The sequence below is a fragment of the Chenopodium album genome, chromosome 3, assembly GCF_948465745.1.
Source record: "Chenopodium album chromosome 3, dcCheAlbu1.1, whole genome shotgun sequence".
Classification (NCBI taxonomy): Eukaryota; Viridiplantae; Streptophyta; class Magnoliopsida; order Caryophyllales; family Amaranthaceae; genus Chenopodium; species Chenopodium album.
The window spans coordinates 72,245,123-72,299,088 of record NC_137836.1 but is presented as its reverse complement, the minus strand read 5'-3'; the positions used below and the strand labels follow the sequence as shown (position 1 = coordinate 72,299,088).

The 53,966-nt window shown below is 33.4% G+C and overlaps 3 protein-coding genes across 3 annotated transcripts; all 3 read left to right on the top strand.

Moving 5' to 3' along the window:
- Positions 1-12,480: 12,480 nt before the first annotated feature.
- LOC145624151 (ABC transporter C family member 5-like) lies at positions 12,481-21,350 on the top strand. Its single transcript, XM_081677117.1, has 11 exons — positions 12,481-15,250; positions 15,376-15,696; positions 15,773-15,859; positions 16,197-16,886; positions 17,053-17,217; positions 17,605-17,899; positions 18,671-18,885; positions 19,022-19,327; positions 19,680-19,743; positions 19,850-20,089; positions 20,731-21,350. Exons 1-11 carry the CDS (start codon positions 13,187-13,189, stop codon positions 20,832-20,834), a joined length of 4,551 nt encoding a protein of 1,516 aa, XP_081533243.1. The 5' UTR covers positions 12,481-13,186; the 3' UTR covers positions 20,835-21,350.
- A 1,062-nt stretch (positions 21,351-22,412) lies between these two features.
- On the top strand, positions 22,413-32,747 carry LOC145624150 (NADH dehydrogenase [ubiquinone] 1 alpha subcomplex subunit 9, mitochondrial-like). The gene is made up of 13 exons (XM_081677116.1): positions 22,413-22,586; positions 22,705-22,801; positions 26,360-26,424; positions 27,586-27,671; positions 27,752-27,836; positions 27,915-27,985; positions 29,958-30,089; positions 30,507-30,622; positions 30,850-30,973; positions 31,048-31,116; positions 31,529-31,649; positions 31,754-31,958; positions 32,113-32,747. The coding sequence occupies exons 1-12, from the start codon at positions 22,493-22,495 to the stop codon at positions 31,891-31,893; spliced, it is 1,200 nt and encodes a 399-aa protein (XP_081533242.1). The 5' UTR covers positions 22,413-22,492; the 3' UTR covers positions 31,894-31,958; positions 32,113-32,747.
- Positions 32,748-39,086: 6,339 nt separating this feature from the next.
- LOC145624149 (xyloglucan galactosyltransferase MUR3-like) lies at positions 39,087-41,931 on the top strand. The gene has a single exon (XM_081677115.1). The coding sequence runs from the start codon at positions 39,542-39,544 to the stop codon at positions 41,498-41,500; it is 1,959 nt and encodes a 652-aa protein (XP_081533241.1). The 5' UTR covers positions 39,087-39,541; the 3' UTR covers positions 41,501-41,931.
- Positions 41,932-53,966: the final 12,035 nt, after the last annotated feature.

Genomic DNA, 53,966 nt, shown 5'->3' with positions numbered 1-53,966 from the left:
TAACAGGTACATGAAGAGTTCCATGTTCCCTAACAGGTACATGAAGAGTTCCCTAACAGGAACTTAGTTCTCTAACAAGAACTATCTAAGTTCCCTAACAGGAACTTGCCCCGAGATCTAGAATACATCAATACTACAAGATTCCAGAACAAGAGTTTCAAAGAAACAACATGAAGACGGAGAAATCGAAGTATATCGCTCTAGGATTCATGTAAGTAAGTTGGATATAAAAGTCAGTCTGGAACAAGTCTAAAGAACCAAGGTGAACTCATGATAGTCAATGAAATTAGAGTTACTGACTTGTTAGGAACTCAGAGACTGTCAGAGTTCCGAAACCTAATCGGAACTTAGGTCTGCACGTCGTTAAAGGTCGCAGGTCGAATTTAATGATATAAATATTTACCTAATACGTGCATATCTTTTAGGGATTTGGTTTTACAGAATAAAAATATTTATTTTCTAATAAATCCCTTTTGGAAAAAGATAAGTTATTTTTGGAAAATATTTTCAGTAAAATAAGTTTTAAATAAAATCTAATTTTATGGCAAGTATATCTTTTGTTAAAAGATATGGTAATTATATCTTTTGTAAAAAGATATGGTAAGTATATCTTTTATAAAAAGATATGGCAAGTATATCTTTTGTTAAAAAGATATGGTAAGTATATCTTTTGTTAAAAAGATATGGTAAGTATATCTTTTGTTAAAAGATATATTAGTATATTTGAAAAATATAAGATTTAGATAAAATCTGATTTTATGGTAAATATATCTCATTATTATTGATAGAATATATTCTTAACAAAAGATATATTTTTGGAAAACTTATTTTTGGAAAATATCTTTTATTTCTATCTTTTAATAAAACTTATCTTTTATAAAAAGAATAATTTGGGTGTACTATAAATATGCTCATATGTATTCATTCAAAGTTGAGGCTGATGAAGCTTAGTGGTCGTGCTTAATGGTTTCATCCTTCACCACGAAGCTAAATCAAACCTCCAGGTCGAAGTTCCAGTCAGGTTCCAGTTACAGTTCGTCCAGTAAGTTCCAGACAGATCTTGAAGTGTCCAGCATATTAGTTTTATCTCTTTATTCATTGATATGTATTTATAGTTATTCTTTGAGAGCTTGTAATTTGGAAAAAGGGTTTTGAGTGTTTTATGTATTAGGGTGTGAGAGTTCGTGAGGATTCTCGTTATAATTATATTGTAAGAGTGCAATGTGTGAGCTTCTAGGTGAGGCCAATTGAGCTTCTAGTGTGAGGCCGAGTGGGTAGTACTTTGGTGGTACGAGTGAATCTAAGTGTGGTACTTAGATTGGGTAGGTTAGGGTCCTATCAAGTAGCAAGTCTAGTGAGGAACTTGTGAAGTAAAGGTCCGTGTCTAATAGGTTGTAACTTGGTGTTTGCCCTATTATAGTGAAGTGTGTTTGAAATCCCTAAGGTAGGGTCGAGGTTTTACTTCCAGTTGGGCCCTGGATGGTTTCCTCGTAAAATCCGCTTTGCATTGTCTAAGTTCCTAACAGCAATCAGTTTTATATTCCGCGAAAAGTAGGCACTAGGAACATACTACAATTCACCCCCCCCCCTCTTGTAGTATATCATCCGAATTAACAGGTGGCCCAAATGGCGGTGGCCGACGATGTTAGGGTGGGGGTTTAGGTTTCACGGTGGTCTGGTGAATGGAAAGGAGTGGTTGGAGTTTTTTTTTGTCAATTTTTGTAATTTTTAATTTTTTTGACCAATCAGGGCTTGACACGTGTCAAGTTACCTGTTATAATAGGTCATTGACTTTTATTGACCGGTCATGACCTGATAAAAGAAAATGCCCCCCAAAGTTGGGATTAATGAAAGGAAATCGCTGAAAGTTGGGATTAATAATTACAAATTTCCTTTAATTTATCCTTATTGGTGAAACTTATTAGCCAACGCAACCTGACAAGAGTTTATGTCACTATGTATAATATATTAATATGTGGCAAGTGCTTCTTGTTCAAGATTGATGTTTGAACCTAAAAAAATGCTCTATCATCCATATTCTTCACGATAACATATATATATACCATGATTATATCTCATTCTTCTTTATTTTTATTTTTTTAAAATTAATAAAAGATATAAAAAGAAAGAAAATTCTTCTCTCAAAATTACAACCTAACTTATCAGCATGAATATAAAAGCAAAATTTACAGTATAATAAAGCAAGATCAATATTTTGATGTGCCATGAAGTGATCCAGGGATTCAAAACAAACACAATTTGCTGCTCTATTTTCTTCTCTATAAATATGACAAACTCAACTGAGGAGAAGAGATTTATAAGTCATTTTTAACGATGCTTTTATTGATTTTTTGTTCTTTTAACTTATTAAGGCATAATTCCAATCGCAGGTATAGGTGGTATAAATCTTGTTTTACTTTATTTTTTTTATTGGACAAATGTTCCAACTGAGACAATATTATTTTAATCGAGAAACACATAAATCATTCAATATAATACAATGTCCATGCATAGGCAATTAGGCATCACACTATTGCACATTCATCGATACTCAAGTAATAGCATCGTTATATTCAATTTTTTTTTTTTTTTTTTTTTTTAAAGTAATAGCATCTTTAAGAAGATAAGAACTATGAAATGGGTAATTTGGTTCCTTTAATTTTTCAAAGAATATGACCCCAAACACGAGAATCAAATAGACAAATACACTCAATAATCTAATTTTTAATTGCATCTTAAAAGATTGATTAATTTGTAAAAAATATTCGTAATATCTAATACTACTATAAACTTTTAAATTATACAATTATTGATTGGAGCCATGTGGAGTATTATAACATAATCATGATTTTCATATCATAAAGCATCCAATAATTTTGCTTATCATACAATTTGTTCCCTGAATTTAAAAGTTATTTGTTCCATTTTTTGAAAGTACAAGATCCTAATCACCAATCAATGGTTCTCAGCCAATCTCTCTAATTGTTCTTTTAATCTATATTCACTGTCCACATTTTTTTTTTCTAACAATATCAACACGTTTAACTAATAAATTTTGATATCATAAAAGTAATGTTAAAAATAAAAAGATTCTAAGATTCTGATTAATCAACAATATCATGTAAACAATGTTAAAAAATCACAGCATAGTGATGAAGGGCTTTTTAGATTATATACTCTCCTTTTTATGGTCAAATTTTAGAATATAGTGAAGGGCTAGAGGCCAATATCAAGGAATGTGAAAAAAGTTTGTGACTTTCTTTCTTGTCTTTAAAGAAATGTTTGGGACTTGGGAGTAAACAAACATTATCATATTCAATAGCACAATTCGGGAATACTCCATATCATGGAACAACTTTTATGTATTCACTATTTCATTGTATAATACAAGTACTATATAATTTCATATACTATTTCCCTATATAATTTCATATACTATAATTTTTTTATGTGGTTGGCCACATCGTGTGATAGAGGTTACTCATTTGATCAGGGGTTACTCATTTAATTTGGTCAAGGGTTACTTATTCAGAGATTACTCGTTTGGTCAAGTGTAAATTATAGGAGTTACTTATTCAAGGGTTACTAAGTCGTTCAGGGCTTACTCTCACATAGAAAATGTGCTAAGCGACTGGGCAAATAACCCATGAATAAGTAACTCATACAAATAACCCCTGAATAAGTAACCTCTGACATACAGTGTAGCCAGTAGACCTGGTTATTGGGCGGGTCGGGTCAGGGTCGGTGCGGGTCGGTTGCAGGTCAGGGTCAAAGAGGGTCACATTTTATAGGGTCAATATAGGGTCGGGACAATGCGGGCCGCGGGTCGATAATGGGCGGGGCTATAAAATATCAATTAAAACAAATATTGGACAAAGCCATTATTAAATACATATGAATACAAATTAATCTATATAATTATTTTTACATTATGTATTTTCTTTATCAACTAAATTGGAAAAACATGTTGGCCCTATATTGACCCTACCTAATAAGGGTCATGTCCATTAATAGCCCTGTCCATTAATAGCCCTATAATCTTGACCCTGACCCTATTATCATTGGGCTACCCTGTCCAATAACCACCTCTAGTAGCCAGACACACCGAAAAGTTTTTTTTTTTTTTTTTTTGAGGAAAAGACACACTGAAGTTGTTGAATACTTAATTGCAACATTTTTTAATAGTGTATAATATTCATTTACTCCACTTTAATTACAATTTATGATTTATACTTGATTAGTGTTCTTGCAATGCATAGTAGTAATATTTTTTTTTTCCATAATTAATTAGGATACAATATAAAAATGAGGCAACTCATGTGAAATCCAACAAGGGGACTGGAACCTAACCACTCAGAACTGATCCCCGAATTCGGATTAGCCCAAAAGGTGAACCGGATGGAACACCAAAAAAAAAAAAAACAAATGCAATGCATATCAAGTTAATACCACTTTGTAAATTACTACCGCAAATTAAAAAAGTTGTGAATTATTACCGCAAAAAATTTTAATTAAGATGTTGCGATTACTACCAAACCCCCATTAAAACCAACTATGACGTCATTATATCCCTTTAACCCGTGTTTAACCATGGTTAAGGGCTTTAACCAGCCCCCCCCCCCCCCCAAAAAAAAATGGTTTAGGGATATAATGACGTCATGGTTAAGGGCTTTAACCATAAGTTAAAGTGATATAATGACGTCATAGTTGGGTTTAATGGGGGTTTGGTAGTAATCGCAACATCTTAAAAATTTTTGCGGTAGTAATTCACAACTTTTTTAATTTGCGGTGGTAATTTACAAAGTAGTATTAACTTGCGGTAGTAATTGACAAATTTTCCTTAAAATAATAAGGCAAAAATTATTAAAACTACAATTGAGGGACATTTTTTTATTGTTTATTAGTTGTGTTCAAAATATTTAAAATAGTAGATTGTATTGCAGTAATGATCGATGCATATTATTCCCAATACATATATAAAATTGCAAAAAGACTTGCGTGGACCTGGTCCACAATAATATTATTGTGGACCCGAGGTCTATACACACGCAACTGACAATATATTGAACATAGTGACCATTATTTTTAACATAGTAACCTTATTTTTAACATAGTAACCTTTATTATATTAAAATTACTACAACGTTTAATAATATTGTGAACTTGAAATACGACGTTATTACCATAATTTTAACATAGTGGTCTTTATTATTCATATTGATCAGTATATAAAATATTTCATTACAAAAATAACCACTTAGGCCTATATATTACCAAAATGATTTTTATTTCAACATAGTGATTTTTTTTTAATTATTGTGACCCCTTTTTTTTTATTAATAAAACAACAATACTTTCTCTAATGTTAGTGGTCCACAATAAATTAGTGTGAACTAGGTTCATTTAAGAATTTGTAATAAAATTGTACAATCTAGTGACTTCACGACAAAAGGTCACTTATTTATAAATGTCTTTTTAATGTTAATCAAACAACAGTAAAACTATTAGCACAACATACATGTAATGATGTAAATATATAAATTACAAATAATATATCAACTTTAAATCCAATAAAATAATTTCAATGAAAGTAAATACTACTCGGATCATTATAAAAAAAATGATATATATCCATGCGGTAATGATAGTATATTCACTAGTAGAAAATACGTAATGGCAAGCGGTTCAAACCCCCTAATGGGAAGCGGTTCTGAACCGCATGCTTTTAGGAGGCTTGCCATTAGCCTTTTAATGGGCAGCGGTTTTGGCGCCAAACCGCTGCCCATTATGGCTGTAAAAAATAAATTTTTTTTTTTTTGGTGTTTTTCACTAAAATTGATACACGAACAAACTATATGTAAAACCAATAATATTTAGATAAATTAATTGATTGTTGTAAGTATTACATTTCGTAAAAAAAAAAATTAATACAAGTAATAAAAATAATACAACAGCTTGATTAAAAAAAAAACAACAGCTCTTGTTCACATGCACCACCACCACCACCGTCCACATGCACCACCACCACCACCGTCCACGTACGCGCACCACCACCATCCACCAAATCCCAGCCCGCTTCGCCTAACACGACCCCCACCATCCACCAGATCCCAGCCCATTCGTCCACCACGACCCCCACCAAAACCCCCACCATCCACCAGATCCCAGCCTACTTCACCCACCACGACCCCCACCAAAACCCCCACCAACACCAGATCGGCCTGAAACAAACCAATTCAACCACACATCACCATAAAATTAAAAAAAAAAAAAAAACTTAAAAAAAAAAAAAACCATGAATTCCACCATAACCTCGCAATTGGCTTGAAATTTGGGTTTTAAGGGTCAAATTCAACCATGAAACTCTAGATCTAGAGTTATTATGGCCGAATTTGACCTAAAAAACTCGAAAATGATGGTCTTGGCTCGAATTTGCTCGAAAATGATGGTCGTGGGTCGAATTTGCTCGAAAATGATGGTCGCACCACCACCGGACTGAGAAGCGATGAGAGTAAAAAAATGGAGATGGAGAACGGAGATGAGAGAAGAAAGAGAAGGAGATGGAGGAGAGCTGGAGAGAGAAGTGAGGGCGTGAAAATGGAGGGGAGAAGGAGAGAGAGCGTGAGAAATAGAGAGGAGGAGGAGAAAGAGCGTGAGATTTTAGGGTTTTTTTTAACAAATGGCAAGCGGTTCATGTTCCAAACCGCTTATCAATTACAATTTTGCAAGCGGTTCACCCTAAACCGCTTGCCATTTACAATTTGGCAAGCGGTTCACCCTAAACCGCTTGCCATTTACAATATTGCAAGCGGAATTCCAAAACTGCTTGCCATTTGGGGCTTCTCATTACGTTTATTCTACTAGTGATTGTACCTAAACTTTTTTTTTTTTTTTTACAATAGCAGAAAACACAAAAAATAAAAACCATAAAAGAAAAAACTTAAAAAAAAACATCAAAGGGAATAGAGGTAGCAAAAGTTGAAGCAGTTTGACGGCATTGATTTGCAAGCTGATGAGAACGATTGTTGAAAGAGTTTTCCTAGCCTTCGGATTTCCTTAACTATCCATAAGAGGTCCATGGATAAAATCCCTTCTTTGCCCAGCGAGAGGATAACATAGTAGAGTCTGTATATATTTTAATGGATGCATATCCATTATCTCGGGCCCAACCCATAGCTGACAGACAAGCCAGACCTTCGCCCTGAAGAGCCAAGGAAGCAATACCAGAGGTTCCTCCCGCATCTCTCTCCCTTTGATCAGAAAGAGTGATCGTCCAACCTGTACCATATAACTTTGTCGATTTCTGCCAGGAACCATCTACTCGAATAGTATAGGGTTGTGTTGAGGTTTCGTAACAAAGAAGGTGGGAAAACCATGCCCAGATTAACTTGAAGGAAACCTGGTGGGGGATGCACATCTTGATCAACAGTCGACTTACTTCGCAAGTTCCTAGTGTCAATAGACATAAAATTTTGGACAAGTAGTGTAAGAGACTAAGAGCTAGGTTAAGATTAATGAAGAAAGAGCGCAGATATCCATTATCTCTCTCAAAAATGCGCTTGTTTCTTGTGGCCCATAAGGACCAAAGATTCGCAATAAAATGTTGGACACGCCAACTTTGAGAACCATCATGACTATAAAATAGCAGCATATTGCTTTGGATCCAATCCTTAAAAGAATTTGAACCAAGTAGATTTTGATAGCCAGGTATTTGGCAGTTAGTCCAAACATACCTCGCTATAGTACAATTACGAAAAAGATGTAAATTAAGTATCTTCCTCTTCCGAACCACATTAGTCACATAATACATGCTGGAACAATCCTCGAATTGCAAGATTCTTCCTAACTGAAATACCATTGTTGACCAATTTCCAAAGGAAGAGGATCCATTTAAAGGGGATTTTCAGGGTAAATGCAAAAGTTTTACTTTTGGCCATAAAAAAGACACTTTTAATTTTTATAAAATTATTGTACCTAAACTAGTGGCTCACTTTTTTCTATATTAATTGAAACTAAGAACACGAAAATTATATTATTCTAGTCGTATTATACAAATATTTTAAAAATAAAAGATTTTATGCTAAAAGGGGAGGGGGAGTGTTGGAGGGAAAAAACAACACCCAAAAGTGACACGTAAATTTTTTTAACATTTACTTTATCATAATTTAGTTTTAATCATTTTCACAAATATGTAATCAAAGATATTATAACTATTGAAGTCTTTTGTTAAAAAAATATTAACTATTAAAGTTATGCATTGATAAACACGGAAAATAAATGATTCAAGAGAAAATAAAATTAAAGAGAGAACATTTTACAACTCCACTTGTCTTTCAGGGTAAATGCAAAAGTTTTATTTTGCCAATATACAACTTTGAACCACAGAAAGTAGTATGGAGTATTAGTGAAAATGAAAAGTTGATATATTGAAAAGAAAAAAAAAAAAAAAACATCGAAATTAATCAAAAACCTTTTTTTTATTGACATATTTGTACGTATATGACTATATAGTAGTAAAATATTATAGTCAAAGTGTAAATAGTGTAAAATTTAAATTGTTACATTAACCTGAAATAGAAGTAGTCAAGTAGTAGTGCAAATTGAGATTTGAGACACCATAAAAAGATAATGGAACAATTAAAAAGAATAAAAGAAGTAATTGCCATTTATTGGTGTGTAAACTATGAATGTGTAATGCTACTTTACAAAAAAAAAAAAAAAAAAAAAAAAAAAAAAAAAAAAAAAAAAAAAAAACTACATTTAAACATGGAGGGTCTGTTCACGTTTAATGAACTGAACTGAACTGAACTAAGCTAAAATGAACTAAGCTGAGCTAAACGGAACTGAACTAAGCTGAGATTAAATAAATATTTTATGAGAGAAGGAAATTAGGAGCCGAACTAAATTGATTGGAGCTAAACTGAAGTGAAATGAATAGTTTATGAGAGAAGGAAATTAGGAGCTGAACTGAACTGAACTGAACTAAAATTAAGCTAAAGTGAATAGCCCCTGAGTAGACTAATAAACTAGCTAACTAAATTTGTATGTTAAACGTTATTAGTCAATTACTTTACTTAAAACAATCAAACAATTCACATGTTATTTTTTTCAATATTCTCCAAATAATATGTTTCATAGTCAAAACAATTATTCTTGATAGAAATATATTGTTCCTCCATATTCGTCTTGATATAAATTACAAACTTGTCGTCAACTCCTCAACCGACCTAAGTACCCTACTACGGAGTACTCCCTCCGTTTTTAAATACTTGTTTCATTTTTCCATGCGTGGAGTTTTAGGATAAATTGGAGAAAGTATTAAAATATGCAGATAGTGGGGTTGGTGGAAGGTAAATTGGATGAGAGAGAATCTAAAAGTAATAAAATTGGGTCCACTAGTAGAGAAAAATAAATTAAATATTATAAAAACTTTCCAAATAAGGAAATGGAGCAAGTATTTAAAAACGGCCGCAAAAGAAAAGTGGGGCAAGTATTTAAAAACGAAGGGAGGATTACACAAGTATATAGAGGGATTAAAAATCTCAACTTTTAAACTTGCATATAATTTGTGCGAGTTTAAAATATTTCATACAGATTATGTACAACCTCTAGTTCTTATTATATGCAATTTTGATATATTATTTGTGAGATATAAAAAAATCCAAAATTACATATAATACAAGCCGAAGGTAGTACTACGTATAATAGTTTTTAGGGTTGTCAAACGGGTCGTGTCGTGTCGGGTTCGTGTTCGTGTATGTCGATATTAAACGGGTTGAAAAACCCTTGACCCAAACCTAACCCATTTATTAAACGGGTTGAAAACCCTTGACCCAAACCTAACCCGCTTATTAAACGGGTTACCCGTGTAACCTTTTACCCATATAGTATGTAATAAACTATAATATTCAATTTCAAAATTAAAATGACATACATCATTAATTCATTAATGATACTACAAGAGTTTAAAGTTAGTAATTTTAGCAAAAGTACTATAGGAATTTAAGGGTTGGTTGCTTTAGCACAACCATACATAAGAATTGTCCCAAATTAACAGCCAAATTTTAATTTACAAAAGTTGAAATCTATTTTATGTGCCAAAAATTACCTAAATGTATACATGTTGCCAAGGCAATTTACAAAATTACAAGTTTAGAATAAAATTTTTGTTTTACTACTAAATTACTTCCTCCGTCCCTAAATTACATTCCTATTTCTAGCATTTATTCCTCACATAATAAAAATAAACAGGAATGTAATTTAGGGACGGAGGGAGTAATAGGTTAAGCGTATCGGGTTCGGGTTAGCGGGTTGTCGTTCAACCCATTTATATAATTGGGTTATGCGTGTCGGTTTCGGGTTGAAAATTTCAACCCAAACCTAACCCATTTAATTTTGTGTCGACCCAATTATGTAAACGGGTCGAGAATACTTGACCCAAACCCGCTTATTTCGTGTCGGGTTATCGTGTCGTGTCAGCTTTTAACAGCCCTAATAGTTTTGAATATGTAGACTTATGGTAAAACGGTCTCACTCAATATTTTGTATAACGTAAATTACAAAGTTGTCACCTCCTCAACCTTATTAGGACCCTACAATTATTCCACATGTATGTAGAGGGATTGCAATCCTCCTTATAAAAAATCACCAAATTAGCTATTGCTAATGAGGTTTACATGATCGAGATCTTGCTTTTTAAGACGCAAAAGTGACGCCTAGCTTTATGCCTTTACTTTCGAAAAAGATATGAGCCCATTACACGACCATAGTGTGTAGCTTTCGAATTAACTTATTCATGGTCAGAAAGCAATAGAAAGATATTCATAATTATGTATGAGAATTTAAGAATCATAGACGTCAAATAATAATGACAACACTTAATACTTTTAATTCAAAATGGCGAAAGACCTAAAAAAGCAATCGTAATATGGGACCATTATGGAGAGAAGGCCTTTACCACGCACATATAGCTTAGCACAATAGCACTCCGATCCTATGGGTTGGAAACTTAGGAGGATGGCAACAATTTTATACCGTCGGAAAAGTCGATGTTCATGAATAAAATATTTTAAACATACGGAGTAAAATTTATAAACATTATTGTTCATGTTCTATTTACATAATCACTGTGTATAACAGATTACTTTTAATAAATGGGTCTATTAATGATTAATCTGCTACTGACATAATGATGATAACCTTAAGGCCTGTTCACATTTACTGAACTGAACTGAACTGTTTGGAGCTAAATTGAACTGAACTGAATATTTTATGAGAGAAGGATATTAGAAATTGAACTGAACTGATTGGAGTTGAACTGAACATAATTGAAATTAAGTTGGAGTGAACATGCCTTTAATCTAATTATTTTGATTACAATGAAAATATTTTCCTCAATACCCTCAATAATCATCATTAAGTAAAATCAACCACAAGCATGTCAAATTGTCATCCACCAATGAATTAAAAGAAAGAAGTTTTGAGAGAAAAAATAGATTGAGAGAGACATATAAACCAACAACACAAGAAATGTTGTGGTTTTATTAAAGTTATATATATGATATTTTGACGGTCAAATTTGACCATTGCAATGTTGGTGTGGCGAGAGAAGAACGATGAAAAAAAAAACAGTAAGTAACAATGACGTCATGCCGCAATGGTGGTGAGAAAAGAACAACGGTGGCAGTTGAATGATTGGGGCGAGAGTGAATAGTAAATGCGATGAGAGAAAAACAATGAGAATGACCTTTATCTTTCAAGTCTATTGCCCACATTCAACTTGAGATCTTAGTAAAATGCCTTGTAATAAAGATAGTAATTTAAACAAGTTTAAAACAAATGTTCATTAAAGTCTCCATATATAGGATAGTCTCAAAATAAATGTAAAGGAATATAAGAAAGTGCATGTCTTGTCAAAAAAAAAAAAAAAAAAAAAAAAAGTGCAATGTACCATACAATTTATTTTTTTGAAAAATGCATTAACATAAAAGTATAATTGTGAAATAAGTTACAACGTATTTTGACTTAGGTAATAAGAATTACACCTCTTTTGTTTTGAAATGTAATTAACACATTTTTTTTTTTTTTATGCGTTTCATAATATAATATGTATATATCATTTTTGACAAATTTATTTTACTACATTATTTGACTTACCTTGCAATCTTACGTTATTCACCCTCCTTTTACCCTCTTACTATTTTTTCTTCTCATACTCACACATTTTTTACCCCCTTTTTCTTTTGCCTTAATTCGTGTACAATTAGTTCATGTTTGAAACATTATGAAACAAAACATTATAAGACGCAGAGCCAAAACTATAAAGTTGGACTAACTAACATGCGAGAAAGATCGTAAAATCTAATGGGATCCTTCACCATAGCATTTAAAAATCATATTTTTGGACATTATTACGAAGCTAGCTAATTGAAGTGGGGGCAAACCTCTATAAAACTACAACAAAACTGGACAAAATAAAAGCACATGCTAACACTGAGAAAACACCCAAAAAAATACCTTGTGCACAATACAAATGCAAAGTTCGATCATCACACGGCAGCAACGGCGGTGAAACCAACGATTTTCACATAAAAACAACAACAAAATTAGGTGGGACTGCTACAAAAACCCAGACCCACTTCAAAATAAGGGAAGAAAAATTGAAAGAGATCTCTTTTCTTCTTCTTTCGTCGCTTTTTTGTGCCAGAAAGTTTGTTACAGAGTAGCAATTTTGCAGAGTGACACAAATTAAACTTGTTTTGAGTCAGTGAATAATTGATTGAAGATATACCCAGATCATATTTTTGGGTTAATTTTGATGGGTATTCTTCTGATTTTCAATCCAAGTTAAGTACAAATTTCTGGGTTTTTGAAATTTGGTGGGGTTATTATTATTTTTTCTCTCTCTTCACATTTCTGGGTATGATAGACAATCTGTTTGTTTTCTTGTGGTCCGTGTTGTTGTGTTCTTCTATGAGCTGTCTTCATTTCTGAGCTCAATACCCAGATGGCGAAATGCCCTTAAAATTTGAATAATTTCTTGTTTCTCAGTCTCTCTCCTTTTTCACCGACTTCTATATTGATTGATCAAAGTTCCTAGTTCTGGGTATTAGTATAATCATAACAATAATATTAATAATAAAACCCAGTTGTTCAATCATATTCATTGTTAAATCCCCAATTAGCAATGTTATTCATGGCAACTAATAGTTTGCCTAGTGATGTTCTGGGTGTTCCTATACTAGAACTGCTGTCAATCTGCATAAATTTGGCCATGTTGCTTGTTTTTCTGTTAATGGTGTCTGCGAGGCAATTCAATACTTGTATTGGCAGTTTCAGGTTGATTAAGAATGATTCGAACTCGAATTTGACCCCGGTTCGAGGAGGGTTAGACTATGAATTGAGTGAGATTGTAGTGGGTATTGGGTATAAATTGACTGTGTTGAGTTGCTTCTATGTGTTGCTAGTACAAGTAGTTTTGTTAGGATTTGATGGGGTAGAAGTTATTAGAGAGGCATCTCATGGGAATGTAGGCAGTTGGGTGGATATATGTTGGCCTGCAACTCAGGTTTTAGCTTGGTTAGTGATGTGCCTTATGACACTTCATTGTAAATTTAGGCCTTCTGAGAGTTTTCCTGTGTTGCTTAGGGTTTGGTGGTTTGCATCATTTGTTGTTTGTGTGTGTAATTTGTACTTTGATGGCCGAGGTTTGGTTGAAGAGGGGTCGAATAGTTTGTCTGCCCATGTTGTGGGGAATTTTGTTGCAACCCCTGCACTTGGGTTCCTTTGCTTTTTAGCAATTAGGGGTTGTAGTGGGATTCAGATTGTTGGGAACTCTGATCTTCAAGAGCCGTTGCTCGAAGAAGAAGCAGGGTGTTTGAGGGTTACTTCTTATAGTGGGGCTGGGATTTTTAGCTTAGCAACTATTTCATGGTTGAATTCACTTCTTTCCCTTGGTGCCAAGAGGCCTCTTGATTTGAAAGACATTCCTCTTCTTGCCCCTAAAGACCGTTCTAAGGCGAATTACAAAATTTTGAACTCGAATTGGGAGAAATTGAAGTCTGAAAGTTGTTTTGGAGGGAAGCAGCCTTCATTGGCTTGGGCAATCCTAAAGTCGTTTTGGAGAGAGGCAGCTTGCAATGCTGTATTTGCTGGATTGACAACATTGGTTTCGTACGTTGGTCCGTACATGATCAGCTATTTTGTTGATTACTTGGGAGGGATAGAGACCTTTCCCCATGAGGGTTATATTCTTGCTGGGATATTCTTTTCAGCAAAGTTGGTAGAGACTTTTTCTACTCGTCAATGGTACATTGGAGTTGACATTTTAGGTATGCATGTGAGGTCAGCTCTGACTGCTATGGTGTACAGAAAAGGGCTCAAGCTGTCAAACTCGGCCCGGCAAAGTCATACTAGTGGAGAGATTGTGAATTACATGGCAGTTGATGTCCAGAGAGTGGGGGATTATTCCTGGTATCTTCATGACATATGGATGCTACCAATGCAAATTATCCTTGCTTTGGCAATTCTCTACAAGAATGTAGGAATAGCTTCTTTGGCAACATTGGTAGCCACAATAGTATCCATTGTTGTTACGGTACCTGTAGCGCGAGTGCAAGAAGAATATCAAGACAAGCTAATGTCTGCCAAGGATGAAAGAATGAGGGCAACCTCAGAGTGTTTAAAGAACATGAGGATTTTGAAGTTGCATGCTTGGGAGGACAAGTACGAACATATACTAGAGGAGATGAGAAATGTTGAGTTCAAGTGGCTAAGGAAAGCACTTTATTCTCAAGCCTTTATCACATTTATGTTTTGGGGCTCTCCCATTTTTGTGGCTGTTGTTACTTTTGCTACTTGCATTTTGTTGGGTGGTGAGCTGACTGCAGGAAGTGTTCTTTCTGCTCTTGCCACTTTTAGGATTCTCCAAGAGCCACTGAGAAATTTCCCAGATCTTGTGTCAATGATGGCCCAGACAAAAGTTTCTCTTGATCGTCTTTCTAAATTTCTTCTGGACGAAGAAATACAAGGAGATGCAACCACTGTACTACCAAGGGGATCTTCTGATACTGCCATTGAGATTAAGGATGGAAAGTTCTGCTGGGATCCTTCTTCTACGAGAACGACTTTGTCAGGGATTGAAATGAAAGTTGAAAAAGGGATGCTTGTGGCTGTTTGTGGAATTGTTGGAGCAGGAAAATCAAGTTTTCTGTCTTGCATCCTTGGAGAGATACCTAGAATCTCTGGTGAAGTAAGTCCAATATTTGACTTTGATCTAAAATAAAAGTATAATCATTTGAGTAGTTAGTTAATGAAGTTCTTATATATGATTAGTAATGACTCTTCTCTAACTGTGCTTACATGATTGTTACCCAGGTCAGAGTATGTGGTTCTGCAGCTTATGTATCTCAATCAGCATGGATACAATCTGGAACTATAGAAGATAATATCCTTTTCGGAAGCCCGATGGATAAACCAAAGTATAAGAGTGTTATTAATTCCTGTGCATTGAAGAAGGATCTAGAAAATCTTTCACATGGAGATCAAACCATTATTGGAGACAGAGGTATAAACCTAAGTGGTGGCCAGAAACAGAGGGTGCAGCTTGCCAGGGCCCTATATCAGGATGCTGATATCTATTTGCTTGACGATCCCTTTAGCGCTGTAGATGCTCAGACTGCATCTTTTTTGTACAAGGTTGTAGATACTTTGTTGTAATTTTGCTTTGAACTTCTATTTAATGAGATTTTCTGACAGAAAAATTTCATTGCAGGAATTTATACTGACAGCTCTGGCTTCGAAGACTGTGATTTTTGTGACACATCAAGTTGATTTTTTGCCCTCTGTTGATCTGATATTGGTATGACATTCATATTGGTTTATGTTTATGTCAATATATATTTTTCTACAGCTGCCTTCATTGTGGTTCTAATATTGTCTTTGCAATTTGCATAGCAACTTGCATTGCATATGCAAAACTGCTACCTTTTGACATTGCATTTCTAGTATTGTTCTTTGTACTAGTTTGCGGGCTTTCCTATTTATTATATGCCTATTCTTTCCATATTTTTCTTTGCATGTTGGGCTCTTGACCCACTTTCATTATCTAATACTTTGCATTTATTCTGTGTTTAAGAATGTATATATGAAGAGTAAAAAGATTTTTGTGGTTTATGTTATCATGATTTATATTGTAGGTACTTAGAGAAGGACGAATAGTACAGGCAGGGAAATATGATGATCTTTTGCAAGCTGGCACGGATTTTAACTCCCTGGTGTTTGCTCACAATGAGGCTATTGAAGCAATGGACTTAGGTCATCACTCATCTGAAGATTCAGATGAGGGTTCTAGCCCACAGAATGACTGTGGTGATATTGATCATGACACTAGTAGTTGTAAAAGTAGTTTAGTGAAGGAGGTACAGGCAAGCATGTCTTCTCCTGACCTAAAAGCAATTAAAGAGAAAAAGAAAGCAAAACGAGCAAGGAAAAAACAGCTTGTTCAAGATGAGGAGAGGGAAAGAGGTAAAGTCAGTATGAAGGTGTATTTGTCATATATGGCAGCAGCCTATAAAGGATTGTTAATTCCACTCATCATCCTTGCACAAACACTATTTCAAGTTTTGCAAATAGCCAGCAGTTGGTGGATGGCCTGGGCAAACCCACAAACAGTAGGGGATACTCCTAAGACGAGTAATGTAACTCTTCTTGTTGTTTACATGGCACTCGCATTCGGAAGCTCTTGGTTTGTATTTGTGAGGGCTCTTTTAGTGGCAACCTTTGGGCTGGAAGCTGCTCAGAAGTTGTTCATAAAGATGCTTAGGTGTATTTTTCGAGCACCTATGTCATTTTTCGACTCTACTCCAGCTGGACGGATACTTAATCGTGTAAGCTCTCTACCAGTGCCTAACCCCTCCCCCCTTCCCCCCCTCTCTCCCCCTCAAATTTTTTTTACTAAGTATTTTAACTTTGGATGTTTCCTTTTGTACTTCTAACTTAATCTTGTTTCCTTTTTGTTGCATTTAGTCTTACAAGTTTTTTGTGACTTGTCAGGTTTCCGTTGATCAAAGTGTTGTAGATCTGGATATTCCTTTCAGGCTTGGTGGATTTGCTTCAACAACGATACAACTTCTTGGCATAGTTGGTGTAATGATGAAAGTTACCTGGCAAGTGTTGCTTCTTGTTGTTCCAATGGCTATTATTTGCTTGTGGTTGCAGGTATGCATTGTGTCTAAATTTGGCCTAAGAAATTGAAATTTCAAGCTGTCTGGAATCTCCATGATTACGAGTCTTTCTCATCCTGTCTGTGTTGGGGGATATTAGTGTCATTGTGGGGGGTGATTGGAGGTGAAGGAGTAATTTTAAGGACAATTAACTAGTTTAAGACACTTATTTGAAGAGTCTAACATGTGCTGTAACAGATCCCAAGATAGAGTGACACTAATACATAGTTTTCGATCCCGATCATCACACTTAAAATTTATGTTTATTTTTTTTGATTCGGAGACTAACCATATGCTGAATTCATATGTGGTACAATTTTAGTTTTTTTTTTTTTTTTTTTTTTTTTTGGAGTATATGTTCTTATACTAGATCTAACTGCAGAAATACTACATGGCTTCATCACGGGAATTGGTTCGCATTGTAAGCATCCAAAAATCTCCAGTTATCCATCTTTTTGGCGAGTCAATTGCTGGAGCTGCCACTATAAGAGGATTTGGGCAGGAAAAACGCTTTATGAAGAAGAATCTTTATCTTCTTGATTGTTTTTCCAGGCCATTTTTCTGCAGCATTTCTGCTATCGAATGGCTATGCCTGCGTATGGAGTTGCTTTCCACATTTGTCTTTGCTTTCTGCATGGTTCTGCTCGTGAGCTTCCCAAGGGGAACCATTGATCCAAGTACGTAATTTCACATTTCAGAATCAGATTTGCTAGAACTGACTGAATTTCCAAATGGGGATAGAGAATAGATTTTAAAAAGACTCCATATTATTTTACTTTATGAATCTTCATAATGGTTCTATAAAAAGTTAAGGAATACTTGGTCAATAATTCCAATATTTTTATTGGTAACATAATATGGTAGACTAAACAAAAGAATCACGGCTTACCATTTACTCTGTATATTGTATTCAGTAATAAAAAATTGGGTCTAGGTCTCCAAACCTCATTATAATACCTGTGCATTCTTTGCTCCAAGTTCTTCAACTTATAGTTCAGTTCTTGCAACACAAATGTGTTTTCCTTTTGCAATTCTAGTATTATTTTTCATGTAGTTTGGAATTTTCTTTGTAGTGTGGAATTTGGATGTACTATAGGATTAGGACACCTATTCATTTCTGCAAGTTGTTATAGGACTGGAGAATACTACTGCATCTTCATCAGGCCTTTTGTTCGACTTAGAATTTGATTCTGGTGGATAAGTTAGGGCACATAATCCGAGATTAACTTTAGGGAACAGAAGCTAGCTAAATTAACTAAGCAATTTTTATAACAAATATACTACCAGAATAACGCCTACTTCTATAGTCCCTATTATGACTTGTAAAGATTGAGAGCTCACCATTTGGTCCCTGGCTGATTGACTTTGGCTCTAGACTTGGACTTCTTGCCCCCTTAGTGAGATGACATAATATCTGCAATGCTAATTTGTTTTCTTTTTTCTGATAGGTATGGCAGGCCTTGCTGTGACCTATGGCTTAAATTTGAACGCACGTCTATCACGATGGATACTTAGCTTCTGCAAACTTGAAAACAAAATAATTTCCATAGAAAGGATAAATCAATATTCTGAAATCCCAAGTGAAGCTCCACCAGTTATTGATAACTGTCGACCTCCAGCTGCATGGCCAGAAATTGGGACTATTGAACTGATAGACCTGAAGGTTTGCAGTTTATCTTTACTTGCTTACAGAATACCACTCTAAAGTTGCTTCCTTATCACTATTACATATTGTATATGTGTTAAGGAGGTCAATAATAAGTTTTATGAGACCTTTCTGTTGATTCTTCTTCTGACAGGTGCGATATAAAGAGAACCTTCCTTCTGTTCTTCACGATTTGACTTGCACATTTCCTGGTGGGAAGAGAATTGGCATTGTTGGCCGTACTGGAAGTGGAAAGTCAACATTAATTCAGTCACTTTTCCGAATGGTTGAACCTGTTGCTGGAAAGATTATTATTGACAATATTGATATCAGCACAATTGGGCTTCATGATCTCCGAAGCCGTTTGAGTATCATTCCACAAGACCCATCCTTATTTGAAGGTACCATCAGGGGCAATCTTGATCCTCTTGAAGAACACTCTGATCAGGAAATTTGGGAGGTAATTGTCTGAAGTCACAACTCCCCCCCCCCCCCCCCCCCCCTTCTCTCTCTCTCTCTCTCTCTCTCTCTCTCTTATATGTATCAAGCTCTAATTTTAATTTTCTAAATACTTGTATGTATTTTAAATGGCACTCTCTCTCTCTCATGTGGTGCTCTTGAATAGATCCTCTTTTATATAGATAATTTTGTTTTTTCCCAGCTCCCAGTTCAATTTCATTCTAGGACCATAGTTAATATCTTCCCTGGTTGCTTCATATTATTATGTAGATTTGAGAGCAGCAATCTGAAACTTCCTGGTTTTGTCTATACTTGTGTGCTGTACTAATTACTTGCATCTTATTTTGATGCAGGCGCTTGATAAATCGCAGCTTGGAGCCCTTATTCGTCTAAGAGGCGAAAAGCTTGATTCACCAGGTCTGTAGTCGCATACATGAGAATGCCTATGATCTGTACTTATCTATTTTATATTATTATTATTGGCTTTTTTTTTTAACCAAATTTGGTTTTGCTATACATGTAGTGCTTGAAAATGGAGAAAATTGGAGTGTTGGGCAACGACAACTTGTTTCTTTGGGCCGTGCTTTGCTTAAGCAAGCTAGGATACTTGTTCTTGATGAAGCCACTGCTTCTGTTGATACAGCGACAGACAATCTTATCCAGAGTTTGATAAGAGCAGAGTTTAAGGACTGCACAGTTGTGACCATAGCGCATAGAATACCAACAGTCATGGACAGTGATTTTGTGTTGGTCCTCAGTGACGGTGAGTCTGGAATCTTCTGTGTACAATTACTATTTGTTTCAGATCTTTTTTATTATTTTTTTTTTTTATTTTTGTCCCTATTGTTGACCCCTTCTTTGTCTCTCAAAAATGCGATTCAGGGGGATTTTGTGATTGCGTGCATTATATATATTTTTTTCCCAACCCTAACGAATAATTTCCACATACAATCCTCCCCCTTACCTAACAAAGGCTTTTCTACTGTTATTTTTCTTACATATGCTTGCATGTTAGTAAATCGTAATTGTCGTAAATTCAGAATACCTTTCATATTCTTAAGTTAATATTGTGGAATGATAGGGCTAAACAGCTGGAGTGTCAGGGTGATTGATGTTTAGTTGAGTGAGTGTAGGTGTGTAAACAGTCATTTTGTGCTGGTGCTTTAATTTAAAGTATAGGTTTTGTTTGGCCTCATACACTCTGCTGACATCAGGAGCATGAAGTGTACATTGAGAATTTGCTCTTAAAAAGTTTACTTTCAGAGGATAATAATAGACAATATTCTATTTTTGTGCCCCAGCAAAATTTTATACTTTCATTAATTGTGATGGTACCATAATTACTCGCAATTGGAACGTTTGAATGTCCACTCTAGGCTCATCTACTGTTGCAAATCATTGCAGGTCGGATGGCTGAGTTTGACAGTCCTGCACGTTTGATGGAAAACAAGTCATCTGTGTTTTCTATGTTGGTAGGAGAATATACATCAAGGTCAAGCAGTATATAACTTTCATGAGTAGAAGCCGATTTCAGGCCAAGATGAAACCTGTTCTGTTTCAGGCCAGCCTTGAAAGAAACTGATTGTTTCTGTGCCTACCGAGCTGCAGCCCCTCGGCCAATGGACAAGTGAGAAAGGAGGTCAGAACTCCATAATTCTCAATCCCATTTCTGGGCTAAGCTATCCTCCAGTTTTGAAGAACAAGATTGCCCTGTGTTTTTACAAGGGCGTGACTTGGGATTTTCTGCCCAATTAAGAGTTGATGGAAGATGGGGTTGAACAGGGTTCAGAGATAATAACTATCTGAAGCCAGAGATGAATAAACGATTCGGATTACAAGAAATCGTAACCCATGCTGATGAAGAAGCAGCTGCGTTATTCCTTTTTGTCTATAAATATGTAGAGCCTCAAACAGACTATCATTGCTGATCCCACGCTTCCACTTCCTGTAAAAATAAGACAACCTCATGATTTGTAAAGATCAGTTCTTTTTAATGATAAAGCATTTTGCACTATAGTATTTCATCCTCTTGCTGATTTTGCAGTTTAAGCTTGTTGGATTACGAATATCATGGCCAAGCTCCTGGAGAATATATTTTTCGAAGAGAGACTAATCCTGCTCTTTAGACTTGTTTCTTAAGTTTAGTCCAATAAATTTTCCCTACAATTTCATTCATTCAATCCAAAAGAACAAAGGTCTGATTGGTCTAATGCTCCAAATTTTGTCTCAATTTTAAACCTATTGGTGTTCATCTGAACTTATTGAAGCTTAGCTTAAAAGTCAAAATAATTTAAGATTGTAAGGTAAAATATTAAAAGTATAAGCTTTAATATAGACTGATGAATTCAATTTACAACTGAATTTAATGAAGCTTTAGAAGTTGATAACTTGATATTAATGAGTAGAATAGTGAGGACTGAGGAGTTAAGGATTATTCTTTGGAAGTTCATCTAGAAAGATAATAATAAGTTAATAACTACGCAAATTGACCTAAATCAATCTCGATTTTTCAGATTTGAATTGCATTTTATGATGAAATTCTCGATGGCTTTCAAATTTTTAAGTTATTTCTCTCAAATTTTTAATTGAATCGGGTTCAAATCATTTTACATGTCAAGACAAGTCAACTTCTTCCAAGTTAGGAATCAATGCAACTTGTACCCAACTTAAACAAAAAACTTAAAATCCAAATCAATACAATCTCAAAATATAGTAGATTTTGAATGTTCTTATTACTCTACATTCACCCCCACCCATATCATACTTAATCCATGGAAGCCAACTATCTAAATGGGTTAAAACTCTAAGATACTGCTCAAAACATGAGATCAAATCCCGTCTACATCATTGTCTTTTGTGACTGATTATATGTAACCCTCAAATTGGCCAAATCCTATTTATCTCAATTCAACCTCATACGTATACAAAAGGTCTAATCCAATTTAATCCCGATTCAAACGATTCATTTGCCACCTCAAACCCGAACCCAATATGGGCTTGAGTTCGCTCCCATGATCGGATCCCCCACGCTCCAAAATCCACTCAAACGAGCAACGACCCCCTTTCTCTCTCTCTCCACCTCTATTCCTCCGCACTGCGCCCAGTTAATTGCATCAGCTGCAAACCCTCTTCATCTTCCTCTTTCTCTCTCCTCGTCGGAGACAAAATGCAGTCGATTTCCAGGCGATTATCCCACCAATCTTTCAAGACTTCTCCTTCAATTTCATCTTTCAAGTCTCTTTACCCTCTTTCTGATCCTCGTAATCTCTCTTTCTCTCTCCTTACATTTTGTGCAAAGTTTTGACATTTCTAGGTTTTTTTTTTTAAATTTCGCATGGTTTGTTTTGAAATGATGATTGATTATTGTTTGCGATTTAGGTTATGGTGCTGATCAATCGAGGTATGGATCTACTGTCGCCACTAAAGGTGGTGGGCCCCTAGTCAGAAAGGGAACTGGTGGAAGATCATCTGTTAGGTAAATTTATATCATCTTTAACTTTAATTTATTGAATTTATCAAGTAATTGAAGCTGCTATTTGTATGAATTCATCTGTTGAAAATGTAGCTTCCCTAATTTATAATTTGTAAGCATTTCATTTTGTATTCTGAACTTATAGAAATTAATGCCTTAAGGAAGAACCTGTTTGAGTTGAGAGTTTAATCGGGGTTTCGGAGGTAGTGAATTAATGGGAAGTGATTTTTTAGGTAAATACTAAAAAATATTTACTGTAAGTACAACAAAAAATTTCAATGCCAATCAAATTTTTTCATACCAATTGTAAATTAATAATTGAGAAATTTATAATTAATAATATCATCAACTCAAATCATCAACCCAAAACAACACTTTAAATTATCTGAATGAAAAGCATAGTTAACAACAAATAATACTAATTCAGTAACAATAGCAATTAGATTGACTATTTAATTTGAAAGAAGAGGAAAGAAGGAATACCCCTCTTAGCCTCTTCTCCCAATCTGCACCACCACGAGTCCACGACCCCATTCTCTCGTTCACAACACCGCCATTGCAACCGCCACACATCCATCTGAATTTTATTCTTCGTTTTACAAAGTACTATATTTTTCATATCTTCTCTTTTAATTTGTTTTATTCCCTTTTAGAAACTTTTATATCTTCAAATGAATTTTTAGCTTATAGAACTACTCCGTATGAAATAAGAAAAAATGGGTCTATTTATTTCATTATAAATTATTAAGAATGGTTTTACTGGCATGTCAAAAAAACAGAATGGTTTTACTGACTTGGTGAAAGGAGAGAGAGAGAGAGAGAGCAAAAGAGGGGTATTGATTAGAAAGAGAAAGAGTGTTTGGGGAATTGAAAATATTTTTGGCTTTTATGATTGTTGTGGGATCAAGACCGAAAGATGAAATACCAAAAATGTTGAGTGTGAGAGTACTATTTTAAAGTTACTGCAACTTGAGTTGTAATTTTTTTCCAAAAAAAAACTGAGTCACGTGACACACTATGACCATATGTGGGTCCGCCCCTAAACCTGCTTTTGCTCTCGGGGTCTAATAAGAAGAAAAAGCGATTACTATTTCATGATTGATTATGGTGTAAAGCTGGAAAAATGACTATTCTGAAGTTTCGTAGCATTAGTAAATTAATGTAGGTGCTAATTTCAAATGACAAGGCGAGACAGTGAGTGAAAGGTGGTATATTTTTGTTTTATTCTTTCCCTTAAGTTTAGTAGTTTGGTCCCTCCAGACTAATATCTTTAAGCTGAGTTTCGGAGTGTTATGGAGATTTTGAGGTGAATGTTTCTGGATATGATGTTTAAGAGAAAGAACTAGAAAGTCTTGTTGTAACTTTAAGGATGGGTGGTGATTTTTGAGCTCAATGAGGTATTGGTTATTAATAAAGAATAACTTTAAGTGTTTTTAATGCCTTTTTGCTGAACTAAGATCAAGCATTTGGCCATTAGTAACTTGTCTTCAGCTGCTTGGTGTCAACTAGTTTATTAAATAATGAACTTAGTACTATTGCTGAGTGGGAGTTATGGAGCTGTGGAGCATAACTTTTTGGATTTATGCTTTGTGACATTGTGAGATCTTTGGGTTTGTAGACTTGCCTTGCATGAATGTTCGTGCTTTATACTTGCTTAATGGAATTTATCAAATTTCAGTTTCTTGTTCGTTAATCATTCAACTTCAAGTTTATTCTTCTATTTAAGGCCTTGTTTGGTTTGATGTAAAATGTTTTCCTCCCAAAGTGATTTTTCCATATTTTTCTCATTTTCCTTTGTTTGATTTGTGAAGGGGTGGAAAACAGTTTTTCCCAATGGTGAAAAATTATATCCTTAATGGTAGAAAACATTTTTCTTTATAAAACAAGGGAATCCTCATTTTCCTTCCCTCCTTTTTTACTTTCCTCTCGTCCCCATTTCCACCCCTATCTTTAATTTTGTGATGACTTTTTTATGAAACCAAACAAAAGAAAACTAATTTGCAATTGTGGTTTTCGTTGAAAATATGTTTTCCATGAGAACTGATTTTTCATTAAAAGTGTTTTATATCAAACCAAACGGGACCTAAATGAAAGGGGTTTCGAGAAAGTGAAATAAAGAAGTTTAATCACTAGGACATCCATTAGGGTATAATTGAAGTTTTGGAATGTATTTTTTTTTTAAAATACTACCAGACATGTGCTGCTCTTGAATCTCATTAGATATTGAAGTAATTGAGCTGATGCACTGTTTTGACTAATAGTCTGACTAGGAAACCTTTTGACCTATGCATCTATGATAGATATTTTGCTTACAGTTTTACGAGTCCATCACTCTCTCGGTATGTATCTCCTACAAGAAGACTGGAACTAATGGGTTTATGTGAGTATTTCAGGATAGTTCCTCTTTTTGCTATAGATTTAAAGGTCTCTACGAAATGAGAATATCCATAAGCTACATGCTCGATATTTCTATCTTTGCCATGATTTCGGTTTACATAGCTCCTTGTTCACTTGTTATGCATTAAGTTTCTTTTAGTAAAAGAGAGAAATGGGTTGATGACAACACAAGAAACTAATGTATGGAATGTAGAAGAATATTTAAAAGGCTATGCAAAATGTGCAGATCTCACCTTTTTAAGGGTCGCATGGATGCTTATAGGCGCTTCACTGAAAGCTTTAGGGTTTGTTTGGCATTGTTATAGTTTTCTTTTTTTTTTAAAAAAAAAAAATCATATGTTATACTTTCTCTGTTCTTTTTTTATTGCACCATAAGGGATTTCACGCTTGCCAATGCATTACTTTAGCTATCAATATCTTCAATTATACATTTGTAAAAATTATAAAAATTTGATGTTTGAAAAGTAGAGTTCGATACGAATCTAACTAGATCCCACATGACTATATTTTTCCTAATGTATAAATCATAAATAGTGGTCAAAAGATTAAGTGAATAGTGTAAAAGTCCTAATGGTGCAATAAAATAAAAACGGAGGAAGTATATTATATAATTAATCAAAAATTAGTCAAACTTAATAAAATTATGATAATTTTGAACACTAATAACAAAAAAGTGGAAACACTTTTTCTGTTTCCTGTTTTTGGTTTATCTATGTTACTCGGACTCGGGTACCCATGTCTGACACGGGTACCCATGTCTGACACGGGTATGTGTCCAAGTGTCCGACTCGGCTATTTTGTGAAAAAAATTCTATGATTTTGAACTAAAATGAAGTGTCCGAGTGTCATACCCATGTCCGAGTGTCGAGGGTCCGACATGGGTACTTGAGGTAAAACAAAGAGTCCGAGTGGTTTATTGTTTTCAAAAAAGCCGAAAACTAAAAACAAAAAACGATGCCAAACAAGCCCCAGTATTTTGTTTTTCTGCTTTCTACATTCTTGAAACCGAAGCTGCTTATTTAAATGGCTCAATTTTCCAATACTGTGGAAGTTACCAAGGTATATGCTCTTATTAGTTGCCATATATCAAGAAGTTTAAAATGTTCAGTTAAGCTAAGCAAGTTAGGATATTTTTGTAAAATTGTTCATGTTGGTGTCTTGCAGTGGCATTGTTGCAACAGTTTTTGGATCGACTGGGTTTCTAGGACGCTACGTTGTACAGCAACTTGGTGAGTCAAGTTACAAAACTTTCACAAACTATTGGTTTTAATTGTTCTAGTGGTATCATTTTCAGTTTCTTTTTATATATGTCATATACATTTTTGAACTATGATGCTTCAAGTCAAATATGGGCTTTAGATTTGTAGGAGCATCAAATATGAAAAATGATTAACCTAAAGATAAGGAGGCATGGTTAAAAGTGTCAAACTTTTGAATTGATTTTGGTGATATGGCTATTGAGTTTAATATCCTCACTATGGGTCATGAGCCACCTAATTAATTTGATGGGTATGGTATCACAGGTGATGAGGGTTGACCTCACCTTGGAAATACAAAATAAGTTCTAAAAATTTCAGCTTTATACTCACATGGGTGTTAGCATCATGAGAGTATAAAGCTTTTTACTCTCATGACAAAATAAGTTCTAAAAACTTCTATGTGGACTGTCATTTAAACACCCAAGGGGCAGGGTGCTAACTTATTAGATGGATTATACAGGGTATTGGCTGGCTTACTTGGAGATCATGTTGTAGAGGGTAGGACATATGTGAGAAGGCAACTTACTCATCAATGGAAAATTAAAAGCCTTAGGATTAGATTTGAACAGGCTTTAGTAGAAGCGCATGGCGGGCTTGGAGGCACCTCCAGGAACAATTAATTAAGGATTCTACTTAGAAGTTTTTATGTGTATTGTGGAGGGGTAATTTTAATACTATGGGATTATAAAGTCTGTCACACATATATAAGGATAATAAAGATGGTGGTGTAAAACGAATTTCAAGTTCTCACTTATTTTCACCCCCTCTCTTTGTTAAGTTACTCACTCCTCCCTCTGAATGGTCAATGCTATGTAGACTCGCTCATTATTTTTTGACATATCTTTTGATTTATTCGCAATGTCAAATTGAACAAATCTTTGCGGCTAACAAGTTTTGGTTATAATTTTTTTCCTTGCTTCCCTCCCATGAGTCCCATCTGCTGCATTTATTTATCTAACTGCATTCACCGTTTTCTGGGAGATTCAAAACACATATTTCTTTTAGTAATTTATACAAGGGTTGTTTGTCCTAGCTTTTTTACCTTCTTTTGAACTTTAGAAAGGATCCTCTCTCTCCTGTTTCCCTTTTAGTATACAATTCATGTTCTGACAACATCCTAGTTTACTGCAGCTAAAATGGGGAGTCAAGTTTTGGTTCCTTTTCGAGGTTCTGAGGATTCTCCTCGTCATCTCAAATTGATGGGTGATCTTGGGCAGGTAAGTTTCTATATTGAGGTTTGAGTATTTGTTGCAATTGCAATTTAAAGTGGGCCCCTGATGCATGCTATTCCTTTCAGATTGTACCTATGAAGTATGATCCAAGAGATGAAAGCTCAATCAAAGCAGTGATGGCAAAGGCCAATGTTGTGATCAATCTTATTGGTAATGTTCTTTTCTTTACTTTTAAATGATATTTTGAAATGTTGCTTTTTCGTTTTCTAATTACATAAAATATGGCAGGGAGGGAATATGAAACAAGAAATTACAGCTTTGAGGAAGTCAATCACCACATGGCTGAACATCTTGCTCAGGTTGGTTATCTTTTTGCGAATTCTGCACTATGTACAGTTTATTGGCTTATTTTTGGGGGTTTGAGAAGGAAGGGAGGGGGGGGGGGAGGGGAGAAAAGTAATAAGTACATAATAGAGTGACACGAAAGGCCTATGGTCGGATGATCCATTTACAACAGAGGACTAAGGACAAGAAGAATATACCCTCATCCTCGAGGGCGTAGTAAGCATTGAGGTCAATAATGCCCTCCAGCTTAAAATAGGAATGACAACTGATTGTTCTTCAAATCATTAACTTTGGTTGTTTCATATGAACTACCTATCTTAATCAAGGTGTTTCAAGTTGAATTTTAAATCTTAATCAAGATGTTTCAAGTTGAATTTCAAAATTTGCTGGATGAGCTTTATTTTTTACATTAAAATTCTGGCTAAACTTTGGCTTAGGCTGACTTGTTCATTTAGTGTAAAGTGATTCTATATAATGTCCAGACTTTGAACTTGTTACACTTGCACATAGCTGTTTAATTTGTGAACTTCACTGAATAATTCACAAGTTAAACTTATATATTTATTTAAAAGCTGATCATGATGGTGAATATTGTAAATATATGTACCTATGGGTTGATACTATGAAATAAATATATGAAAAACTTACTTGAGCATATACAAATTTCAAGACTGAGGCCAATAGCATGCTTGGGATACACACTCTGTACCAGTTAAGTAGTTAATGCAATTAAATCCTTGTAGAAATCATATTTATTTCTAGCTTCGAAGCTACACTAGTCGGATGATGAACATGATCATTAAGTAAACAGACATACTGTATATTATCAGGGATATTAACACTTGCATGACTTGAGAATTTGTTTATGTATACAAAACTGGGTAGTCTTCAGTGACTCCTAATAATTGGATTCTGCACTCGGAAAAAGCAGCTGTCAAAAGACTAAATAAGTTGATGAAAATACCTCCAGCCTACACCAAGAAAACTGCTAACAATTCTATAGTTTGGAACATCAGTTATTAGATTTTACACTTTTGTAAATTGACCAAGCTTAGCATTGCTAAATGAATCAGGGGACAGCATCTCGAGAGATTCAAGTCGTTCTAGTCAAGTTAGCTACATATTTGAGTATCATTAGTGAATCGATGGATAAAAATGAGCTGTCAAGAATTTTATTTTATAATGCATATATATCCATTTTACCTATTTCAACCATAAAACTCCGTCTCAGGAATGAAAAGAAGAGGAGCACCTTGGCTCCAGCGCAACCCATAAGATCTTGTAAAGAGACCTATTGGCTGCTTGTTGACTAACAACAAAATGAACCCCCTTCATTTACAAATAAACCCATTCTTTCAAGGATTGACAAAATAATCAAATTATGTGGAATATGTTCGTAAACCTGTCTTTCCTGAATTTAGCGTGCTGAGATAATCACGTTTGATTGAATTATACAGATTAAACTTTAACAGTAATTAATAAATCATATCCCAAAAAAATAAATTACAAATATGATAGTGATGACTAAAGCCATTGTACTCGGTCCATCCCCGCCCTTTTAATTAGGAAGTCAATGGGCTTTGTGGATCTGCCCTTTGAGGGGAATAAGAACCTAGTGGGAAACCCAGGCTGTAAATTGGAAACAAGTTTGAAATAAAACACAATGTGCCTTTTTAGTTATTGTGTTCGGATGACGCCAATTAAACTTCAGTCCTAACCCTGTGGCTGGGAGCTCTATTACTGAGCTTCCTCATGATTTTATTCCAGTGTGTCCCTCTTAAGGTCTTATGTTAACTCATATACTCAAATGCATAAGCTGTATGTTTTGACATTTTACTACGCTCCCAAGGACAACTTTATGTTTACATGTATGAGAACTGTTCTTTATGTCAGTATGTCTCCTAAGGTAAGTTTAGTAAGTACTTAAGAAATGAAGAATGCAATGGCTTCTCTCCTGTTTGTGCTAATAGATAATTTGTTCTGTAGATTGCTAAGGAACATGGTGGCATTACGAGATTTATTCAAGTTTCTTGCCTTGGGGCATCTCCAACTTCAGAATCCAGGATGCTAAAAGCTAAGGCTGCAGCAGAGGAAGCTGTTTTGAGAGAACTGCCAGGAGTAAGTCTGTTTTATCTCTTTCAATGTTGAATTAAGGCCTTTTGGGTCGGTGGTTTTGAATGTAGAATTAACTGTCAATGAAGCTTATCTATTTTGCAAAATCTTTTGAATTCTGGTGATGAGTCTTGTTAAAGTGCTGGGTTACTCGTGCGAAACTTATCCTGGGCTGTAGATTGTCTTGTCTTGATTCACTCTTTCATGTAACAAATATGCAAAAAGGTCATACTAACAAAGTTTCTAGATCCTACATCAATTATGTTTTGATGTATTTTTTTTTTCATGCTTATGGCACTAGTTTCTGTGTTCTTGCACATCTTGCAATTAATGGCATGGATTTGCATATTGGTGAATGGCAAACTATATGTAGTAAGCATTTTGCATAATAACAGGATTAACATGTGTTTACATAATCTGCAGGCAACTATATTAAGGCCTGCTACTATGATTGGTACAGAGGATCGGATTCTTAATACCTGGGCACAGTTTGTGAAGAAGTATAGCTTTCTTCCCCTTATTGGGGATGGATCAAATAAGTATGTCTGGAATTGATCTTGAACTTGTTTTGTTGCAATATTCTCTCCTCCCCCTTTTTTCTTTTTTGGTTTAGAGAGAGAGAGAGAGAGAGAGAGAGGGGGGGGGGGGTTAGAGGGGTATTTGGCCATGTTTTTTTTTTTTTTTTTTTTTTTTTTTGGCTCTTGAATAATTGTATTACATGTATTTGTTTGCTTCCTTTAAATGCTTTAACCGTGTTGCTCTCCAGAATACAACCTGTTTATGTGATCGATGTTGCTGGTGCAATTGTTGCATCTTTGAAAGATGATGGCTCTAGCATGGGAAACACTTATGAACTTGGAGGGCCAGATGTCTATACTGTGCATGAATTGGTAATACATTGAAGCTTTGTAGTGCTTAATAAGTTCAACTGTTTGGATTCTAACTGAAGTCTTGTCTCTTACAGGCAGAACTTATGTTTGAAACAATTCGTGAATGGCCCCGGTATGTGAAATTGCCGGTGCCAATTGCAAAGGTAAACAATTACTCCATGGCATGTTTGCTTCCTTGTTGGCTGTGTAGGTTAGTCATGGTTGTGATGCTAATTGATCAGTAATCCATAGTACTCAGAATCTTGGCCCATTTAAAGTACTAGTGAATGGACTATATCTACCTATTGAAAGTTTTGTGGAGGATAATACATCATTGCCACATATACTGGATTAGGAATTTCTTTTAAATTTTGAGTGTGCTGTATGTCTTGAATGAAACTCGGAGGAGTATTAATGCATCTTACTTATCTTAGTTTTTACTTGTATGAGATGGTTGTTTCTTTTTGAGAAAAGAAGTAAAAGATATCTAATGTCTGGCCTAGCAAAATTCCCCAGGATAGAAGTATAATATTTGCTTGTGCCTTTTGTGGTAGTGACAAATTTTTTGTAATGCAGGCCATTTCCTCTCCTCGAGATCTCTTGATCAACAAAGTTCCATTCCCCTTACCATCTCCAGCAATATTTAATCTGGATCAGATCCATGCCCAATCTGGAGATACAGTTGTATCAGATAAGGGTTAGTATATTCAATTTAAGTGTAGGGTCTAGCAATTCTCCTTAAGTTATTTTTAGTGACCACAAAGTTCACAATATTAAAATTTGGTCTGAATGATTTCACAGCTTTAACATTTGCGGATCTTGATATTGCCCCACACAAGCTCAGAGGATATCCTGTCGAGTATCTGGCATGTTACCGGAAGGGTGGGCCACAATTTGGGTCTACAATCAGTGAAAAAGTTACTCCTGATCCTTGGCAATGATATTTCTGATCAAGTTCATTAATCTTGCTGGAAGCTCTTGTTCTTACTGGGTATCTTTGTAATAGGTATGTGATGCATTCACATTTTCATGTATGCTGAATGAGTAATGCAGGCATTACTTTGTCAACATTTCTTCTCATGTGATCTTCCGTTAGTTATAGTGGGTGGCGGGACAGTACAAATTTTGAGTGCTGATCATCTTTAGTGTTGCCATTATAGGTCTAATCAAGGTTGAAATGCCTGCTGTCAAGAAACAAAGAAGAAATAATAAACGTGATTATTCTGTCATTCAGGGTTGTATAATCTTGAGAAATGTTCTTATCATCTGTATTTTTTGAAGCCTTTGCTAGTTTGAATTGCTGAGGCTGATTTATATCGGGTGAACAGTTTTGTCTTTTGATTCAGAAAATCCTGTGCCCGATGTTCTCTCTGCTTTACATTGCCCTTGTTCTTTACCTTTTATTTTCGAGTGTTTGACACTATAACAAATGGCAGCTTTTGGTTGAAAAACTCACTGGATTTGTGGCCGCTCACTCGCTTGTAAATGCAGCTCCTGTATGTGACTCAGATCTGGGAACTCATTAAATTTCCATGCTTCTGATCCAAAATGAAGAGTGTCCTGTTCTATACCTATGTCAGAGTGTTCAGGGTCCATCATGGCCAGCGAAAAGAACCAGCTTTGCCCTAAATAAAGCCTTTGTACGAAATGAATAATAGTTTTGTGAACAAGTACAATTCTTTTCTTCTCTTTTTCGTGTAATTTCTCTGATTTCCTTTCCATGCCTGTTTATTCAATTACAGAACATCTTTCTAATGTCAGATTCGACAATAAAATAGAGTACAATCTTTCAGTACTTTCTTCTTGATTCCCCTTCTTTTCTTTTCCCTTGCATAGCTTTTCCTTAATTGTTGTCAACCAAGCTTACAACGAGTTTAATTAGCAGAAGCTAACTGAGGGATGGGAAGGACGGAGGGGGTTGCTTTATTTTCTTCTCAATCTTTTGAACATGGTGAAGATGTGGTTACTAGAAGATAATTGGGTCTCTTCAACTTTCTTTCCATCCTTTCACCCCATTCCATTTTAAAACAAGCGAAAATGGTCCCTTAACTCGTTTCATCCTAATTTATTCATTGAAAATTTGAAATACGCCTTAATGACTAAGGAGATTGAATCATACACGGCCTTGATTTCTACATAGGAGGTCGCTTGAAGTCTAGATATGTAATGAAACTGCTTAGACCTTTAGAAATGCATTGGCAATGAACGGCTAGAGACCAGAGATACTACCGAAGCAAATCATTGTAGCAAAACTGATACAATCTTAAGGGAGTGGAAACAGAATTTTACTTATAGTAGTAATGTGAAGTATAATAGTCTGTAGGAGTGTAACTAGCCTTCCAAATTTCAATCTTTTTGTATTGAGTGTTGATCAAGTCATTCTTAGGGAATGTTGGCTTACTTGTAGTGGCAATAAAGTGGACAATGGAGCCTTTGATTTATGTTAAGGAAAAGCTAGAATTCCCATTTTGTATAAAAAAAAATGCCAAATGAAACAAGGAAAGAAAAACACACTATGAAGAGCTTCAAACATTGTAAGGAAATAGATGGCAAATTGAACGAAGACATACTGAAACTGCTTAAGAATATAATGAGTCGAGAAGAGGATAGTCATGTCAGCTTTGATCGCGTTAATGTGGAAGGAAGCAATGTTGGTGCTGTGATGAATGTACGTCAGAGCAAACCGAAGGAGCTGCCTGACAGTTGTAGTATCAATTTATATGTAAACAACAATGTTCAGGGAGTGAATAACTCCATTTTGGTTGGGAGTGAGGTGAAGATGGGTGACCCTGGGCTTGGCATTTCATTCGGGGATGTCGCATGGGAGAGAGTTAAGCGCAGCAAGATGGACATGAGTACAATTTTCCACAGGTTTGGGTTCAGTGCTGTGTTTCTTTGTGCTTTTCTTCTTCTTGTCTCCCTTCTTCTCCCTCTGCTTAATGGGGGAAAATCATGAGAACGCCTACAATCGCGCTCAAGTTTGTGAACTTCGGGCTTTTGAGACATAGGTTTCTAGTATTTTGATCATATCATTGCAAAGAGAGGAAGATAAAGGTGATATTACAGCGAAAATTGCAGTTCATTTTTGTTTGTTTATTGTTCTCTATACTTCTATGCCTCTATATGAAACTGCTGGGTTAGAAATTATGTATGATTATGATTTTCTGGGTTTATATAACCATTTTTTATGGTCTTCATTTACATTTGAAAATTCGACAAATATTTATAATTCCATTTTGGTTGGGATTGAGGAAATGAGGAGTGAAAATGGCCATAATTAGTCATGAAATCTATTGTTTATTTGCTTCTCAAACAATGTGTTACTCAAAGTTCTTAATATCTTTCTCAACATCAACATTTGTGTTGTAAATTATCCGAGGGATAGTGTAGATGACGTAAAGATTGTCATCTTCAATTATAGAATGTTTAATCTGGAGAAAGAGCATTTTTTAACACTTTTTAATGCGTCTGCTTCCTCATTCAAAATAATAGAGTTGGATCCAATAAAGTTTACCCTCATAACTTCGTTCTTTTATGAAATCTTCCAAATTTGTTAATAAGGGGTTGTGATTGCTCATCCTCATCCTGAGGGATGCCACTTAAGCTCCTAGACAAGAAAAAGAAAATACTCGTAAATATATACCCAATCAATACATAGCCTAATCAAAGTGGTTTCCATATTAATTAAAGGTGAAACAGTAAGCATTAAATATGTCAGTGCTTTGTGTGATATGTACTCAATAATTGAGGCAAGAGTAGTTTCATGCTCATGTATACTTTGGCCCCATGTTTGAGACTACTTGATTTGTTTGGTTGATTTGGCTTAAATTCTTCATGTACTTATATAAATAATGCATGCATAGTAGAAATAGGGCTCTTGTATTTACCTTCTTTTTATTTTTCAAATTATTTTTGATAATCATTCCACTCTAATTTGGTTTCAAATTTTATAAGCAATCTACCTATATATATGTACCTAAAAATCTGAGATTGATTTAATTTGAAATTGAAAATACTCGAACTGATCACCTTACGATTTTATGGCTATTAAGTTGATGGGATTATTCGATCTGATCTAACTTAACCAAATTTTAATTTATATGTAAGGGCAATACCTAAAAATATGTAATGTGAATGAGTCATTTTTCAACTTAATAAAAAAAAGGTAAAGTTTTGGGTGAGACGGACTCACCGTGAGTCCGCCGCCACCACGATCTCCCGCAGCCAGCCTACCCCGACCTTAACCCAGAAACTCACACCTCGACACCAACTCACAAACACCCACCTCGGCCTTGACCAGAATAAAGATGTTAGTCAGGAATAAGATAATTTTATCATCGGGTTTCTCAGACCCACACCTTTTCGTTGCTGAGCCCGGTCTCACGTGTGTCCGTTTTACGCAAACCTTCTCTAGTCAAAAACTAACATTTTTAAGAAAAGAAGATCGAGAAAATTTTATCATTGTAGATGAAAAGTAGATCTTTGATAAGATCTAATTATTTATCATGGGGAATATTAACGACATGTTTGGTAGGTGGCAAATATTAATACTATGTTAGGCTTAATGAGTTTAAACGTATTTTTATAACTTTATTTCAAATTAAAGATACATGTTTATAAGTTAGAATGTCAAACTATCACATTAGTATGTGCCATTCTTTCTTCTCCATTTGTTTAATGATAACATAATCAATAATCTACTTGCTCACTTAAATATGTCATGCACTCTTCACCTAATAATTGATATAAAATTTCTGAATTTGTATTATTATTGCGTGCAATAGAGGCATAGACACATATCAACATATTCAATTTATAAAGATTGCTCCAACTTTATTAGGGCATCCCTATTGGCCAAAACAACCTCATAATTCTTTAAATGAACAAATCATTTCCAATTCTAGACTTCTAAAAATATCTTGCAAAAATAAATTTATTCTAAAACATAATTTTAAATCAAAAAATTATTGCTTTATAAGATTGTGGGAAGAAAGTTGAACATTCAAAAGTCAATGATTTAGCTACTACGGAGTAATTGAGAGCTTACTAGAATAGTTTTACATTTGTATTATTATTGTGTAAATAAATACATGTATAGTTAATTAATTATAGTATAAGAGTCTATGAACAATGAACTTTTCATTTTTATTTATTTTTTATTTATTTATAAATGCAGAGAAATGCCAGTTGTTGGGGTTGAGGTCCTTGATTCTCTCAATTCATATGATGGGCAACTTAGGAAGCGACGTGCCACTTCCTCTAGGTTATTTTATGCATCATCTTTGGGAATTTCATGGTGATGCATGGTCTATGTTTGTATGCTAGCTTCTCACAATGAACATTGAATGACTTATACAACAATATGATACTTTTTCTTATTGGACAACAAAATTACCATATTCCTTACTACGCTATACACCACGCTTTTATAAGGTGGATGAGAATTTAATCCGTAACATTGCGACATGTATGTGTAATGTCAAGCGATTTTACTTTTTGCTTTCTACTCCCTCCGTTTTTAAATACTTGCTTCATTTCTCCTTACGCTGAGTTTTTAGAAGAAATTGGAGAAAGTAATAAAATATGAATTGAAGGTAGTGGGGGTAAGTGGAATAAAAAAAAATTGTAAAAAGCAAAAGTAGTGAAGAGAATTAGAGGAGAGAAAATATGAAATTAATAAAATATGATATATTTTGGGTCCATTAGGTGAGAGAAATAAATTAAATATTGTAAAAGTATTTCAAATAAGAAAATGGAGCAAGTATTTAAAAACGGCCGAAAAAGAAAAGTGGAGCAAGTATTTAAAAACGGAGGGAGTAGATGAATTAAATTTATTTAAAATACATCATATATTGATACAATTTGACATTGGTGACTTTGTGGCTTAGCTTAAAGGACCAATTGGCTTGACTTGTTATTGAAATTTAGAAACATTATTTGTTTTTATAGTTTTATTAGTTTTTGTAAGTAAATGCACACGACTTTAATTTGATACCACTTAAATTACCATTATAATTTCATCATAATCTAAATTCACATTGTCATTAAGGTAGTTGTTTTGACGTAGGGTCTGTTCTTTTCAGCTTAATTTCAGTTTAGTTCAGCTCCAATCAGTTCATTTCAGTTATCTTCTTAATTTCCTTCTTTCATAAACAATTCGGTTCAGCTTAGTTTAGTTCAATTTAGCTCCAATCAGTTCAGTTCAATTCAATTTCATTCAGTTCAACTCACTTCAATAAATCAGAACTGGCCCTTAATCTGCTCCAAATTTGCTAAGCTAATAGTTTTTCAGTCTTCCTCTTGTTCGAAAACCTATTTTCTAGCTTCTCTATCTTGCGCCACTTACCATTCTTTTAAATTTGCGTCATTTTACATGTTTGTCGTCAAAAATATTTTGAACGGAACTAATAAAGATAGTAAATGATTAATATATACATAAAAAAAAAAAAACTCAAACAAAATTCAAGATGATAATTTTAATACTAATATTTGATCTTATATAATACTCCATAATTAAAAAATATATGGTCAATTACATGAAATTTGACCTTATTTAAAAAAAAATCAATCGGTGCATAGTAGTATTGTAGTGTTTCGGAGTAGATTCCAACATAGTGAATAAGGCTACAGCTTGTGGTACATCATTCTTTAATGGAAGCAAACAAAATTACTACTTACGTTATTTTTGAGATCTAAGACAAACGCGCCGACACTTATTTGCATGCAAGGTTAATATGTTGTTTTTAAATAATTTTGTCAAAGGAAAATTGTTTAATCACTAATTACATGTTTAGGAAGAATTGATAGAATATAAATTAATCCTAATATTTTTTTTTGACAATAATTAATCCTAATCTAATGTACTCATTTAATCATTATATAATCCCAAATTTTGAATCATCTCATAATAATATCAACCCTTTTGAGGCTAGCTAGCTCTCAAAACATAGGAAAATTAGAGGTTAGATTTAAATTAAAATATGCATGCAAATCTGGTAGCTAGCTCTCAAAAGAAGAAAAAGCATTAAGGTTTAGATTTAGATTAATATATGCTAATCTAGTAATTAGTGAGTGTTCCTTAGGTTGTGGATCATGCCCCCCTTTGTTACCGATACATTTACCACTACTTATGGTGCATGAGTGCATTAATGCATTCTATTCACCTAATATTCACTTATTTACGGTAATCACGTTCACTTGTTAGTTCTCTCTTGAAACACATACATACATACATATATCCTTAATACTTCGTATTAGAAGATTATTACAATACTACCACCCTTAATTTTATGTGAACGATTGCTATATATTCTCTTAACCTTCTCAAATGATGAATTTCATAAGGTTAAAATCTTATCTAAATCTTTTAAGCCTTAGTTGGTCTAAAAAGTAATTCTGTGATCAAACCTATTATCTTCATAACATTGTAGTAATAAGAATCATCCTATCTGCTTCATTTGATTTGATTTTAATCAATACTCCCTTCGTCCTTTTATTAGAGTTCACTATTTCTTTTTTGGCACGCAAATCAAAATTAAAATCCCATTATTAGAATCTTATCCTTTTTTAATAAGTGATTTTTGTACAATTTTAACCTCATTCTCTTAATTAAATCCCCAAATTATCCTCATTTTTTTACTGATTTTTTATGCCAAATATTTTTGGTATTTATTAACCTTCTTCTTCTTTATAGGTACTTCTTCTTCTTTTTAGCATCGATTAACCTTTTTTTTCTTTCTCATTTGTTATTTAATGCACTTAATGTAATTTGATACTTTCAGTCACATGGTTTAAGGAATGTATAATTAATTCCCACAAAAAATGAGAATTGAGACTTTAATAAAAGGACAGAGGGAGTAGTAATAAGAATAAGTCAATTAGGTAAAACAAAATTAAATTGCATGCTCCCACTAATTTATCTCCCACAATTCCTCACACTTCCATTTTAAAAAATAAAAAAAAAAATAATTAGCAACAGAGCTGACGTCATCTGCCACGTGTCCACGAATCAACCGGCTACCGACAAATTCCCATCTCATACGGCGCACAAATCTAACGTGAGCCGCCCTTCCGCCATATTTATACTCTCTTCTCCACTTCCTCTTCTCCCATTTTCTTCCCTCTTTCTCTTTGTCTCTCTCTCTCCTCCGCCATTTCTGGAATTTTCTTCCTCATTTACATTTGTACTACTTCATATCTTCTTCATTTACTTCATTGCATGAACATTTGTAAGTTTTTCTCTCTCTTCTCTTATCTTCAATCTGCTTACTCCCTATCACCTTGATTGCTTGAATTTGATCAAGTTCTTGCATTGATAGTGTAAATATTTCAAATTTTCAAGATACCCTTTGAAAAACTGTGATTAATTTGTATAATTTCTGCTTGATTTGCTCAAATTTGTACTTTATTTGAGTTTGTAAATCAATTTTATACTGATTGTGAAGAAATCCCATCTGGGTTTTGATGATTGGGTAGTGAATTTTAGTGGGTTTATTGTTGTTTTATGGATTGTGTTAGTAAATTGATTAAAGGGGAAGTTAGGGTTTTGGGATTGGGATCTGGTGGTGAAAGGTGGTGTTGGGGTGTGTGATGAGACGGCGTTGGACGGTTGGATCATTTCCGTATCAAATGGAGAAAGGGAATGTAAAGAATCATAGTAAAAGGCTTTGTGTATTGAGTTCATTGTGTGTGTTGTTTTGGAGTTTGTTGTTGTATTTTCATTTTGTTGTTTTAGGAGGTAGTACTGTGAATGAGTCAAATTCGTTGCAATCGAATCCGATTAGAATCGAATCGTTTCATCCTGTACCTATTGAACCTACCCATGTTCCGGTTTCGAGTAATGTTGTAAAGTCAACTAGTGATGGTAATGAGAATGAGGTGATTGATGATCCCTCCAAGGTGTCATTGCCGGATGAGGCTGAGTCGTCTGAGGGGAGTGGCAATGGTGGTGCAAATGAGGGGGGTAATGATGAGGTTGAGGTTGAGCGTGAGGAGGTTTCGTCTGTGAGTAATCGTAAAATAGATGTTGGATCGAAGACTAGTGATCCTACTCCTAAGGATGAGGTAGTCCCTAAGGTTGAATCTCCTCCAGAGTTTCCGTTTATGAGTGCATTGAGGACGGCTGAGAATACAAGTGATCCTTGTGGTGGGAGGTACATTTATGTTCATGATCTTCCCCCGAAGTTCAATGATGATATGCTTAAGGAGTGTAGGAGCTTGAGTCTTTGGACTAATATGTGCAAGTATACCACCAATGCTGGTCTTGGTCCTCCACTTGAGAATATAGAGGGGGTGTTCTCTGAAACTGGGTGGTATGCAACGAATCAGTTTGCGGTGGATGTGATCTTCAATAATCGGATGAAGCAGTATGAGTGCATTACGAAGGATTCTTCAATTGCTGCAGCAATATTTGTACCCTTCTATGCTGGGTTTGATATTGCCAGGTATCTTTGGGGCTACAATATATCGAGAAGGGATGCTGCTTCACTGGAATTGGTTGATTGGCTGATGAAAAGGCCAGAGTGGAAAATAATGGATGGAAGGGATCATTTTCTAGTTGCAGGAAGAATCACTTGGGACTTCAGACGATTATCAGAAGATGAAAATGATTGGGGTAGCAAGCTTCTATTTTTGCCTGCAGCTAAGAACATGTCTATGTTGGTGGTAGAATCTAGCCCCTGGAATGCAAATGATTTTGCTATACCGTATCCTACCTACTTCCATCCTGCAAAGGATGCTGATGTGTTTGATTGGCAAGATCGGATGAGGAAGCTAGATAGAAAATATCTTTTCTCTTTTGCTGGGGCGCCTAGACCTGGGAATCCGAAATCAATTAGAGGTCAATTAATTGATCAATGCAGGAGCACAAAGGCGTGCAAGCTTTTGGAATGTGATTTTGGAGAGAGTAAGTGTCATTCTCCAAGTAGCATTATGAAGATGTTTCAGAGTTCCCTATTCTGCCTACAGCCTCAAGGGGATTCATATACTCGGAGATCAGCTTTTGACTCAATGTTGGCAGGTTGTATACCTGTGTTTTTCCATCCTGGTTCAGCATACACCCAATATACATGGCATCTCCCTAAGAATTTCTCGAGTTATTCTGTGTTCATTTCCGAGAATGATGTTCATAAGAATAATCTCAGCATTGAGGAAACTTTACGGAAAATACCTCCTCAACAGGTGGAGATAATGAGAGAGGCAGTCATCAAGCTCATACCCAGTTTGATATATGCTGATCCTCGCTCCAAGTTAGAGACCCTTTCAGATGCCTTCGACGTATCTGTGCAGGCAGTTATAAACAAGGTTACAAGGTTGAGAAAGAACATCATTCAAGGGAGGACAGAGTATGATTACTTTATCGAGGAAAATAGTTGGAAATATGCCCTTCTAGACGAAGGCCAAAGAGAAGTTGGATATCACGAGTGGGATCCTTTCTTCTCTAAGCCTAAAGAAGGTGAAGGGGACTCAAATGGTGCTTCTGCGAAAGCTGCTAAGAGTTCATGGAAGAACGAGCAAAGAAGTCAAACGAGAAAGAGAAGCTCCTTATAGTTCTTTCTAATTAATGGCTAGATTCATACAACTGACACTGTGGAGCTCTGAAGAAACGAACAAGCTTCAATAGCGAGGTAAAAGTGGCTTCACATCAGAACTTTTCGCTTAGGATTATCAGGCATATCATCTTGTTCAAATTGTCAAACATCATATTTTGTTATTCGATAGGATACTTACATTCTACTGCACGATTTTGCGTAGTGATACATAAAATGTAGTATGATACATACATTCCTATGTAATGCATTTTACTTAGCCAGAACTATATTTTCATTCAATGGTTCAGAGCATTGGCACTTATATGACATTTTCTTTAATAATCTTGTCATTGTTGATTATGAAATACTCTGTATAGATTGATATGCCTCTAATCATTACAGTGCAACATTATTGTATAAAAAAATACGAGTATTTTCTTGGTTGGTTTACTTGGTTGTGAATGGATACGTACATATTGCCTTCTTTCATACCATTGATCATGTACTGTACTAACATCTTGATTGGCTATGTGATGTAAAAATATTTGTGCAAAGAAAGTGCATTTTAGTGCATGAAGATTTGGACATGTGAAAATAATTGTTGCAATTTTGAGCAAATAAGGAATCTTGTATGAAAGTGAGTTAGGTGGGACTTTTCAGCCTTTTCAGTGGAACTTGGCATTTCAATCATCAACATAACTATGCTTTCTGCCTTTTTCTTCCCTAAAATCTGGTCAATGATTGGATCATCTTTATACAATTATACATACACAATTAAACATAATATTCAAACTTAATTCTTTACGTGTTATAATTGACCCATAATTTTTGGTGTTAATTTGATAGTTGTAAATTGAGTTTCACAGCTGGGTTGCCAAAAGTTTTAGGCTTACTACATTTTAGTTCTTACTTACCAACATTTTGTCTTCGTCTATAGTTATTTCTTACAAACTTACATAATCATTACAAGTGGCAAATTAATTTCGTGTTTTCAAACGTCCTTAAATATAATAATCCCTCATTGTTTTAAAAAATGTTATACTGTTACACACAATATTATGGCCTGTTCTCATTGACTGAACTTTGCTGAACTGAATTGAAATGAATATTTTATAAGATAAAGAAATTAGGAGCTGAACTGAGCTGAGTTGAGCTGAACTGAACTGAAATTTCAACGTAAGAGAACAAGCCCTTACTTTATAGTATTACGCAGATTATAATTTGACCAACTTGGTTATATATGTGCGGTGGAGAATCTTATATATACGAGTATGGACTGAGAAATTTGATATGCATATAGTATTAGTTTACTACATTATAGCACGATGAATGTGCATTGTGCATTTGTGCACGACCATGAAAAGAAGTGGAAGGTCATATAGTTTGATTAATTTATAGAAAGACTACCCAATAATGTTTAATTTGACTTAAGAATAATGTTTGTAACGATGGATGCATGAATTTAATAGAGCAGATGTAACAAACTAACTGCTCACAAAACCGCGTAGACCAGCCCTTGTTGTGGACTTAGCAATGGTAGTGCCATTACATACCATTTATGTCTCTTTGTGTTGCATTTACATGGACACTGGCATTTTTATATTTCTAATTAGGATCTCTCTTTTTCTATCTTTATTTATCCACCGATACATTCGGTTGAGGTACCAAATATGAATTGGGAGTATCAAGTATTTAAAAATGATATTCCCTTTGTTTCATAATGTTAGTCTCCTTTATGTATATCTATGTAATTTTTAATTGCAATTATCTTTATTCTTCCACCAACAAAAATTATAAAAATTAGATATTTATAATGTCTCACCAAGACAAATTAAACAAGCTAAGATCTTATATGACTTTTTTTTTTTTTTTTTAGAGTCACGAGGGTGGATGATGAAAATCAATCCCAAGATCAAGCTATCCTCTCATTTTTAATACTCCCTCCATTTTATAATGTTAGTCCCCATATGGAATCAATCACATAAAATAAGAAAACATATATATTTGGAATCTAACATTAAAGTACAACATATTTCATAATGTTAGTAAATTTTTTTAAAATGGGACTACCATTATAAAACAAAAAAATATGTATTATCATATAATAATAACTAATATATAAAGCTAAACTTTTAGCCAGGTCACAAAATAGCGACACTTGGCATTCCAACTTTTCGCCAAGTGTCGCGCCACCTTGGATAGATTTAAATAGACTTCCTATGATAAAAAAAATCGTCAAGTGTCGCGCCGCCTTGGATAGATTTCATAAGATAAAAAAAAATAGGTAAGAATTCTATTTTCAATCTAGGATAGAATTTTAGAATAAGATTATTAATTTAGAGTTATTTCTTCGATAAAATACCAAATAATAAATTTATAATTAGGCCACAAGACAACATCATTTAGTGTTTTAATTTTTCGCCAAGTATCGTACCACGTTGGATAAATATAGATTGACTTTGTAGCAAAAATAGTTAATTTAGAATTCTATTTTCAATCAAATTGAATTATATTACCTCCGTTTTTAAATACTTGCTCCATTTCTCTTGGACACGCATGCTGATGCTAATCTTTGATCACTAATATCTTTAATTATCAATAGGTATAACTTCTAACAACTGAAAAATAATAAACTATTCATTGAGATGATTCCAACAAGTACCCACACGCCTATATTTTTTCTTATGTATAAATCACAAACATTAGTCAAAGTAGGATAAATGAATAGTGCAAAAAATAGAAATGGAGCAAGTATTTATAAACGGAGGGAGTAATAGTATAATTTTATCTTAAAAGTCCATAAACTATCCGGGCATCGCCGGGGCACAAAACTAGTTGCATATAAAGCCAACATGGGCGTAGAATAGGAAGTTCTCCCTAGGCCCCGATTATTAGAGGGCCTAATTTTTTTTATTTTTTTTTCAATTCTTATTTAAATTTTTTTTTTTAATACTAAAACTCTCAAGAACCTCCTTATTTGTAATGCACAACATATTCCCTCTATTAATCCAAGCTCCCATATTAATTTCTAAGACTTTTCATATTCTTCAACCAATTCAAATTAGTATTTTCACAATTACATCAATTCCATTCCATGAAATTATAAAGTATATTTCTACATTCCAGAATTTAATATCAACGTAAAAAAGCTAATTTCATCCAAATTAAAATTAAACGATTCGTATTCCGTAACAACGACAAGCATTTAAGCAATTAATTTTAATTTTTCATAATTATTCTTATCAAACTGCTAAATATCTTCCCAATATATAAGGGTTATCTAAATGTGTATGGCGTAAATAATAGGTTAAAATTAAAATTTTGTATGTTTTTAAATTATTAAGGGGCCCATTTTTTTCATTTTAGAACAGGGCCTCCAAAATCATTGCAACGGCCAAGGTGTATTAATTTATACTGATTATGACTGTGAAAGATAATGAAAATGCTTTTAGTAGTATATCTAATAAAAGTAATAACTAAAATTAAAATTGTATCAATCAAATTAGATTACTCCTTATAAGCGATTAATATTCAATCACGAACCTAAAGTCCTAAATAGGAAAGTACTTTAGTTTAATGTATCCTTGTATTAGGAGAGCTAGTAAAGCTTCTAGTTTGTAATACTTTTATATTTATTTAAACTGTTGTAAAATAAATAAATAAATAAATAAAAAATAATTAAAAAAAAAAAACCTAAAGTCCTAAATAAAGATGGATTACATGAGCTAGGCTAGTCTAGAGGCTCAAGCACAATATTATTTGGTCAGATTATTCAAGAAAACAAGAAAAGCTTCAGCCCTTTACCCTTTCATCTTACCTACTATACCTTTTATAAAATTTTTTTTAAAAAAAAAAGAGGTTATATTTAGTTGCTACGGAGTAGGACAAATTGACAACTCAACAAACTACAAAATCAGCAACATGCATGCCCGCATGCTATCAACCAAGCCAATATTTAATTTGTGGGTAAAGCCAAATCCGGATTATGAGTTAGCCACAAATTAAAATATGAATAGGCCAACGTTAAAGCGAGCTTAAAAACGACCATACTTTAAAGTTTAAACCATCTTGGTCCCTTGGATATCAGACTGGTCATAAATATTCGCATCATGAGACCAGCATTTGTCAATTGTCAATTGTCAATTTGTCATACATACTCATCTGATTTACCAATTTTTCTCATAACAAATTAGGAGTGAACAAGGTCAACCTGTTTTCCAATTTCCATAGCTCTGCTTGTTTAATCTTGAATGATAACCTTTTAGATAATCTCTGAAAGTATGTTTTAAGGATGGTGTAATTGAAAATATATAGAAAATGATAAGGGGTTACATATTATTATATGAAAAGGATCGGATACAGTTTAAGAATTTTGGTAAACGCAATTTACTCTCATATATGATTCTTTATTGGCCATGTTTGGTTAAAAATTAAAAACTTAAAAGATGAAACGAATCATGTTAGCTAATTTTGAGTTGACTAACAAATTGTATTAACTGATTATATTAGTTGATTGTATAAAAGTACTTCATATTTCAGTTTCTAACTTCCTTCTTTCATAAACAATTCAATTCATCCCAATTCAGTTCAGTTTAATTCAGCTCCAATCAGTTCAATTCAGTTCAGCTCGGTAAATCAGAACATACCCTTAATAAACCTCAAAATACAAAAGATGGAATTATATACTGAGTATTAAAAATTTAGGCAATGTAGTAGTGTTAATTTTGTTTATTTCAATAGAAATAGTGATTTAAAAAAGAATTTCACCAAAAATAAAATTAAAAATTTTGTTTTCTCTTGTTTAGTCGACATTGAGGCAGCTCTCACGCTCACACGACGACCTCTTTTCGGTCGTCTGACTTTTGGACCATGACGGTTAAGCATACTATGATCCAAACAGACGTCAGGCAGACTCCGACAGACTCCGGGCATACCCCGACGCAACATTTCTCAATCGTCTTTTACGACTTGGTTTCACCTTTTTTGGGACCTGGATGGTTAGCTGTACCACGGTGGTAGATCGACACTAGCATAGACACGTCTGGACTCGGTAGCGACACAGTCTTTTCTCGATCGTCTGTTGCGACCGAGATACACTTTTTAGGGATTCTGCGGTACCTCTACCAGTACATCAATATTATCATCGCCATTTAATTGTCATCACATTAAATTATATTTTTATAAATTTTTTTTATTTTTTCTCTTTTAGATTTTATTTTGATTTGTAATTGATAAAATTTAACGGCAGTCAATTTTCCAGAAATTTGAATAATTGGTAGTTATTGAATTGAAAAAGGGTGAAGAATTTAGTTATTGCAGCCATGACGGTTATTGAAATCGGCGTCACACCGAGTGAAAATCATTTCAAAACGATTAATAACAACATGATAATTTTAGTGTCTTACCAATTGTTGGGGTGAGGATTTCAATTCAATGCTTTGTGTTAACTAATATAAAACATCATTTTAAATTTGTTTCTATTACATCTAAACAAATTTTATATACACTATAGTTCGAGCTTTATGTCGAATATTTATCAAGGAAATACGGAGTATTGAATATGATTATAAAACAATATTTATGTTTGACAACTACCAAAATCATAAATTAATATTTGAGTAAATAATACACATAAAATATATTGTCTTTTGCTGCGGTACTTTATTTTTCAACATTGATGTGATACTTGATTGAGATATATACTAAAATAGACACATGATATATTGACGAGTGGCATCTCTTGATGCACCCTTAATTTATTTATTTTTGGTAAATATCTACATATAAACTTTTAGGGCGGTGTTAAGTACTAAATGAAGTACAAAATAACCTAAATGCAGAAATTTATTAGGAAAAATCGTCAAAAATAATACAAACTTTGAGCGATACGCTAAAAACATGCAAACTTTTAATTATTTCTAAATAATACAAACTTTAAGGGACATCTGCTTTAAACAAGTTATTTTACCTACAACTTATTTAACCGGTTATTTTTTTTTATTTATCTTATAAAGTTGTTTAATAGTTTTAATAAAATAACACAATGTCACGTGTTCCATATAACCTATTCATCAGGTAACTAATCAGTTTCAAATTGTTTAAAGCGGATAACCCTCAAAGTTTGTATTATTCAAAAATAATTAAAAGTTTGACTTGTTTTTGGCGGATTACTCAAAGTTTGTATTATTTTTGACAATTTTTTCAATTTACTTTTAATATAAAAATAATCAAAGACTAAAACACCCTTGTATAACTTTAAAATCCCAATATTCCATTTACCTTACATACAATATTATACTTCACTTTCAATAACGTTTTCCCCAAAATACCTCTCCTATTCCATGAAATTCTCCTAATTTTCAAGGAAAACTATTCAAAAATTTGTTTAACGATAAGAAATTTATTAACAAATACAAAAAGTAGAATCTAAAAATGATATTTCGGAAATAAAACCTAGAAGCTATTGTTAGGCCCCCAAAATACGAAATGGTAGTACCTTGTATTAAGCCTAAGAAATCTAATCTGGTACCATGTATTAGGCCCCGGAAGTCTGATCAGGTACCTTGTATTAGGGCCTAGAAATTTGATCCAGTACCTTGTATTAGGCTCCAGAAATCTGATTTGATACCTTATATAAGGCTCCGAAACTCTAATCTGGAACCCTGTACTAGGCCTCGATTTGATCTGGTACCTAGTATTAGGCCCTCGAAACTATGACCCGGTACCTTGTTTTAGGTCCCAGCGAAAATATGACCTGGCAAACTATATTAGCCCCGGAAAAAGTATCATAGTATCCTTCATGAACACCCAATAATAACCGTCAGCAACTGTCCTCAACCCCTTTTATACAACCATTCATGGTGATTTTAATGGAAGACTGGTAAGTGTCCTGTAACACCCCCCATATTTTTTAAACGTATTTTCTAATTAGTATTCTCTTAAAAAGGGTATTTTAGTAATTTATTTTACTTTTTGAATTTTGGAGCCAAAATGATATTTGAATTTTGACGCCTAAAGTAATTTAAAACTTAATTATTATTTTTGGATAAGATTTATTATCCATTTATTTTATTTTAAAAACTGGATTATTTATATATATATCAGATATTTTAATTAAACAAAATTATATTTTATAATTTATTTAAAAGGGCCGAAAATTCCTAAATTATTAACTATGATTTTGGATTTTCTAAGTGTAGAAAATATGATTTTCTTAGTTATTTTATTTAGTGAATAATTGGTATTTTCCTAATTAATTATTTATACAAAATATATTATTTACGCAATCATATTTGATCCTTAAAATCTAGCAAATATTTCCCTAAATCTATAAGTGGAGGTCCGAAAATATGAGCATAGGATAATTGTGGGTTAATTATTTTGTTAGTTTTGTATTTTAATTATCTTCCTCAAATTCCTTATTTCCTTAATTCCTATTTTCCATCTCACAAAGATTTGATCATCTTATTTTCCTACCTTATATATTCCTTGATTATTCTCCAAGTAATCTCTTTTGCCATATTATTTCTCATGACAACACATTTTCCTTAATTCTATTATTCTTAATTACCTTAATATTAAACTTTCCATAATTCTTTAACTCTCTTCTCCAAGTAATTTCCTTAATTTTTTTTACCATAATTCTTCCTACATTCTCCAACCATAATTCTTTCAATCATGAGCCTATAAATACCCCCTTATACCTCTCGTATTCTTCACACCAAAACCCAATTCTCTTCTTCTCTCTTATTCTTCTTTTCCCTAAACCTTTTCATACTTTTCTTACAAATCAGCTCGTATACCTTTGAAGCCACTTTTCGGGCACTTCTGGTCAGTTTTTGAGGTACATACGTTTTTCAAAAGATTTTTTCTCTCGAAAAATACTTGAGGTTAGGTTCAAGAATCACCCAATTCGGAGTTATATTAAAGGAATTATGACCTCTGCAAGTTTTGCCTATATATTCTTTCCAACGAAAATTCAATTCTCTTTAATCCTATTCCTTTATCTTCTTCATGGTTAGTATCTAAAATAGAAATACCTATTCAAAGCTATAATTTTATATTAAAGTATATTTAAAAAGATTTTTATAGTCCATGCACATTAGATTTGAGCGAAGCGTTGATTGATTTTCATAATCAAGGTTTTTGAGGTTCTTTTTGTGTGGTTTTTCTAGCAAGGATCAATGTACGTTTAGGTGGCTAGATACCTTTGAAAGTGATTGGTTTGAATAACATGTTTTACATGATTTGATTGGTGATTGAATTAAATTGATTTGAATTATGATTTTGAAATAAATTATGTTTGAAGGTATTGATTTTAATAAAAGTATTTTGAATGATTGATTTTTAAATCATGTTTCGAATGGTTTGAATTAGTTATCATATTTAAATAAAGGATTTGATTTTAAAAGGTTTGTTGAATTAAATAAAAGGTTTTTCAAGGAAAAATTATTGATTTTGAAAAGTTATTAATATGAGATTTTATTCTCAATTATTTATTTAAAAGGTTTTGATTATGAAAGTATGTGGAATTATTAAAAAGGAGTATGAATTTTATTGGATATTAAAAGGATTTATTGAACAATTGAATTATTATTATTATTATTATTATTATTATTATTATTATTATTATTATTATTATTATTATTATTATTATTATTATTATTATTATTATTATTATTATTATTATTATTATTATTATTATTATTATTATTATTAATTCTTTATAAGTATGTTTGTAATCCCACTAGGAGGATTTGGTTTATTGATAAGGCCTTGGACTTTGTATGACCGGTTTTTTCTCAAAAATAGTCGTGTAATATAAGGAGACTAGCTTAGGAGATGTGCACACTTGGGTGAGGAATTGGATTAAAGGAAATTGGTTCTTAATAAAGGAATTGGTTTTTAAAGAAAATGGTTTTATTAACTCTTATTTATTGGGTTGGTTTTATAAATCATATTAATTATTGGAATTTGTTTAAGAATATTGAGAATTGGTTTTGAATAACGAGTTTGGAATTATTTGATTAATTATTGGAATTGATTTTAAAAGTATGTTTGCAAATAAATTGAGTTTACATTATCTCTTGCACTTATCGTACTTAGAATAATTTGTTCATCCGTACGAGTATTTCTTATTTGTTTTGGTTCGCCCTGTATATCGTAATGTTAAGCAGTGTTGACTATTTTCAGGTGGATTCATGAATGAGCATATGAGCGTCCTGGGATTTGCTTCACCTAGTTTAGGAATGATGGTCTTGTCTTTATTTTGAGTACTTATAACAATGTTACTATTTTCATAAGTATTAATAAAAGAAAGTTGAGTTTCTGCTGCAAGTTTTGTTATTGAGCTAAGTATTTTGAGTAACCTTACGTAATCACGTGGCGGTAATACGCCCAAGTCTATCTCTACGGTATAATTATACGTATTATTCTGGTATTTCCGTAGAGGGAGATTTGGGGGTGTTACATGTCCTGTATAAGTTGGAAATTTGATTTGTTCAATTGTTCATCCATAAATTAGATTTTACGGAAAAAAAAAAAAAAAACCTATTGCAATAATATACCTACCTTAAAAAATTGGTCGTAGTGCTATATATCATTGTCCATGAATCCGTATAAAATTATATATGAAACAGGATGAAAGGTTAAATATGTTTGCAAATTCGATGGAAAATAATAAAGTGAAATGAGTTTAAATTAAAACAATTAGGCAAAATGTTACCCACATTTAGTACCATAATTTTAGTATAACTGACCACATTGGTATAAAAGTTAGCACCCAGGTGACATATTGATATAAAAATTAACACCGGCGATAAATTGGTATAAAAATTAACAAACAATGACAAATTGGTATAAAAATTAACAAATGTGACTTTTTTTTTTTTTTTTTTTTTTTTTTTTGCTAGAGCAAGTGCTTAATTATTATTTTGGTTTTAATTTTTGAATTTTTTATTTATTTGTTAATACTCATTTAATGACCAATTATTTTCTTTTCAAATGCCATGCAACTAAGATTATCGATAAATGATAACTAAAAAAAATTGTAAATTCAAACAAAAATCTCCGATATGACAAATAATTTTTATAAAATAAATGTCCTCGCCTCCGACACCGTCATCCCCGCCTTAGACACCGTTGTCCCTGCCTCTGACGCGGTCCCCGACTTCAACACCGCAGCCTTTCACTTGTCGTAGGCTACACAACTGTTTCAGGTAAACTTTTTAATTTTAAGATTTCTACCACATATATTATATTTTATTAAAATATGAATAAAAAATTATTTGTTTCAACTTTCGCGGCATACGTGGGCATATTTGGTGTGGGTTTTACTGCAACAATGTTTGTCTCAAGAAATTGTTTTTTCTTCTTTTCTATTTTATAAATAATTACATTAATTTCCTTCTCCATTATTATAAAAGAGTACATCAATATCATCATTGTCATTTAATTGTCATCATTTTAAGGTAAATTTTTACACTTTTTTTATTTTTCTCTCCAAAATTTTATTGTTATTTGTAATAGATGAAATTTATCGACGGTCAATTTTCCAGATTTTTGAAAAATTAGTAGTTGTTGAATCGAGAAAGCGTAAAGAATTTAGTTATTGCAACCATGACGGTTATTGAAAACCGTGTCACATTGAGTGAAAACCATATCAAAACGATTGATAACAACATGATTATTTTACTAACTCACCAATTGTCAGGTGAAACTTTCAATTCAATATTTTGTGTTAACTAAATTTGTTTCTATTACATCTAAACAAATTTTATATACACTATAATTCGAGTTTGATGTCGAAAATCAAGGAAATACAGAGTATTGAATATGATTATAAAACAATATTTAACTTCGACAACTACCAAAATCATACATTAATATTTGAGTAAATAATACACATAAAAATATATTGTCTTTTGCTGCGTTACTTTATTTTTCAACATTGATGTGATACTTGATTGAGATATATACTAAAATAGACACATAATATATTGACAAGTGGCATCTCTTGATGCACCCTTAATTTAACAAACTTTTTAAAAAAATCGGGTGTACAACAATTATTGTACATCCATTATAAAGATAGCTTAAAGTGATTAAAAGTTACCTCTGAAATGAATAAAAGTTACCCCAATATGTGTAAAAGCAACCCAATTCAAATAAAAATTATCTACACTTTATAAGTAAAGAATCACATTTTAAATGACTAAAAATCAATTATTAATGATTGAATGTAATTAAATTTCCTTTATAAAACTTTTCTTGTTGTCTATTTATATAAAAATTTTATTATGTTTAAAGTTACCCAAAAACAGGCAAAAAGTTACCCTAAAATTAGCTAAAAGTTACCCTTATACTGCTCGATGTACACTAATATTAGTGTAAACCGGATGTATACAAAAGTTTTTGCTTAATTTATTTGTTTTTGGTAAATATCTACATATAAACTTTTAAGGCGGTGTTAAGTACTAAATGAAGTACAAAATAACCTAAATGCAAAAATTTATTATTAATATAAAAATAATAAAAGACTAAAACACTCTTGTATAACTTTAAAATCCCAATATTCCATTTACCTCACATGCAATATTATACTTCACTTTCAATAACGTTTTCCCCAAAATCAACCCAACAATTCTCTAAATCTACCTCTCCCATTCCATGAAATTCCTAAATTTTCTAGGAAAACTATTCAAAAATTTGTTTAACGATAAGAAATTTATTAACAAATACAAAAAATAGAATCTAAAATTGATATTTTGGAAATAAAATCTGGAAGCTATTGTTAGGCCCCCGAAATACGAAATGGTAGTACGGTAGTATCCAATTAGTCTAAGGTGCACCCTTGTGCACCTTAAATAGGTGTAACAACGTAGCCCAAAAGCCTAATTACACACGACCCAATTAAAAAAAGCCCTAAAACTAAAAACACGAAAATTGCAATACACCCACCCACACCCAATAAACCCACCCACACCTAATAAATATAACGTCATTTCCAAACTCAAAAATCTTCTTCTTCTATATGATTTTCTCTCTCCTGTTTTTCACTTTCTCTCTCCTCTATTTCATTCTTTCACTAAAAAACTGCAAAAACTTCAATGGACATTAGAAAAGAGATGCAAAATCAAAAGGATCCTCCCCAAAAGAGCAATGTTATGTAAATTTCACTTAATTTTGTTTGAATTTATATGATTATCACTTAATTTTGTTTGAATATTGTTCAAAATTTATTACTGGAATTGTCAAAAAAATTAGTGAAATCAAACGGATATTTTATGTTCACATTTCGAAATGCATATGTTTATATTTTGAATTCTTATGTTCATATTTTGAATCCGTTTGTAAACTTTCTGAAATGCTTATATTCACTTTCTAAATTCATATGTTCATATTTTTATGTATATGTTCACCTTCTGAAATGCTTAATTATGTTCATACGCATTCAAAAATGAACCAATGCATATGTTCATATTTTG

Excerpts from the sequence above, each read along its gene's own strand:
- LOC145624151 (XM_081677117.1), top strand. The coding sequence starts at position 13,187 with ATGTTATTCATGGCAACTAATAGTTTGCCTAGTGATGTTCTGGGTGTT. Across the intron at positions 17,218-17,604 it reads TTATTTGCTTGTGGTTGCAG|AAATACTACATGGCTTCATC; the intron begins GTATGCATTGTG and ends ATCTAACTGCAG. Across the intron at positions 20,090-20,730 it reads TGTGTTGGTCCTCAGTGACG|GTCGGATGGCTGAGTTTGAC; the intron begins GTGAGTCTGGAA and ends AAATCATTGCAG.
- LOC145624150 (XM_081677116.1), top strand. The coding sequence starts at position 22,493 with ATGCAGTCGATTTCCAGGCGATTATCCCACCAATCTTTCAAGACTTCT. Across the intron at positions 26,425-27,585 it reads CTACGTTGTACAGCAACTTG|CTAAAATGGGGAGTCAAGTT; the intron begins GTGAGTCAAGTT and ends AGTTTACTGCAG. Across the intron at positions 31,650-31,753 it reads TACAGTTGTATCAGATAAGG|CTTTAACATTTGCGGATCTT; the intron begins GTTAGTATATTC and ends ATGATTTCACAG.
- LOC145624149 (XM_081677115.1), top strand. The coding sequence starts at position 39,542 with ATGAGACGGCGTTGGACGGTTGGATCATTTCCGTATCAAATGGAGAAA.